The sequence below is a fragment of the Coloeus monedula genome, assembly GCF_965178545.1.
Source record: "Coloeus monedula genome assembly, chromosome: 6".
Lineage (NCBI taxonomy): Eukaryota > Metazoa > Chordata > Aves > Passeriformes > Corvidae > Coloeus > Coloeus monedula.
In genome coordinates, this window is record NC_138786.1 from 6,169,871 (window position 1) to 6,241,959 (window position 72,089).

Consider the following 72,089-nt stretch of genomic DNA (forward strand, 5'->3'; position numbering starts at 1 on the left):
GATTAGGAGTATTGCTGAGAATAGCTCCTGACTCATGTTGGGTTTACTAAATGCAAATTACAATAGACACACAGGTACTGGCCCCAGGGGAATGAAATGGTCTAGTGGAAGGTGTACTTGCCCATGATATAAATGATCTTTAAGGTCCCTTCCAACACAAAACATTCTTTGATTCTATGATTTAATTTGCACGAAGAATATCGTAGATGAAGTTTTGATAATTTCAGTAAGGTTTGGGTTTGTTTCTGGGTTTTTTTTTTTTTTTTTTCTCCTGTGTGGGAAATCCCCATCAGCAATCTATGGGGAAGGCTGAACTTTGAAGTTCAGGTGGGTCACACAACCCTCCTCATTCACACTCCAGTGTGCACACGGCCAAAGCCACTGGCACTTTGACAGCCAGTTATTCTCAGGAAGGGGCTGCCCTTCTACCTGAAGTAGAAGAAATCACTAATGTGATTTCTGTTAGCTTCTAGCATGGGTTTCTACCAGTGATGACATAAAATCAGTGCTAAATATGCTCTTCAAGGAGCATTACTGAGGGCAACATATTTCAGTAAGCTTTGCCCAGTCAAGGTTTTAATAAACACAGATTCTGCAGCATTCAGAAGCAGATTATATTTTGCAGTATTTTCCTACTTGTTCAGCTACTTTTTTTCTTGTCTATGGGAATTACAAATATAGCATCAGCCTTCAGTGAGCTTACTAACAAGCTATTTCTGTTCTCAGCCCACTGTAGCCAGTGCAAGTGCTATGCAGAGCTCCCAGCCTTACAACCCGCCTTTTTAGCAATACTTCTGTCAGGGAACGCAGAGCTAAACATGTCTCTCAGAACCTAAGCAAGTTAAGCCAACTCCTCCAGCGCTTGCTCTTCATTTACTTCAAGAGTGGTTTTTTAGTGTCAATATTTGTTTCATAAAATAAGTCTGACAGCAGAGGCAGAGCCACATGAACACAATGCCAACTGCTTTCTACTAGAGGCAGGGCTCCTTTCTGTCTCATTCCCAAGACAGTTTCCAGGGCTCCTTCAGGCAGAAATGCCCACCAGCTTTGCAGGCCTGGGGCCACTGGCACGCTGTGGAGGGGAAGGGCATCCATGTACATGGCCAAGCTCTCGCTCTCTAACATAATGCACAGGACCACGTTCAGTAATGACTGCAATTGGGATAGCCTCAGTCAACCCAAATCACTGTTATTTGTTCCCAAACTGACTGAGCTATAAAGTCCCACAACCAATCTGATTTCAGATCCACCATCATCTTCTCTAGACCCTTTTTCTAGTGACACTCTCACCGTGCTTCACCAAGACATTTGATCCAAGCACAGTCTTTTATTATATGAAAATCATTGCTCTCAACATTATAGAATATTCTCTATATGACAAGCTCCAGTTCTATGGTAAGTGAAATACTTAAAGATCACAACCAATGTCCCTCCAGAGGGAGAAAAGGGGGGAAAAAAATATTTCAAACACATGCAAACATGGTATAAGCAAATGCATGTCTCAAAAGACTGAAAATTGAAAAAGAAAAACCAAAAAAAACCCCCAACAACAGCATCCCCCCCCAACAACCAAAAAAGCATGTTGTCATACAGTTAAATAAGTGTTGTCTTTAAGCCTGAAGTTCAACAATGTGAAGTGGAACATCACCATTCTTTTTCAGTTGCCTCTTTTTATTATTTTTTGTCAGTAGTTGGACTGCTATTGCAAACACCTTCACAACATACAAAAACCAAATTTGTTTCTAATCCAGAATAAGGTAATGATCTTTTTCTTTTTCAATCTGATGGGAGTTCAAAAGTAAAAGAGAAACAGTAAAACTATGACAACAGCACCTTGACATTGTTTTAATTTCAACGCTATCAGAAGTTAGAAGCAGTAAACATATATACTAACAGACTAAAGATACTTACTGTTTAAAATGTAAACAGAATGTTTTGGTTCAATTTATTTTTCTGAAAGAGGACAGTTTATCATTAATTCACAATTGAAGCAGCATGCAATTTTATTCTTTTTTTTTAAAAAATTTTTTATATTTTCAATTCTTGGCAACGGCGACAAACCACAATGTTATGGAGGAATGTAATGCAGACTTTTTTGTTTGCTTGATATTCTCTTTTTTTTTTTTTTTTTTTTTTTTTTTTGTTTGTTTGTTTGTTTAAACTTGTGCGCAAATGACTTTTGTTCCCCTTCTGGTCATGGATATGTTCAATAAATAGACTGTGTAACCACTGTACTGTATAAACTTCAGTCATACATGCAGTCCATAAAATTATTTTTTACCGAATAATTTACCCTGTTATGTATATATACAAATAGATAATTTTGTCTCAATATAATCTATACAACATGAATCCACTATCTTCCCCTTTTAATGGTTAACGTACATACACAAGAAGTGTCTATCCTTATAAAGCGCCAGCCAACTCTCTTTTTATTATCCATGGTGAGAGCTCTCACGTAAGACTGGGTAGTTCGGCACTGGGAGTTCCAGTGCCTCTTGTCTATGCCCCTGCAGCCCTCCTTTGTGTACCCCTTAGGGTTGCATTTGGTCTCATAGAAGTATTGCTTCAGCTGGCCTTTGGGTACTGGAACTTTTTCCAGGACTGTGACAGTTGCCCCAGACATGTCCACTGCAGTCTTTTTCTCTGCTGCTGTCACCCATTCACTCGTGCTGTCACATACACTCAGTTCCCCACGGCGAGCTGGATCAGAGTGGCGCCGGACTCTCATGGACATGTTTGCAGCATCCAAGTAGTTTTTGTACTCCTCAAGCAGAAAGAGCAGTGGGGGTTCCAAAGGCACTTGACTGCTTAGCATGACTCGGGATGTATACAAGTCTGCATCCTTGTTTCCCTCACTGGGCTGGATGTCCTGATCCTCATCTAGAAGCTCCTCTATGACATGTTCAAAAGTATCTGCCAACGATGTCAGTCCTCTTGAACCAGCACTGGGCCCATTTAGGCTCTCAAGAGTCCCATGGGTCCGAAGACCTGGGTAAGCCAAGCTGCCTTGTCCTCTTAGACTAGCTTCTTTCATTGGGGCAGCTTTCATGCAAGTGAAGTATGAGATAACCATAGTAAAGAAAAGGATGGTCATCACTCTTCTCACTTGGTGGAACTGTTAAAACCAAGAAAAATAAATTAACTTACAAGATTTGGAGTAATAAAAATTCACCCAAGTTGTCACAAGACTATGCATTTTCTACAGACATATGCTGCATGCAGTTGCAACTCATTACCATTGATAAAGCATCCTCTTTTAAAAGAGTGTTCTTTCATTTAGAGTTTCAGAAAAAGCGTATGCTGCAGCACAGGCAACATTGATCCCACCAAGTCTGTTCTTACATGCTAAAACCTCTCTGTAGCAAGTATTATATTAGATGCTATGCAGAATCCTTATTTATTGACCAATTACACCTATTTCAAGTAACAGCAAAAGCAGAACTGCTATTTGGCAATGCAACATTTCAGCAGTAAAAGACAGCTTCACAGCTGTGAAAGCCAAAACTTCCATTTCAAGTGCAAATGTAAATACTTGATTTTGAAGATCTCTTTATGGCAAATAATAGTTCGTCATTCTGCCCACAAAAAAACTGAGCAGCACCAGGAAAAACTACATTTGTATTTTGAAAGTAATCTTCAAAACATAGAAAGAAGCCCTATAATCCTGAGGTCTCAGCAGGTCAGTTTCTCATCTAAATGTAGAAGGTATATATATACATAAACAAAGAACAAGAAGATGGCCTGGAACAGTTTACTAAGCTTGAGCTGGACAGATAGCTTGCATCCTGTGAACAGCATGGAAAGGACATGCTGGATTACAGAGCTGGTAAGAGCTATACTGAAGTGACAGTAGCAGAACCACTGTTTTTTACTTTTCCAGGGCCCCACACCACCTGTTCTCAGGTGGGCAAAGCATTTATTTATGCCTAATTAGAGCCCAGAGGCCATCATGAAACCCAGCACAACCAGGTCATCTGCCATACTGAAACACAGCAGTTTGCCTGTTTCTCTCACATTCTGCCCCAAATTCTGGCACATGTTAAGGGTCATGCTTTGATGTTTATGTGTATGCTTATTTCTGCCCTCAATGAGAGAGAAGGGGTAGCACCAGAAAGGAGTGCTGGTAAGGAAATTCCTCACCAGGCTTGGAATCAGCACAACTCACTCCTATCAGGACTCCCAACCGCTTGGAGCTCATATGAACTCCTTCCCAAGCGCTTTGCTAAGTCTCCTCAGGGTAGAAGTTGTTTCCTCTTGCACTATCTCAGTGCAGAGTAGATACTTTAAGTCCTGTTACAAGAACCTCCCCCCAAATCCTGCAGTGACAGAGAGCTATGCTTTTCGTCTGATCCAAAGCACCACTACAACATCTATCACATCCAGTTGTTATTTTTTCATCTTTTGATCCCTGTTCTCACCAGTTCTGTTTGCTAGAAAGCAATGGCATTGTTCACATTTTTGAAAAAGCAGCTAATGCATGTTTCAGAGCTTTTGAAGTTTATTTGGAAGTACCTCATACTTGGCAACACTCATTGGAGTAAATGCTATTTCTGTTTGCCAACAGGGTGCTGTGTGAAAAGACTTACTTTATCTTCTACAAAAATGCTGTGGGAATCTAGTACTCTTATGACTTAACACGGAAAGACAATTTATCATAAAACATACAAATAAAATGAAATGTGTACTAGAAAGGCAATGCCCAAAATGTAGGTCTTAAAGTACTTAATGAAGGCAGGGTGGGAAGTGTTCAGGTTTATGTCCATGCTCCCCTCATCTCCAGGCCCCCACAAAACAAGATTTTCGCCAAGAATCCTTTCTAACCCAGCACAACTCTTCCTTCATCCCTCCATCTCTCTTCCTGTTTAATAGTGTTGTTGTGGCATAGATTTACTAAGATTAAACAAACGTGACATCTATGACTCACAGGAGAATAGTGTTTGCTCTAACAATGCAGAACATTAATATTTTGCAGTTTTTTTCATGTTGGGATTTTTAAAACATTCTACAGGGAGTATCAGATTTCTTCCTCAAGGGGAGGAAAAGAGGCATTCCAGAGGTGATTTACAAAACAAGGAAAAAGATTGCTAGTCTTCCTTTATCAAATGAGAGACAAGACAACTAGTCTTGAAAATGGGTGGCTCAGCTAACATACAAATGCAGAGCCAGTGGAACAAAAAAAATAATATTTATACACTCTCTTTTCAGAGAATTGTTTAATACAAAATCTAAAATGAAAAGAACCCCAAGCACCCACATCACACTTTGTGGCCACCAGAGCAGTGAAGAGAAAACAGATCTTCTGGCTCCTAACCAAGTTCCTGTTATTTTTATTGAAGCAGTGCCCAGAGGTCCTGGCCAGTTCTTGACTCTGGTGGACTCTGAGCACATAGGCCCCCCAAGACGCCTTCCAGAGCAAAAGAAAGAGGGCATGAGAGACACCAAGACAAGCACAGAACAGGGAGAAGTTTGCACCCATCAGATAAGCACACCAGCTGGAGTTGATCAGTTGCTTTTCAAGTTAGATAGGTGAAAAAAGGAGAAGAATCCCTGGATCAGGCCACATCCTTTGGTACTGTCATTGGGCTGTTTACCTCTCAGGGATGTGAAAACAAAATAGTGGCTGTGCAACTTCACTCATGTGGGCGCTTTTCTTCAAAGGAAGACAACAGAGGACAGATTGACTTCGATAAGCCCTCAGCATCCTCCACCAATAGCTGGTTGGTAACCAGATTAACAGTACTTTATATATCACATTAAATCTTCCTTAATCAATTCTGCCTTCCATTTAGCAAGGAAACTGCTGTCAAGTTTGATCAATTTACATCCCATCTAATGACACAACCACCACTGTTATCTGGGATGGCAAGAAATTGTGTACAACTGGACTCTGAAAACCAACTTTTTAGACAGGCATTACCCACGTAACATACTGATGATACACAAGAAAACATATCTGTTTAAAAGCCAATCCTCTTCCTCCCATTTATAACTGTAGAAGAGTATGTCAAAGTAAGCTTTAACAGCACAGATACAAGGAATATTGCCAGCAAGCAACCACAGATCAAACATCTACTACTCTGCAAATGAGTCCCAGACTAAGCTGAACTCCAGAAGCAGGATATAAAAACATTCTTCTCTCTTTCTTGACAGTGACATGAACACTATACACAGTCCTTATCTTTGGCAGCAAGATTATATCAAGTGATTTAATATAAGGATGTAATATTTTATCACCTGGGAATTATCTTCATTTTAGATACCGTAGCAGTTTTTATTAGCAGTTGCTCAAAATCAACTAGTTTAACATGCTATAGCAGAATAAGATATCTCACTTCATGGGTAGAATCACACAACCTTTCAGCTATTGTTGAACTGACACATGAATGCATGGTTCATCTCTTTCTTAGTGAGGCAGGACTAATATCCCAATGTAGCACCAATACGGTCATTGGAAACACTTTGGATGGCAGCCTCCAGTCCTTTTCCTCTCTGTTCCCCAACTACCAAATCTTCATTATATTGCAAAGATTAAAGGTATTGCCTGTCCTGTTACAATAAGTGTCTTGTAAGCACCAAACCTTAACATATTATTATACATCCTTCTGATTATGAGCCAGTCAGTGTGACACCCTGTGTGGAAGAGGAACTGGGCTGGGAACACGGGAGAAAACTATTTTCCTAGCCTGTTACGACCGAGCAAGGTATTGACCCTTTCTGTGCTGGGCATATCCAGCACTATGAGACCTTGCATGGAGATGCCCCAGCATTTCTATGTACATCTGTGCCTGAGGCTACCCTGGTAGACTGAGAAACTATTTCCCATGGAGGCTCACCAGTGCTGAGTTTTTCTTAACTGCAGCAACCTGGTTGATAATGCATGTTCTGAGGGTATCAATACAACTGAATACCAGACAAACAGAGTAGCCGTGACTAGTTGTAGTAAGATATCAATACAGAAACATACAGTAAAAAAAAAAAAAAAAAAAAAAAAAAAAAAAAAAAAAAAAAAAAATCACTGATGTTCCAGCATCTGTAGTCCTATAATACACTCATTCCCTCCCTTCTCAGTTGTAGGAGGTTCAGGTCTCTACTCCACACCTTCTAGTAACAACAAGTAAAGGCTGCAACCCTTTTGGACTCCTGTTCAGCCATATCTCTGGACATAAAAGATTGAAGACCTTTCTAGGAGAAGAAGTTTTGGTCCAATTGTTGTCCCATACACTGTACACTCACTAACTTGTACAACATAGATATACACTAGCCTCCCTGAGAGCAAGCCTTAACCTGTTCCCTCAGGACATGAGACGTGTCTGTCAGAAATCACATTTGAGACCAGCTTCGTGAACACCATCCATTCTCATGGCCACAAGAATGCCTCTTCTGCTTTCATGCAGCACAGTGAAGCTGTAGCAATGAAAAAGAGGTCACCCAGAAGATCGGATCTCAGGAAGACGTGACCTACTTCGTACTCCAATAAAGTCCATAAAATTACAGCTAGAGTAAGGACACAATTGTGGCAGCCATCTCCACTAATGGGAAGGAGGCTCATTAAATGAAGGTTATGTCAATTATCTACAGCTAGTTTACATATGCAGTCAATTACCTTGCTGTACTATTTATTTCAGTATTTGTATTTAATGAGGATTCACCAGTTAATTGTTTTATTTCATTACTTTTAGTTATTTTAAACAGAAATCCAGTAGCTTAACAGGTTGCATTTCCAGCAGACAGACCCAAGGAACAGCTGTGAACATGTACTTGCTTTTCTGCATCCCGATATGTGCCATGAGAGTTGAAGTAACTTTCAGTAGTGAATAGATTCATGCTTTATTCTCCAGAAAGGAGTGTGTGGAGGAAGATAAAATTAGCAGCAAGTGACATTCGTTTTGTGCCTTGCCATTTTCTAAGATCTTTACACAAAAGTTCAATTTAGTAAATACTACTGAATGCCACAGACATGAGTTTCTGCTTTATGCATCATTACCAGAGTGTGTGAACAGATATCAAAATGGGATGCATGTCAGCACATGATTTGCAAAGACTAAATGTACTGCGAACAAATAGTATTAACCTTTATCACATGCATAACTGGATGTCTGACACACTCTAGTTATCCTTGAGGCTATTTATGCAGCAAACTATATAATTATTTTTTATTACTGCAAATAAAGCACCCACTCCCCAATAGATATACATGCACACCCATATCCAATTTGTATTCTTGTAAGCTGTTGCTTACAAGAAGAATAAACCTATTTTATTTTTATTCTCATGTTGGTTTTCCCTGAGGTAATGAAATCTACTTAGTCTTAATGGCAGAGACAGCCGAGACTATGAAGTATTTTGAAGCCCAAGATAAACAGCAAGCGAAGTTACAAGTAGTGTTAACTTTAACTGCAACTTTTAGCATGAGAAATTTGCTTTTATCTTATGTTGCTGAATGTTGTCTGAGGTACAGCTTCTGAGAGCAAAGAAACGCCAGCAATGGCTCTGGAAATCATGCATCTGTCTAAAGCACTAAAAGGCATTTTTTGTGGGGTTCCAAGGTTTTATCGGACTCTCTCCCCAATACATACAGAAATCACAGCTTCTTCCTCTCACCAGAGGTGAGAAAGGACCCAGAGGAAATAATGGCAAAATAATAATGCCATGACATCACAGTCCTGATCTTTCACAGAGCTGTGTATCACAGTTTCCTACAAACTTTGCTCACACCTTTCTAGACACTCAAACAGCCTGCTTCAAAGCTCTGAGTGGGAATTCAGTTGCTTTAATGGGTGCAGAACAGACTCATTGTAAACATGCTTATATTATACTTAAATTGGCTAAGTTCAGGACTACAAGGTGTCCCAGCAGGTTCTCTGTTGGACAGATCTCAGACCCAGTCTGCCCATACCAGTAAACAGGAAAGATGAGTTTTGACAGTATGTACAAGTGAAGAAATAGCAGACCAGATTCACAGATGGTATCACAGGTTTTCAGAGAGACAATATCTTTAGAAGAGATGTGCACTATTTTTATGCTTTGATAATCGGAACTGATTGTTGAGCTAGTGACATACTTACTGCCTTTCCAGCTGTTCATACAGCATACCACACTCGGGGCACTCAAACTACAGCTGGAATCACAACTTCCCGTGCAAACAAAGAAACTTAGCTCCCAAAGGAGCTTGTGTGTGTGCTACCATTCATATCAAACACAGTATGCTTCACCACAACAGTTTTCCCCAAAATTTCATGTTGAAATCCCAAGATATGCAATGAATGTCCTCCACAAATAAAAGCACTACCAACAGGTTTATTTCTGCTTTTCAAAATATCATGGGTAGAGTAACATGCTGCACTTCTATTGCCATATCAGAAATACTGTACAGTAGGGATGATACTTCTAACCCCAAAACCTGTGCATTAGCAAATGCCAATTTCAAGACTGACTTCATAAAACTGCCTGAATCTTTTTAGCGTATACGTCAAGGTATGTTCATGCCATTACTGTGGTCATTCAGAAATAACATTAAAGCAACCTCTGTGAAAGGAAGGTTCACCTATAGAATAGAGTACATGCATGGTTCCTCCATGGGGGCAGATAATTACAGTTCTCTGAAATAATTTGCTTCAATAGCCACTAGAGCTTTATAAAATGCTAATTCAACCTGTGTGCAAAACAACAGTAAGGCAGAACCTCAGACCTTTGAGCAGCATCTGTGGTTTGTCTTCCATTTCACTATGGTTCTTTGGTATGAAACACTGCACTGAATCATCACAGGACTAAGCTATTCTGCCAAGTACACACATGAAGCTCACACTGAAGTAAAGGATAATTGGCACCCAAAAGCAGGAACAGATCATGTTGCGTGCAATCTAGTATGAGCTGGATCCCTTGAACAGTGACATGTGTCCAGCAGCCCTGGAACAACCCAGAAGTTCCTGCACCAGTTGAGGTTGGATCTCACAGACTGCCTATAAACTATTGAACAGCATGTAAAGCATCACACACACGCATCAGTTCTGCTGTAAATGGCAGCTTCCTTAGGACCTATAGAACATTATGCACTCAACAGGAACATAAGTGAAGTTTTGCCAAGGAAAAGCAATAGTTAAAAAGCATAATCAGACGGTGCAGTTACCAGCGGTTTGGGCAGGCAGTGTTTTCAAGAGGGTGAGGGGAGGAGAGCAAGGGCTACACCTGCCTGTTGCAAGACTCTTACCTTTGCCAAGACCCTGACTATATGTGGCATTGCTGTAAGAGAATACCTTACTTTTAGCCATAGCCAGTACTTGAAATGCAGCAGATTAGTACATTGTGATGTGCATGAACCAGAAACCAGAAATGCTTGTTGTAAGAGCCCTGACAGGTATTAACAATACTCCTGCATTTGCCAGTGGTGTTTCAATCATCTTTTGGCTGTCTGCCCTTGTGTGTGGATTTTTCTTGACACATGCTCAGTCCAGCTGTCAGCACAGCATCTCCACGGAAATAATTTCCATACACAGGGCAAAGAATAAAAGCTTCCACTGGGAGTATTCAAGTCCAAAGTTACATGGGAGTAGAACCAAAGCAGAAGCAGAAATTTGTAGGTTTGCAAAGTCACCTTAATCAACGTTAACAGAGTAATGAGGACTTTGTATAAGGATATGCTCATTGGGAGTCTAATCCAATTCACTGGGCAGTCAGCCCTGCATGTCTCTTGCTGTGACAACAGCTTTATCTTTGGAGATAACACTATTGGAAAATTATGTCAGTATGTTAACACAACTGTATTGAAAACACTTTGGCAAGAAGTGCTCTTTTACCACTGATATTTTATAATGACAATGCAGCTTACCACAGATTTCAAAGCATTATAGATGTCAGCTTTTTTTTTTTCCCCACCTTCTAAGTGGTTTCATGCTGAAACAAGACTTTTGCACTTACTATGGCTGGTACTCTATCCCTAATCTATTTTAAGTCTGGGGGCCAACTTCAACCAGATTCAATAGAGGGATACACAGGGTCACATTGTATAACCAGCATGCCAGCATGAGACTGACCCAAATAAGCTCCTCTCCTCCTCCATCCTTAGGTAAACATCAGTAGACTTATGGACTTACAACACTTTTTTTGTATCTTTGCTTTCATTCCACAAGCTCCACAAAGGCAAAGGGTTTGGAATCACAAGAAGGAGTAAGGAGGTACATCTGGCAAAGATGCAAGGGTTTGAAAACAAGCTTCATTAGTTGTACTGCTCAAGGTACAAACATTTAATGGAACAAATAGAAAAAAAAAAAGCCCCTGCAGTTTTACAGGAAAAAATAATTTATCCAACTCCTGCCTTCTCCCAATTGTATAATGGCGTAATTTCTTTCACCAAGGAGTGTTACACTGTGATTTCTGTGAATTACATGGATATTAGGACCTTCCCTTCCCTAATTAAAAATAAAGTTATATGGTTCCTGACTTTTCATACTTGCCACCAGATACAACAGATTGTGGCATCATGGGGAATTATTTCCACAAAAATTACTTAAGTTCCTTGAAGCAGTAAGTTCCAGTGGACCTAATTCTGGTGGACACAGTCACTGCCTGGTATAAATCCACAGTGTTCTGTTCATAGATTTGTATCAGTTGCAAAGGTGACCCAGTATTTATGTGGTCAGAAAATCAGATGGGGTCACAACCTAAACTACAGCTAATTGCTGTATCAGAACAAAATGTGACAGGTTTCAGCAAAACAGCTTCCTCAGGACTCCTGAGGAATACACGCATATTTGGTAATACAGTTTAAAGAGGAAGGAAAAAAGCTTTCTAGGTGTGCAGGCTAGCTCCTCTCTTCCCTCACTGATATAAACACACAAACAGCCCAGACATGTCTATAACGAGAAGTATGCAAAATCCAGCCCAACACCACCTAATGTTTCTCACTTGGGTGTCCTGTTTCATGCACAACCCCCCACTGAAGAAAGTGGCTTTGCTGCCAGCAAAGCACTGTTCTCACTGTAAGAGCCCTTAAGCTCCAAAGGGTAGGTTTCTATATGAGATTTCAGTCATTAAATAAACACGTCTCTAGAAAAACTTCAATACCTGTCCCTTCATGTAAGCAGATCCTACTATGCTGCAGGGAAGGACAGCTTCTCTTCTAATAGCTGGGGGTGGGGGAGGAAAGAGAAAGTTAAAGCAAGAAACATTAAATTACACAATTAGTCTTGGAAACAGCTAAGTATTCTCCCTTTCCAATACCTCTACAGCATAACAGACTAGCTAGAAGTCACCATCTTATTCAAAATCAAAAGCAAAGCTGTCTTACCAGAGATTATTACTAGTTACAGAGAGGAAAAGAGGTTGCAAAAGCTAAGAAATCTGGTACTTCAGCTGCTATGACTCTCCAATTATACAATACTTTTTGGAGACCATGCTATCAAAGCCTCCAAAATGCTTTGCAATCATTTGCAACATGCTTAGGTGAGGAGGAACCACATCAGAAACCATGTTTTCCCCCTGGGTAGCCTAAAGCCCACAAGTATGTTAAACATTTTACCCCAGACTGCACAGCAAATCACTGCTGAACCAGAGGAGAATGGGAGAGTTCTTGCTCAGAATCCCTCAGTTCAGCCACTACACAAAACTGTCTTTACCATGTGTATCCTACACATATTTTGCAAATCTCTCCATGGCAATTTAGATGTCTACCATAGAAAGATGCTGATTAAAACCTTAGGGGTATTACTTTGAATACATATGCTAGCTCACTTCCATCTGTGTCATTAATTAGTTCCTGACTGTAGGTTAACTATAGGGCATGTTGTCACGAGCCTAAAGGTGGGCTGGCAGGAACTCCTGCTATTGCCATATGGCTTTTCGTTTCTTCTTTCATTCTTCAGCTTTTAGCCTCATGCTTCCAATTTGTGGGCTCAACCACTACATAACAAAGAGCAACAAGGAAAACAAAACTAGTGTTAAAATACAAATATTCTTCACCATTAAAACCTCTAAGTTTGATTTGAAATGCAGCACAAGTTTGTACCTCATCCAGACCAGAGTCTGCTTTTACCTGCAGCAAACTTGTTATGAAATTCGGGAAAGACCTATTCCCATAAAGAAGTACTATTGCACAAGTAGGTATTTACCAGCCTGACAAACACGAATCAGGCAGCTTTCCAGGTACCAAGGGTCATCCTTACCTTGGATAAAATGGAGAAGAGCAAGGCTGTACCTACTTGTAATATGGGTAGCAGCACCATCGCCATCAAAACAATAAAAGGAAAAAGGATGACTGAGTTCTGGTCATCTTTTTTTCCAATGCATCTCCACAGAGCCATCTTTATGTTAAAATACCAATGGCTCAAGACTGTCCTTAAAAACTGCAGGTCATGTTTTTTACATACGCGTGAACATGACAAATTACAAGATACGCAGAATATCTGCAGTTCCCCTGTAGTCATTTTCTAGCATTTCTAAGCGCAATTTGAATACTAACAGGTCTGGTGGTGCTTTGCGACTGAAGACTCGCTCCAAAGTGTTGAATTTAAAGTAGACATGGAAGTTATTTACTGTGTTTTCTAGGTCTCATTGCATACCTGTCCTTCCATTAGCTAAAAGCAGGGGAAATGATTTCCAAGCATAAGAGTCTGTAAGTTTCATAACAGTTACAGGAATCAGAGAAGGTTAAAAAATATACAACCATTTCCATGTTGAACAAAATTGATTAAGAACTAGGTGATATGACTTCATGCTTGAGGCTTATGGACTTCAAGATGTTTGTCAATCTCAAAGGTAGACTTCTTTGGAGGCTTAGACTTCTAACTAACTTCTTAAACATTATTTTTGCCTTTTTTTTTTTTTTAATGGAGGCATGTGGAATTGACTCACTTATTCTTTTTCAACAACCTTGTTCATTGGCGACATTCCTCCTACTTTTGCAGTTGCAGTGGCAAAAAAGTTTTGCACAGGGGACAGCAGAAATTTAGCATTAGTGCAAAATCAAGAGAGAAAAGGACTTAAATGAGTCTTTCAAGGAAGGCAGCTTTATTCCTTGTTTTAAATTCCTGTGCCAATCATTAACTTTTAAGGGGAAAACTCATTTTCAGATATCCTCTTGCTAGTCAAAAAGTTTGTATGTCTGTGAGAAGATGCAAAGAAGCACCTGCTTCTTCTCCTTGCACCATTTAATTGGCATCAATTTGCCAATGCCACACCAGTAAGTACTCTGCTGCTGTAATGACATGTGAAGCATCCTTCTTTGCCTCCCATAAAATAAAAACAATCCTTCACCAGTCTACAAGACATAAGCTGGCAACAACAAAAAAAATCATGACATTGACATAAACGGTAGTGTTTATATCTGGGAAAGCAAAAATGGGGAACTTCAGATGTGTTTATTTCTAGTTTTGGTTCAACCCATTATAAAGATAAAGGGTGGTCATGATGTTCAGAAGGACAGTCATAGCTCACCACAGTCTCCTGGCATGGGTTCTGGTTAAGTCACTCTTGCCAGCTTGAACTTGTTATTGAATTTGCTTCCTCCTCACACTGGCTCTCAGTACAAATTCTATCAAATAGCATTTTTCTCTCGGCATTTACAGCTCAGTCAAACTGGATTATCAACTCAGAAGGAATGTAAACAGCAAGTGAAGATCCAAGTCTTAATGGAGGCAGCCAGCAGGCAGAATTACCTAGAAATACTTCAGAACAAGTCCTGTCACTCATCCCAACAATATCCATATACTTCTGTGGTACAGTGACAGCTGTGGCTAAGGGGAAAGGTTGGTTTTACTAATCCAGCCTTTCAATAAAGTTTAGATTTAATTTCTTTTCTTCTCAGTGACTCATATACTGAACACTCAGTGAGAGCACCATGGTCATTGTAAAGATGGATAAACTAAACCATATGGATTCTAGATGTTGCATCAAGCTTAAAAAGTAAATGGCATAACAGACTAAGGAATCCAGAGATCATAACCTTTAATTTCTTAATCTAGATGAAACAGCTTTTCTCCAGGAGCCATTATGTTTAAAGAAAACAGTGTTTAGATTACATTAGATAAGGCACAATATGCACTAGAATTAGCACAAGATTAAGCTTAACTCACTTTTAAAAGATACATAGTAGAGGATTCTGGGTCGAGTCTTTTACACGCTGAACTAATAAACAGCATATAACAGCATTTTGCTCAAGGTTTTGCCTAGTTCAATTTTTTTCCAGATTCCTCCTTCTGTGCTACATTCATGCTACTTGTAACTCAGTGCACATACCAGAAAGGCTGAGACTGATGTGGAACTCCACTGAGCCAAGGATAATTTTTGAAACCCTAGTTTGGTATTACAGCTCTCATGCACCCTGATATAAACAGTTTGCAGTTGCTTCCTGACTTGTGGCAAATATCCCTGAATCATAGTTCCTCAGTTTCCCACAGGAAAATTCTGTTCCCTCAGAATTTTTTGATTAACCTCTTATCCCAATATAATTTACAATGACAGACTTCAAATATCTTAGGAAATTTAAAAAGCCATCACCTAGAAAGTTATGTAGTACGTGCAATTAGCTAGTGGATTGCACTTTCAGGGCTCTGTGAGATGATGTTATCAACTCCAGGTTTAGTTGTGTTGGCTTTCTTATTCCACTAGGCATTTGATAGCTGAGAGCTAGCAGTTATTATAAAAGCCCCAAAACATACTGTGTCTCTAAGAGTCAAACAGAAATAACTGAACATGAGATTATGAATTCAGGGGGTAAAAAGGCTCATTGTTTCCCTCTGTAATCAGTTCCTCACAAATTAAGCAGGGAACACTGGTTCTCCCTCAAATGCAGAGGAAGAAACTGCTCTAGCAGGTTGATGTACAAAACAAAAAAACGAGCTAGTTTATTTCATGTTGTTAGATTTGAGGTAGCAACAAATAGCTACATATTCAACTTAATTTTGATACTTAATTTTTAAACTGAGAAAATTCTGAACCTAGTGAAACCAATCTAAAGGCTGATGAATTGATACATCTGGGAAAATCAGAAATTTTTTTTCTATTCCAACAAATATATACTAAAGGACAGTCCCCAACAAGGAGACTTCAAAGATGGGATAGGGAACAAACCTTCAACCCAACTCAAATCCTTAAGGGACTAATTCTACATTGCATATTATTAGTGTAGGCTTTACAAAGGCTATGAAGTCTGAGCAATAGTTGTGCAAAACCTGTATAAATTTGATTTGCAAATACTTCTTTAGGTGTAGTATAAATTAAATCAACAAATGATTTACTACAAGTGATGGCTCTTTGCTTACCTATTTAAGCCACACAAGGAAGACTGTATAAAATTTAGCTACCTGCATTGCTAGAACAGGATTCACAGGTAATCATCAATTACAGGGCTAAAAAAGATCTGCACTCATATACTAAATTTAAACTGTGGAGTAAGGACTGGGATTAACTCATTTTAATGGTGCAGGCTCCCTTGCCAGAGACAGCCCGAGCAGCCTATGTGGTTCGTCCATCTCTAGGTGGCAGTAGCTGCTCAGATTTTGAGATACTGTAAGATGCTGATCTCAAATTTAGCAACCAGTATCCTTCCATCCTCCTAGAATTGCCTTTCCTAACGTGAAATGTGACCCCCTCCCCCATTTCTTCATAATTTATAGTAGTCTGTAGCTGAGTCACAAGGATTTCTGCATTTTCCTAACCAAGTACACAAGAAAAGAAATGAACTGCCAAAGGATTGAGGTAATTTATAGCGTAAAGCATTGAGAGTTTCTAGTCGATCAAAGGACTCAGAGAAACAAATATAAGAACAATCATGCCTTCTGTTCTCTACAAATGCCACGGCCAGAAATAACTGTCCTAATTAACTGGTTTCAGAAAATGACTTCTCTGAAAAATACAATATTCTTACCAAGGAAAGTATACAACTGCTACAGCCTTATGGCAGCTGTCAGCAGAGCATGAAAAATCACTAAATGAAGTTTCCTTTTGCTTCCTCTGGTTGTGCATAGTACCCATCTTTAGACAGCTGTATCCATTCACGATGCCTAAATTATGCTGTAATGGGACATTCTGTTACCACTAGTATCAGTGTTACCAAGAATTACAATCACATCAGGTCAGTATCATCCCAGCCAACCTTCTGTTCACTAGTTATAAAGGGTAGACATCGTACTTGAGATGACTTTGGCTTTTTTTGTCCTTTGTAAGACTGTTGCCTGGTCAGACATGTCCATGGCATTTCCAGTATTTTAGACTGCTTCATGTTCATTGTTGCTGTTGGGTATAGCAGTTGAACTCCACCAGTCTACAGATGCCTGATAATTTGGTCCTGAATGCTGAAAAGGAGGAAAGGCTGAGCCTAACCCTACAGATCACCTACACTTTACACATAAGACTGTTTGCCCTGTTCTGCATGGACAACTCTTGCAAACAGTGTTCCTCACTGGACTGCTCGGCACCTGGAATTGATAACATGCAAGTTTAAGGTACCATGACAGAGTTGCCTGTATGCACTGCACAGAAAAACCTGTTATTTATTGTTTGTATTACAAAAGCAATGATGAGTTCTTGTTGGGTACCAGAAAGAGAAGACAGGCAAGACTGTCTCTGCCTCAAAGAACCTGCAGTCAAAGATAAGACTGAATAATAGCGGGATAAGGAAACAGTAAGATTTGTAAGTTGACAGACAGGGGACATAGCCTACCTGCCCCATCCCAACTCATATATCAGGCAGTTCACTCAGTACACACCTGTGCTGCTTCCTAATGGTGTATCACAGCATACAGGAGTTGTTACAGAACCTTCCAAACTGGAACTGAAGATAGTAGGTTATTGGTTAACACTTCATTTCAGCAACACACAAAAATAGCTTAGCTTCAGTGCCCTTAAAAGCTTCCTTTTAAAGGATGTTTACAACTAAGCATTACCAAGAATGCCAGTGCATGAACTGATCTAAGAAATGATTGAGAGCTTCCCAATTAAGCAGCGTTTCAGCTGTTTAGGAGGAGCCAAGTGCTCACAACATGTGCTTAAAAACAGGTCAAGACAAGTTAGCAATTAACCTATTAAAAGCACATATCCTTCTCTAGTTCTCCAACAATTCACACAATGCCTAATGTGAGATTTCTAGTGTAGGCATGGGGTGCATTCTTAGAAGAACTTTTCAGCCTTTTATACAAACCAGGAAGGCAGGTATGAGAAATAACTTTTTTTTTTTTTAATAGGACCATACTTATTACACAAGTCACTCAGTAGTTTCTCCTCTTCATGCAGTGCTTACCCGTAGAAGGGTTGAGAGGGTCTCCTACTTCCCAGTTTCTTGTGACCTGCTTTTATATGTGCACTCCCTCAGAGAATTATTATCTGAGCAAAACGTGCAGCTTCTTGTGTTTTCCTTACAGAAAAAGCAGAGTAAGAGTTGCACAAAGTGCTACAGCTACTGCAAGGACTTTTAAGCGCAGCCACTTTCAGCTCAGCACTATCACGTATACAAAGCTTTTACGCAAAAGCACAGAACCTTATTTTCCCCTATATTTTTTTCACATGTTAACGAGTCTTTGAAAACCTTTGCATCTGTGCACTACATTTTGTAGTATTCCGGCATACTGCAGTACTTCCCAAGCACTACTGTTATAACATAATGCCTTGGTGCCTAAGAGCATGCTGCTTGAAGTAACACTTTTTTCAGTTTAGTCTTACTCCATTCAAGATAAAGGTCCTTTCCCATCTTCTTCCACCATTACATCTGGATTATTCAGATAAATGTTCTTCATGTTTCTGACTTGGTTTACTCTGATTTCACAGCCATATAATAACAGGATCTACCCTGCAGTTCCAGAGAGCACTTGCAACATGAACAGAAGGCACACTACTTACAAATGGGTTTTCCCAGACAAGGTTCAGTGAAGCTGAACATTAAGTGGTAGTACTACAGCAGAAAATACATATTTTAGAGTTGAAACAGAGTTGTTGCTTTACTCTGAGACCCAGGTGAGGGATGGCACTCATTCCTGCAGAACATCACTGTCTGTCTTCTCCCTTTCCCCGGGTCTGTTTACACAGCCAGTGCCCTGGAACTCTGCACACAGGAAGCCGTAGCATCCCCCTGACAGCTGCCACCTCCTCTCATATGCCAAACTACAGGATTTGCAGCATGCATGAAGCCAAGAGCATCCCCTCTGCTTATGTTCTTCTATACCCACACTAACTCTGGGCCATCACTGGGGTTGAGTGTTCATTTGAGGGCTTGCAGACAGCAATACAGCTTTGTAAGCAGGGCCTTTGATTTACACGAACGCACTACCCAACACCAAAGACCAGGCAATATGACGATCTTCTTACTTGGGACAGCCATCCTTGTGTAAACAGAGCAAAGTCTTCACTTTTGTGACCAAAAAGCCATTAAAAAGTGATGTGAAAGTTCCTCCTTCCCACAAGCAGGCAGCTCATTATCCAGCCCTTTGCTCATATCTACAGACAACCAAGGAAATTCATTTTATCTATTTATCACCATGAATTAAAGATTACAGAAATACTGGCTGAAGAAAAATGTATTGCCAGGATAGATTCCTTGCATTCATTAGAACTGTGTTACTAGAAACATAAATAAGTAATAACTATTGATCTTGCATAACCTCAGAACAGCAAACTACAATAAACTGAGGGGAAAAGGACATATCTTAACTGGAATGTACAAACCAAGACACCAATAGCACCTCTTAAAAACAACCAAGAAAAGCAAGCATGGCTCACAGCTGTAACACCTCATGCTTTTAATCCTACGGGAAAAAAAAAAATAATCTGTGGGACAGGACAAGGTTTCCAAGGCATTAAATAAACCTCTGCCAACCAAATTTACCATTGAACCCCAGTTTTTTTCTGGGTGAAGGCGTGTCTGACCCCCCAATACGAATCCACAGCCGGTGGGTCGAGGCCAGTCGCTGCTCTTTCCTAAGCACCGACACCTTCAGCCGCTCAAGCCGCCGGACTCCCTCTTTGCACCGCCTTCCCTTCCCTCCCGGCGACACCCGGCGGGCTCCCCGCGCCCGGCGGGTGGTGGAAGCCGGACAGGCAGAGGAGAAGGCGCCCGTGGCACCGGATCCCGGTGACGGTGCCCTGCATGCTTCACATTCCAGCGACGGTCCAGCTTCAACAAGTGCATCGCGCCCCTCCCTGACGGCACCTCGGCCGCCAGCGCCGGGCAGCGCCCGGCCCCCCCGCACCCCGGCTCCCCCGCGCCGCCCGCCCCACGGCCGGGCCCCGCCGCCGCCGCCGCCGCGCAAGGAGGAGGAGGCCGGGCCCGGGCCGCCGCCCCGCCGCGCGCCCGCCGCCAGGGGGCGCACCCCGCCGCCCAAGGGCCGCCCGCCGCGCCCCGCGCAGGGCGCCCGCGCCGCCGTCGGGGAAGCGCCGCCGGGTCCCGCGCTCCGCTCCCACTCGCGCCGCCGGGAGCGCGCTCCTGCTCCCGCCGGCCCCAACAAAAGCCCCGCCGGGCACCGGCTGGACCGACAGGTGCGGAAACAAAGGGGCGCGGGGCTGCCCCGGCCCTCCCCCGCGCTTAACCGCTCCCCGACGCCTCTCACCGGCCAGCGCCCGCCCAGCCCCGCAGCCACCCGCACCCCCTGCCCCCGGCCCCTTAAGTTTCCTGGCTGGGTGCCGCGTACCTTGTCGTCCACACAAAGCCTGTCCGGGTCTCCTCCGGGAAGTCACATCCTCTCCCGGGCGCCCAGTCCCACCGACCGCCTCCCGCTGCCTCGACAACACAGGCGGCGTCTCAAGTGTCTCATCAAAGCTTTATGAGGGGCGGGAGGGCAGCGGAGCCGGATCCCCCACTCCCGCCGCCCAACCGGAGCCTCCTGGCCCAGCCCCACGCCTTCTCTTCGCCGAGCGGCTTCGCCCCCGGCCAGCGGCTGCGGCGGCCGTAGGCACCGCGCTGCCCCGCTTAGAGCCTCCGCACCGCCTCCCGGCCCCGCCACCGCCCCCGCCCCGCCCGCCCGGCCCCGCTCCGCTCCGCTCCCCTGGCGCTTCCCGAGCGGGGAGCCGGGCGGGGGGGGTGTCGGTCCGCCCGCGGCGGGATATTGGTTTACTCCGCCGGGTATTAAGCAAGCCCAATCCATTTAAATATCGCTCCCGCGCTGACCTCTCCGTAGTTCGCCTATTAAGAATGCAATCAAGATAATAACAGGCATTGCTTATTAATGAGCGCCCCAGGTAACGTTACGCCGGTGACTTTCTGCAGGCGCCCAGCGGGAGCTCAGTCCCAGCGGTCCCGAGGCGGTTCTGCCCAGCCCGGGAACGGGACGGGACCGAGACCGAGACTGAGACGGAGACCGACAGCGGGACCGCCCGTCGCATCAGCGCCCGCCGGCGGAGACAGGGGCAGCCGCGGAGCCCGGGGATCTCGGACGAAACGCCCTGCTCGGCTCTGCCCGGCAGCCCGCGGGGTGGATTCTGTACCCCCTGACGAAAATCTGTTTGGCCATCTACTCCTTCTCCGCGTGCAGCAAATACAGTAAATTATTGATAGTGGAAATTGAATGGTGGAGGCAATAATGGTATCCCCTGATTGACTAGCTCCATTTGATCTTGGTAAAGACAGAGAGATGGCACGCTCCCTGGCTGGGCTGGCTGCGGCAAGTGGGAGTGCACGCGTGTGCTGGCGGGGCATAGCACCTTGTGCCACATCCCACGGCAAGAGCCAGCTGTGGGAGAGGCACTGGCTTCACCCCCTTCCTGACCTGTCACCTCTTTCCTTCCCTCCTGCCTCACAGGCAAAATTGGAAGCAGTTGATTTTCTGAAGAAGATAGCACAACTCTTTTATGAATTTGTTAAAACACGTATTTTTCTACACCTCAAAGCCTGACTGCCATCTAATTGCAATTAATGCCAAAGGCCCGCCCATTCACTCCATGCACTTGTGAAAATTTATTTATACTAGGAAAAATGTGTGCAACTCATTGCTGCCCTCAGACAGTCTGATTGCCTGTGTGCTTTTGCTATGAAACACCTGCATTGATCAGTAAAGAAAATAACCCAGGTGTTTGAAATTCGAGTACACCCAAGGCCTTCCATATAAATCAGCTTTTAATATATATTAAAGGAAAGATTCCTGGTGGTTAATAACCTTTGCAGCTTTAAGAACTTTTTTAAAAATCATGCCTAAGTACCACATCACCATCCTTCTGGCACTTGGGGGTTTAGCTTTGCGTGGTTGAACTAAAAATGTCAGCGTGTATGAAGACAGTTCTACCTCTTTTGTCTCAGTGTTTTCCAGTCCAAATCTACCCAATTTACGAGAAAGGAGACATTTTCAAAGTCTTCACTAACAGCCTGGGCCTATTTCTGTATTATTCAAATTCTGCCTTTAGGGATATATCAGCCATTCCTTTTCCCACTCTAATATACCAATATAAGTTTATATCTCTCAGCAATAATGCCAGGTGGATGTTCCAGAGGTATTTCAAACACATGATTGTACCTGGAACTTTCTAAGTGAATGTGTGCATTTTATTTATCAGTTTTAGATTTCGCTCCACAATACCATTTAACTTTCCAGATACAACTGTACCTGATTTCACTAAGGCAGCATGTTTTCAGCAGCCTTTTTGCACAGTCATAAAACAGCACAGTTTCAATATTCTGTGTTTATAAGATGATGCCTGCAAGTATTTGGATGATCTACCAGACAAGTTAAACAGTAGCAGGAGAGGCTACTTTAATCAGCTGTAATATGATACATTACACACTTGTTATTCCTGGAGGAAAGACTCTTCTGCTAGTACACTAAACATGCAGATGAGCAGAAGCAAGTATCATGCTTTAGAAACACTGCCGGCTTTTTCTCAGGAGTGAAGGAGAAGGGATATACTCTGAAAAAATCTGCTTGCAATCAGAACAAGTTTTTTAATTTTTGAAAGGAAGCATGTTACATACTGCCTGACAAGTCCTCACTCTGTGGGTAAGCACTTCAGCTCAGCTCTGCTAAGAACATAGGAACCATTAATTCCGTGCAACCATGAAATTGCCATTTTTCTCTGCTACAAAAATGCTGCCTTTTGCATCTGTGTAGAGATTTTCCCGGGGAAGAGGTGTGGTCAGAGAGCTGCTGTTTCTTGCTGGTATAATCAGCCCTTTGGGCATTATTACCAGCCAGTGCTTGATTACTGGGAAAATGAAAAAGTAGTGTAAATAATTACTTGTTTGGATTTTTAATGCACATGCAAGCTGGGCTCCATATTTTTCAATCAGACCCTGACTTCCAAGAGAATTTTGTATGAATGAACCCCAAAAAATTGGGTCTTCAAGGTATTAGTTTGTGAAGCGACTGATAGTCCTCACATGGATTTTGTGGGAGACGTAGGATGCAAAGATCAGGCATCCTGATGTTTTCTTGGTAGACCCAGAAGGAGTTTTCTCTTGTTGTGTCTGAAAAAAGACATCTTCCATCCTGTCTCAGGAGCAGCTACGTTTTCCCCACTTGGACTGTACAGATGTCAGAAGTAAGAGGCACTTGAAAGGAAAATCACACCACGATGGCATGGGGAAGAAAAGGGCAGACAGTCCCTTTTCTGGTGGTTTCAGATAATTCAGTGTATCAAGCCTCTTGGTGTTGTCACAGTATGCCCACTTTATAGCATTTACCTTGGAACCAAATGTTTTTTCTATACATGACTAACTAAAATTATTTTTTGCATACACAAATCAATCTTTACTCTGTCTTAAACAGCAACAGGGAAAGAGTATGCGTTGTCAATCAACAAAATGTTGATTTATCCCTGCAGTAATATTGCTTGTAGGAGAGTAAGACCATTGCCTTTTGCTCAATTCAATTTAAACTGTAGCATAGGCACTAATGATTCTGTAGATACTATAAAGAAGAAAGCAGAAGCACGCACATCTGGTTTCTGTCTCAGTGGAGGTTATGCATTATAGTGATTGATGTACGAGGTCCAAATTTACTGATAAACTAATTATATGATAAAGTAGTTTGTGGGGCTCCTAAATTCCCCCATTGCAATTGTAAGAGAAGCAATAAAAAAGTCAATATTTGAAAAGAGTAGCATTCTTAAAAGGTCCATAGTTAGACAAAAGGTAATGGGTGATTGAGTCTCCCCTCCCCCAAACTGTGTCTTTACACTCCCCATTTTATTCACGTAGTATCTTGACCTGTTTTTGAATGAGAAAAAGGTCAAGAAGCTACAATTTGGAATGCTTCTCACTTGGCTGTCAGGAATATAAACTAATTCTGGTTACAAAAAGGACAATGCTATTGATGTACTTGGGTTTTGATGCTACAGGGTTTTTTCTGTTAAAAATTTTAATTGGCTGAAGTCACTTCCTATATCATTACAAGCATTTTATGTTTAGTTATGTTTATTCATGTTTCCTACTTACCTATATTTGCTATTTTTTTCACATTAAAGGGATGAAAAATTAATGGAAATAAACTTTTCCAACTCAAGTAATGCTAAAAATTGCAATGGATTATATACACAAGTTATATACACAACCAGGGTTGCAGACATGGTGCAAGATGACTGGGCTGTGATGCCGCTCTACAATGATTCAGTGATTGCAGCACACACAAGAGAGCCCCTCATGCTCCACACTAACATCAGTGGCACTAGAAAAACCTCAGCATCTTTGAGGACCAAAGCCAAATTCTGCTTAACTTTGTAAAATCTTTACATTATAGGGGCTTCGGCTGAGTGAGATGTTGAGAGAAAGATGGTGGTGATCACTTCCCCAGCTTACCCCTTGCATCCAGGGGTTGGCCAAGCTGTGACCACAGCCTCTCCTAGGCATCCCTGTTGTATGTTAATGCCCTGGGGTTGGTGGTTCTTGGATCTCACAATCTTGAGGTTTACATTGTGTTCAGCCTACAAAGAGTTGCTGATGTTCTGGTCTGCAAGCGCTTGCTGGGTGACTAGAATATACCCTGTGCCTTAAATAGTGCAGTGTAGTTGATCTAAATTTCAAGCATAATTTCACCTTCAGTGAACAACATTTTTTAAGAGGCTTTTCAGCCTCATTTTAGCAGGGAAAATGTTAAGCAAAACAGCAAAGACGGGAACACAAACGCAAAGATCTTTCATTAGACATGGTTTGTAGGCTGCATGTACACAGGATAAAGCAGGAAAACCTACTCTTTGAACAACAAGCACCAAAACCACAACATTTTTCCTGAAGAAAATACCACCTAATAGCTCAGAATTGCCACCCTGCAGCTACAGCAAAAGTGATTTTAAAACTCTTGCAAACAATTAAAATAATTGGTTTCTTCTCATGACTGCTACAGGTATGCCAGCTTTCCATCACATGGCAGCATCTGTACCCTGAATCTTGTCCCATGCCTTCCAGTCAGGGATTTCAGCACAATTTATGTACATGAAACTACCTCTCTGACAGAGTTCTGTGGTAGGTGCAGATTAGCCTTTTGCAAACAAGGAAATGCATGGATCTATTACACATAAATCTATTAAGCTGCTCATGAACATACTTGTTTGGTGAGCATGCCAATTCTGGGTTTGTTCCTTGCCACCACTCATATATTTGTCTCTACTGTCATCAAGTGTTGTAGAAATAGAATGTATCATATGTGGCAATTGCCACATGCAACGATGTGCACAGACACACACATGCACACACACAAAATCCTTCTAATCTAAACCTCTAGGCTTTTCTTTTGGGGTTTTGCATCGACTCCATGCACTGTTTGGTCAGTGGGACTCCTAAACCACACATGAAATCCCTCTTGCCTGTGCTGAAGGGCTGGGGGAAGCCAGGAGGATAATTCACCCTTCATTCTGACACCTGGTCCCGTGGCCAGTGTCCAGCCATGCCAGGCTTGCCCCACGCTGTGGGGTGCAGGGCAGCTGTTGAGGATGGTGGCACAGAAAAAAAGGTGAGAATAAGAAACAAAAGTAAGGAGAGAATGAATCCAACCCAGCAGAAACATTAAAAGCTTGGTTTGTCATTCCCTGATGCTTCGACATTCACTAAAACTGGCAATTCATCTGAGTGTCTCTACCTTACTGCTGTTGTTTTAGAGGCATTAAACACCCATTACCTGAGCAGAGAGCAAAGTATCTGGGTTGTGCCCAAGAGTATCCTGTGTACCAGGTGTCTGGTGTATGGTGCCTGAGCCTTCCTCACTCACACCTGACCTTCCTGCTAACAGCCCAGCCAAGGCTCCATCACAGCAGACAGAAAAGAGGGCATGGTACAACAACAAAAATGCAGACTCTGAGGGAGAAGCAGACATGGGAAGGGAAAAGAAGATCCCCTCTTCCCCAAAGAGGTTGTGTGTGATTCCTTGGGATGGTGGAAACCTGAGCTGAGTGTGGAAAGATTAGATGGCTGGAGATGCACTCCTGTGACGAATCAGGCCATTGGAGCTCTATGATTAAAGAAGATCAGAAAACTGTCGGTGCACTTGTGGGTGAAAGGTGTTGGGATTGACTCATCTCTCCTTTCCTCTAAGTATTCAGTGGGTTTCAATTAGATGCAATATAGTGGATTATTTTTAATATTTAAAGGGATCAGATTCCAGGGGGCTTATAAACTTAGCCAGGCATCTTACTGGAATAGGTATATGCCTTACCAAACCCTCCTCAGTGCATAACTTTGGAGAGCTTATTTTGAGTGTGTCCTAAAAATAAGCAAGCCCCAAAATCCCAGGTCCACAGCCCTGTGAATGCCCTTTTGTAGTTTATTTCTATTTAAGCAACTAAAATCTCCTCTGACATCAAGCTCAAACACTCCATTTGCCAGGTGCAGCAGCTCAGCGATATTGCCCGGAGAGTGATGGGCGATAAGAGATCCAAAGCAAACAGTCAGGGAGGGGAGATGGAAGATGGTGTTTGGCACCAGGGCCAGCGGCTGTTCTGGGGTGCCCACCACCCACAGGATCCCACTCTGGCCAGGAACTGGCAGGAGGGATCCTCCTTGGGTACACAGAAATCCTTGGGAATGAAAAGCATGTGTAAACATTAAATAGTTCTTCTGGCTCTCCTGCCCTTCAGGACTTTCATATTAATATATTTTACACTGCACTTAGATAGTTGTCTTCATCTTCCCGAAGAGGTTAAGGTACTTTGGCTTCATCCTTTTTCAAAGCAGAGCCACATCAATACTTTTAACAAGCTGATGTGTTTAAAGATGAATTCAGGATATTTTTTCTTTAAATAGCGTATTGAGCTATTTCACCTAAGAAACAAAACATAAGAGTTCAAAACACTTTCCATGTTAACCACCTAAAGCATTAAAGAGAGAAGTATCTGCAAAACAGTAGATATTTTTGTTAATTGCACACTAAAATTATCAGTGCAGCAATAAAAATTAAAGAGTTCTCAAAATGAAACCCAGACCCCATCATGTTCTCCTCCTCCAGTTACTGTGACTTGTGGCTCAAGAAACAAGTACTGGATTAGTCACATTAAAGCAAAAATTTCCCTTGACTAAAATGTTTCATTTGTATGGTGTCATTTCTGTTTACTGAATACTTGGGATTGCTAATCCTTCAGTAATTTAATGACTGGAACCAAGTTGTGTATAAACTTTACTACATTACACTTTGGAGATTAATAGGCAGCCATGTGTCTGTCCAGTTTTCACTTGTCCAAATAAAAGGTATGGTCTGTTCATCTATGACAGTGGGATGCCCAGGTGGCATGTGAGCACTGACAGCAGCAAGTCATTGTTGGGTAATGTGCTCACCTATTCCTCAGGGTGCGCTAATACACAGCAAAAGATGCCAACAAAGAGGGTACTGTCCTCACTTCCTCTTTCCTTCCACTGTGACACCCAGCCCCAAAGAGTGGGAATTGCACATGGGCCATTATTACTCTGCATTGGCCAGATGAAATTAATTCATTGATGTGCATGGCAGAATTGCTTTAAATGGTAACTAGTGCCAGATCAGCTGGTTTTTTGGTACTACTATTAAAATATTATTTTCCTCCTCACTAGTACAGTATGGGGGTAATTGGATGCATAGCTGGTTCTCTACAGCATATGATGTGCTCAGACGATCATTTATAGACGCAGAGAGATGGGAACAAAACATAGGGTGGATGTATGACTACTTGGGAATTCAAAAATCCTGAAATATTGATTCAGAAAATCAATATAAATTTAAGCTATTTTAAAATAACTTCCCTCACGTTCTACACCATTTCTCAAATGGGAAAACATATTGATTTCTCTGCCCCAGCCTGCACAAGGTCAGGGTGGCTCTTGAGGGGTGGTTGGGCAGGAGCATCTAGCAATGGAGCCATGGCCACCACCACAAAACCCATGTGAACATAACCTTAAGCAGGATGAAAGAAATCCCAAATTTTCATGCTCGAAGCCCCTGTATTTTTAGGGTTGGATATGACTCAAAGAATACCCAAGTAAAATCTACCCCTGGCTTTGGCAAGACATTTAGTGGAGCCTTGGTGGTTCAGGACTTGTGCCATTAGAGTATAAATTCATAAACAACATAATATACATTTAGTTTCTGGACAATGTTTATTTTTCATGTAGTTTATACATCTGAAACATAAATGCTTACAAGGGAGTGTTTTAAACACGTCTTTGTATTTCATTAGTTAACTGTTTAATCTGCTATAATTTATTGCAAATTGCAGTTGTACTATATGGCCTCATGGTGCCTTATTTGAACATAAACACCACTGAAGTCAGCAGGAATGCAAAGTTTTTAAATCAAGGGAGCCAAATGCTAGATTTTCAGCAAGGACTTTGCACCAAGGCATTAAACCCCTTATTTTAGACTTTTTTTACATTTCTGTTTGATGCTTTACCCTGCTACGTGCTCCAAGCAGAATAATTTTCCCTTAAAGGCATGCATAGCTTCTTCCCCCTTGGTTTCTTAATTTGGGTTAGATCCCGTAATACGAAAAATATACTCAGATATTGCACCTAGAGCACATTGATGAGACCTAAAGAGCTCTTCTGTGAAGGGAATTAAGATCAAAAAGAATGTGGAATTTAAATATGCAACATTTCTTCTTGGATATGAAATAGAAAAATTGTTTTGATGCAAAAGTTCTTGTGACAGAATACGTTACTTAGACTCTGAGACCATATTAGGATAAAATGGCTTTTTTATATAGGAATTGCACTCCTTCATATGGAAATTATGACATTTTGTCTATTGCCTCTTACTACAAATGTTTAAAGAATCTGCTAAAAATATTCTTTTAAGAAGCTGTATCAAGATAAAAGAAAGTAAATAAGAGACGGTAAATTTTCAGGCTTATTTCTGATCAGTTTCTTGATTTAGACCCTGTTAACCACCAGAAAATCGCACCAAGTACCAGAGTTGTGGACGCATAACTGACAACAAAGTTTATTTTGCAGTTTTGGTTTGCTGTGCTTTTGTCAGACCCTCACCCTCACAGTAAATGAACATTGTGTTAATTCCAGGAACTGATGGGCTTTACAGAGACTCAGGAAAAAAGGCTCAGCCTGAATGCTAACACAAATGAATGACATGCAGATGAAATACACATTCTCATTGTCTGACAAACTGGTACTAGACCTCCATCTAAATTTAGCTGATTGATTTTTAACTAACCATTAATCTTTACTAACACAACACAAAATGCATGGACTTGGAAGGCAGTGGACAGCTTCCCTCATCAAGGCTTCAGATAAAGCCGGGCAGGACACGCTTGCAGAAGGCTGAGGGATTGCCAAACTAGCTTGCTGGGACGGTAGACCTTTCACCCTGTGCTCTTCCACACTGGGCAAGACTCATGGCTATTTCTATTCCATCCAAGCACAGCTCCCCTAATGTGGGCCAGCCTGGGCCTGCCAGGACTCCAGCACTATCCACCGCTTCTGGTTGCCCTTCACCTTGGGGTGCTCACACACATTCTCACTGGTAGAGGCCCCATGGGGGTCCACAGGAACCATGCAGGGCTTCCCTGCAGGGAAGTTCTGATGCTAATTAGAGCCCCAGGCAGCTGTCACACAATGGCCTCTGGTGGCTAAGGAGGTGAGTCAGTACCTTGGACAGGCTAACAGATCCAAAAGAAAAGAATTTGGAAAGGTCCATCATCTTTGGCTTTTCTCCTGGCCTGAAGTGTATGCCTCACATTAGTCTGAATTTCTTCCCTGTTTTGTCTGGAAAATCCCTACAAATAGGAAATTCTGGCCCTTTCAAATTAACTTTCTAGGTTTGTCTTTGTAAGGACTTAGCCTCTTGTCAGACGTTTTGGCTTCCTTAAAATTTGGGAGCCAGCAGAATTTTCTTTAGGGATTGCTGCAGAAATACTTTGATGGGAAAGTAGATGATAAAAATAACTATTTGGTGTCAAAGGCAGTAGACTGGGAATTAAAAGCTCTTCTTAACTCAGAGACATTTGGGTCTTTAAAAGAGTTCAGAAAAAGAGACGAGAAAAGCAGTGGGTATCCAGGGCTATGACCATGGTTGGGCAGCTGAGTCTAGGTGAAGGATTTGGGAAAACAGGTGGTGGGCAGAAAAACCATGAGAATCATATCTGCCTGGGGAATAAGAGGTGGATAGAGTGACTGACTGCTGATGTAGGATCAAATGCGACACAGAAAGAAAATAGGTGAATCCATGATTAAACCTCTACCTCCTGCCACCACCAGGACCTTTGTGAAAGACTTATGCACAACAATTAACCCCCAAAAAAACCAAAACTAGGGAAAAATCCTAGAATTAAGTACTTGTTCCCTCCAAAGAGGATGAAAACAAAACATGTGACAGAGGTTAGTCATGTCACTTAGAAAGGTGTTCAAAAACCATGATGAATGATGAGTGTGGTGCAAGAACTTAAAATACCTTAGTCGATAAACCAAATTTGGGGCACAAAAAGAGATTCATATGGAAAATACTGTAAGAGTCACTCCTTCTGTCGATGACTCTATGACCAATAGACACATTAGGGTTTTTTTCTCTCTGATGCAATAAATTTTTGGCAATAGAAAAAAGGGTATCACACTTCAGGCTACAGCAAAAGACAGTAGCAAAAGACATTTGAGATGTATCATCATCCACTGGAAGATTTCAAACCTAGAATTTAGCCTCATTTATAAACTGCTAAATCCTTTGTTTTCCTTGTCAATACTATTTTATCAGCTATCTGTTTTCAAAATTCAGCCACATATTCTCTCAAATGGTGTGAGTGAACATGTATTTGACAGAGCAAACCAACACATGAGCAGCTCCAGTCTCTTGACTTCTGCTCATGTCTCTCACTTCATCCCATTCTCAGCAGAGTTGGTTGGGTTTCAAAAGGTACTCACTGTTAGAAATCAGCTGCTTTTTTTTTTTTTTTATTTTAGTAACCACCTGTTTTCCTGAAATCCATTACATCCATTGTCTTTTCATTATATAATTTGGGTTGGAATCTGAATATTTTATCAAATGTCATTGTCAGACTATTGATGATAGCTTTAGAGGGAAGTACTGAAAACCTCTTTGAACAACATAGAACTGAGTTTGTGTTGAAAATACTAGAAAAAAATTAATTTTAAAATGTCAAATATTTTCCCAACTCTGTCCGCCTTGACAATGTGTGGCCTTTTCTGATTCCTGAGAGAAAATCTGAATGGGAGCTAAGTGACAGATAGAAAACTACTTGTGGGCCACCATACAACCTCCTTCTATTGCTGTTGTTTCAAGGGGTGAAACATGTAAAAGAATAAAGAAACCTGAATGCAGGATCAGGGCTGAAGTCAATATTTTGACATTTCCATAGCTGTACAGGTTTAGTGTCTCTAATATTAGAATAAAACACTGCAAGAGTTAGTATGTTAAGCTATACTGTTATGTCTTGTCTTAGACTTGAGCAGTAACCATCTAAACAGTCTCCAGCATTCTCTTTCCATTCAGAAATGTTTCTTAAAAACATATCCTTCAGATAAAGAACCACAAACTTTGTGGTTGGGTTTTGCTTTTTTTTTTTAATTTATGGTATATTTCACCTTATTCAGTGCTCAGAAGGGAGCTTGGTAACATCTCTGTATTGCTGATGAACAAATGGAGGTAAAAGAGTTGGGAAGATCTGTCACACAACACCCAGCCTGCATAGGAACTAGGCTTTACTGTGGGTTATCAATGGAACTAGCCTCACTGGTCTTCCCTCCTATCTGCCTTTAAAAAACACATACACAGAAAGTGAACCCCCAGACCATGTGCTTCTACTTTTGTGAAACAGGTGAGAAAAAGGTTAATGCTGAAACCTTCCCACTGCCAGGGTCCCTTCCTCCTCAGCAGGCCTCACCTTTTTTTTTTTAACTGCTTCAATTTGTATTTTACCAATTGTATAATAATGGAGTCTAGTGAGAAGCTTGTGGCCCCATAAACTTTGGACATAATTTTAACTGTGTCAGCTTTAAAAAGTCAGTATCTGCCTCATCAAAGGGCAATCATGTCCAATGTGGGTGTCTCTGTCAATTGTGTTTTGAACTGCAGCAATAATCCAACTAAACCATGCGAAGAGCTTTTCTACACCCACATTTCTTAATTATCATCATGAGACTGAGGTAGCTGAGACCAGATCTATAATGTTTTCTGGATGTCAAAATGCCCACACACCTTCTGTAATCCTTGTGCTACCAGCCCCCTTTCATATTGCTTTTAGCTGGTCCATCTAATTATCTACTACCATAACTTTTTACTGCATTATTCCCAAATCCCACAAAGGCTCTGTTTAAGAAAAAAGAAACAACTGGTCTGATGAGACCTCTTTAACTGAACAATTCTATAAACATTCTAGCAGATGATAAACTCCTCCTCACCCCTTTCAGAAATGAACCATTTTTTTAGAGTCAGGTAAGACCTAGGGCCTTAAAAGTCTCTGCATACATTGCATCCCTAAACAATGCAATTTCTTGGGAGCTTTGGGGTCCACTGTCCATTTGGAGAATAACTAAATTCATTATTTTCACATGTGCTATAGTTAATAAGGATGTGGAATGGGAAAGTAGCGAAAATGTTATGACTTAATGAACATATTGCATAATCATTCTTGCCAAATGTCAAAATAAATTGGAGGCCACAGTGTATGGTTTATGCTTGTTAAATTGGGGGTTTGTGCGCTATTTTGGGATGGGGGGAAAAAAAAAAAAAGACAGACCAAACCATTAAAAGGCAGGGGGAAGAGAAAATATACACTTGGGCACTTATGGCAAGACCTTGGTCCATTACAGTCCCACCACTAGTGCTCCCCACAAGAGACAATACAACAGCCTGTGACTGTGGAGAAACCACTTACTGACAGCAGAATTGGCTCTGTGGCAAGGTACTGGCCCCAAGGCTCTCCACTAGATAAGGAGGGGAAAGGGCCCACAGCCCAGTTGATTTCACAGACCAGACATGGCTAATCCCTGCCTCTCTGGGAAGCACCAATCTGTGCCAGGGGTGAAAATGAGTCACATACATTAGCAATTTCAAAAGACTTTTTCCTTCAGGGGACTATGAATTTGCACTCTGCCATGAAGTTCAAATGACAACAGGAATAACACGACTGGAACCAGATGCACTTTTTCTGGACACTCCTGTGAAATGTCTATTCATTTCCACAGGTATCCCATTGATTCCACTTTTGGCATAGAGGTACTGAGAAAAGCAGGTTTTGCCTATATTGCAGAGACTTTTCTGTTTGTCCAAGTGATGAGTAGCTTGAAAGGTCTAAGTTTAGAATATCTACACAGCTGAGGACCTGATCCTTTGAACACCAAAGCGTGTCACAGCTATTTTTCCCTTGAGACTGCCTCAGGAAAAGACCAATTAGGATTACATGGTAAGTAAAATTATTCCCATACTTACACGGTTAGGAAAATAGGTCTCTCCAACTGCATATTCAAAAGGAGATCAAAGCAATATTGTTCTTTTGCAGTTAGAGTTTGACTTATTTATGGTTTTCCCCATTACGTACATGTTGCAGCAGCACCAAGAGGCCACAGGCATGTGCTTCTTATTCACCTCTACATCTAGTAATGGGACTGCCATGAAAGTGACTGTATTTCTTGCTGCTTGCATGAAATGTGTGGATACATATATGTGGCTTTCATTTATTTTGTTTCACGACACAAGGAGGGGGAAAAATCCTTTTCATACACCTACATATATCACAAAGCAACTAAGAATAGAAGCAATATTGAGACAGATGGAAATGTTAATGGTGACAGCTCACAAGCAAGAATCACACATTTGTGAAATAATGAAATGGGTGGGCAGTTGTTATATGAACTCCATGTCAGTTGGTATGTTTTCCTGGCTATAATTTTGCAAAAGCATGTCTCAGAGATATTTTCAGTTCATGGGAGAAGTCACTGCCCTACCCTACACCTTGCTCACACGTGGGTGTAGGAATTCACCAAAGGTGATGAGCAGCTTGCAAGTGAACCTGCTCATTACGTGCCTTGGGGGCTGCAGGATGTCCCCTGACATTTCCCTGCCAGGGCACTTTACTATTCCTAACAATGTGGTGGGAGAGATGCAGAAAGGAAGCGTAAAAATATTCGGAAACCCAAACATGAGAGAAACATGGAATACTCACACGCGTTTCAAAATCTTACTTCCAGGCATACAAGCACTACCTTTTCTTTTACATTTAATCTGCCCATATTCTGTAGTCCTTCTTATTAGCTGGACTTGCTGACCACAAATGAAAATGAGCATTACAAAACCACTCCTGCATTTCTCCATTCTTTCTTTCTAGTTCTTCATGCCCCAAAAGCCATCAAATCCATTTTAAGAACCACTTTCACAAGCCTGTTTTTGCTAGCCCCAGTTTCTTAGCCCCAATCTAATGTTAGCTCAAAGGGGAGGGAGCCGTGAAAGTGTCTATTCATATGTATTTTACCTTGCACTACCTGTCTCATTCCCAAGGTCTAGGGAATCTACTGATTTTCAACAACTTTCATAGGTACTGTTTCTTGCAGATGCTGTTTACTGCACTTGATGTTACTATTTTTTGCCAGAGTTCTCCCAAAATCTTATGGATACTCTCTTTGTTTGCATATCTGATTAAAAAAATTCTAGCAGCTACATCTTCAAGTGCTTAGTGGTGATTTACTACAATGATTCATGGTAAGACTTACAGCTCTGAGGAAAATCTGTCCCTTGGGATTTATCCACCTTTACAGAATTTCTCATGGCAGGGCAACCATATGCCACTGTATTTAGGAAGCAACTTATGGTTACTGAAGGGCAGCCAGTCTGCATTTTCTTGGTGCATTTCTAAAAGCTCAACAGCATTAATGTGATAAAGGAAAAAGAAAAGGACTTGCCAAATGTATGCATCCAGCCACCTTAGATTAATGAAATGCTAGACATTAATCCACCAGCATACATGCCTGTGAATGCTGGCCACTAAAAATAAATAGTGAGAAATATCAGACCATTTGAAATAGGAAATTTTTGATCAATCCTGAAAATCAAAAGGTTATCCAAATGGTGAGCTGCTGAGAATGGCAAAGTTGCATAGAGATAATGCCTGTGTCAAATACCGTATTATAAAAACCATCTGCTGGACACAAACACCTGACAGACACCAAACCACTGAAGACAACACTCATGGTACCAGGTAAAATAAAACTTAAAAAAAAAAAAAGGAAAGAAAGGCTGCCATGTCAAAACTTTGGAGGATGAAGAGATATTCAAAGAAGATCAGACATTTTACAGTATCATAACTGTAAGAGATGAAAGGTGGTGATGAACCGCCACCAAAGCAGTGACAGATCGTGGAGAAACAGTAGATACTAAAATCAATAAAACTACTTGCAGATTAAGGTATGAGTCACCATAATGGGACCAAATATGGCCCATGTCATTTGTTAGCAGCCGTCCATCCCATGCGTCTCTGCAGAGAATGATTAGAATTCAACAGAAACATGGCAACAGAGGCAGAAAGGGAAATGTTGGGAGTTTTTTAAGACTTGGTAAGAAAGTAATGGGTGCAAACTCAAAATACAGAATATATACAAAATTACGCATGAAGTGGAAAATTCATATAACTAGAAACTCCTTGACAACCTCCTAGATAACAGAAAAACTTATTTTGGGAAGTGGATAGATTTTTAGTAGGGCTCATCAAGCTCTAGTTCACAGTGGATGTACTGAAACATTAGCTTTACTGCATAAATTTTTCCTAAGTGAAAAAAGGTCAGAGGACGTTTCATTATGAATTTAATGAAACCAATACTGCAAATCATGAGTGTTTGAGTTTCACCCAGCCCGCTGACGACGAATGCTGCTGAGACCTGGCTCTTCCCGGGCTCCTCTCTCCTCGCCTTACAGCTGCTAAGAACTGCCTCATATGGCACCCTGACAGGTATCCCCAGCAAACGCAAGTTCTCCAAGTGGAAATGAAAAATCCACGAAGGGATCCTGCCCGCTCCCTTCCCCGGCCGGCCTGGGGGCTGGGGGGTAAAGGAGGGCGGCGCTAAGTCAAGGCCGCCTGTAGCGCATCTCCTGGAGAGGAGAGCGGCTGCTTTCCTTTAACGATAAAACCCCCAAATCTAGCCGCCCCAAACAGATACGACCGCAGCAGAGGCGACAGGTGACCGACTTTCGTGCGAGCCCCGCGCCGGCGCCCCTCCGGTGCCGTCCTGCACCACCTCCATTTTGGCTGTGCGCGCGGCGCCGGTGTCCGGTCCGGCTCCGGTGCTGCAAGCGATGCCGTCCGGGGGCTGCTGACGAGGAGCGGAGGGGGCGGGAGAGGGGCGGCATCCCCGGCGCCCCCATCCCCGAGGCACCGCGCCCCCATTTCCGCAGGACGGTGCCTCCTGGGGGAGGCGGTCGCCGTAGCAACCACGGTGGGGAGGGGGGGAGGGAACACAGGGGGACGCCGGCGGGGGGAGCCCGGCCCGGCCCGGCCCGGCGGGGCGCGCGGTGCTCTGCGCGGCGTCTCCGCCCTGCTGCGCGGTGGGGACGCCGCCCCGTCCCCCGCGGCGGGGCCAGCCTCCCGCCTGCCGGGGGTTCCCTATTCGGCGGCGCTACGTGCGAGCCGAAGCGGGAGCCCGGCGGGAGGCGGGGGCGGTGGGGCCCCGGGATCCGCCCTCCCTCCCGGCGGGGCCCCGGCACCGCAGCGGGGCCGGCCGCGGGGCGCCGCCGGCTCTGCCGCAGGGAGGGCCTGTCGCCCCCGCGCCGTGGCTGTGGTGGGGGGCTCGGCCGGCCTCCCCTCGGATCCGCCGGGACGGGGAGAAGGGGTGTCTCCCCGTGGCCGGGATTCCCCGGGTGGAGGAGCGCAGTCTGTTTGGAACGGGGCGGCGGAGACAGCGCAGCTCCGTGTGGATTCTCCTTCGCAGGAACTCACTCCCCCCAGCAGCGCGGGGAGCGGGGGAGGGGGGTGATGCACAGCCTCCGTGCCGAGGAGGAGACCCCCAGAGCCTCTCTACCTGCGAGCACTGCTGCTACCGCCGCTGCTCCGCCAAACTGCTGACTTTCCAGAGCTTATTTTTAGCCCGGAGACTAAATATTATTAGCTACATTTCTACGTAGGAAGAATCGGAAGCGCGGGGAGGGGTGGGGGGAGGCACTAGAGATAGGGAGGGAGATGAGCAGAAAGCTTATCCGAATGATCTCCAGTTGGGGGGGCTGCGTTTGGGTTTCAGGCTTGCCAAACACACACACACACGCACGCACGCACGCACACGCACACACACCATTAATTATAGCAAAGTAGATGCGGATATTGGATCATCAGCAATACATGCACGGCTCTCCCTTTGAGCCGTAGGTTGCGTACACAGAGGGGTCAGTTAATCTCCGTGTAGGTAAAGATCAGCTGCGTCCCTTTATCTATGAAAGATCAGTCGTGCACAGTGCCAGCTAGAGCTCAGCTGCATTTCTTTAGCTATGCAAAATCAACTTGCATCGTTAGCCAGGAAAAAAATCCGTCGCATCTGCTTCTCTAGGTAAAGATCAGTTGCATCTCTGCCCAAAGCATGCACACACACATAGACGAGATTCCCAGGTTAAATCAGGCACAACTTAACTCGTAGTTAAATCTCATCTAGCTTTTCCTTCCTTCTCTAGCCCTCATATACACCAAGCAGCCAACAAGGTAACAAAACTAGGCAAAGACCAGGCACCCATCCCCGCACCACAGAGAGGGAGAGGCAGGAGCCAAAGGGGCCGCAGGGGGGGTCCCCCCTCCGCTTACCTTGGTTACAGCTAACACCACGAGCAGTGGCTAGATCGCAGAGATAAATACTGGCATTTCCCAAAGTTGACACCGTCAAACCAACCCCCGGAGCTTGCAAGACTCTTTTTTTTATCCCTCCTCTCTTGTTCCTATTCCAGTCCGCACCGCTAGGAATTCAACTTAGCCCAGCTCCAGCGGGGCGAGAGGGCGGCGGGCGGGGAGGGGAGGGGAGGGGAAGGACCGGGGGCTGGCGGGGGAGGGAAGCCGGTACCCAGTGCCAACGGCTCCCCGAGCCCGCTGGGTCGCGGAGCGATGCGGAGCGGTGCGGAGCCGCCTCCGCCGGCCCCCCGGCGCCGCTGTCCAGGGTGCTGCCACCGCCTCCCCGCTTCGCTTCGCTCCGCCGCCGCGCCCGCTGCGCGCCCGGGCCGCTCCTCGCCCCGGCCCCCCGCGCTGTCACGTGCCGCGGCCGCGCAGCTCCGCGTCTCCCCCTCCTCCGGGGCAGCCCCGACCCTCGCTCCGCAGCGGGGCGCGGAGGCCCCCCCGCCTCCAGCCCCCCCGACGGTAGGCGGCAGGCGCCTCCTGTGCCCGCCGAGGGAGAGGGCAGGAGCGAGCCGGGGAGGAGAGGCGAGCGCCCGGCGGCAGCCCGGCCGCGACAGCTCCAAGTTTCTCTCTCAGACGCGCTGTTTCCATCGCAGCCCTAAATCAAAGAGCGTCGCAATTAAAGTTACACTGTCTAAAACACAATTCTCCCGGCCTCCGCGGGTTACGCTCTTTGGCGTATTAAGTACTAGAAAGCCGAGCCCGTGATATTACATACTGTCGTTAAGCAACATCTCAAGCTTTTTGTTGTAGTTGTTTTGTTCTTCTCTCCAGGTATTAAAAACAAGCTTTTTTTATAGGTACTTACCATTGTTTCTTTGCTGTCCTGGAGACAGAAGTGGTTTAAAATCCAGTCTCTCCAACAGATGCTGGAAGGTAATGTGTCTTGTTTGAAGTCATCATGTGAGAACTTCTGCTTTGCTCAGTGGATCGCCCACCACTTGGTGTGACTTATGAATCTAATAACCCTTTGCAATATCCGCAAGCTTAAACTCTCCACCACCTTGGTGCCTACAGAAGACAGAAAGCAACTGGCAGGGAGTTTTAAAAACCTATAGATTTACGCAAACGCCTTAGCTCAGAGTCACGTTTCCCTCTGAGTTCTTACGTGATCTTAATGAATGAGAGGGGTTACCAACCAACTCAGTATAAAACGTGATCGCAGCCTCCTCCCAGGAAACCGGAGCGGGACAGTAAGTTCCCGAGGAAAGTCCTGGCCGGACGGGCGCACTGTGCAGTGAGCCCTGATTCCCACCGCCCTCCTTCCACCTCCCGGCTCCCACCTGGGGCCGTGCAAGACGAGCCGGCTCTGGAGATTTACGTTCGGGACAGGTAAGTAAGCATTTGTTTTTGTTTCCTTGTTTGTTTGTTTGTTTTTAATGTCACGTTCACTGCGCTCTCACGGGAAGTGCTGCAGGGACTTGTTGCATACTAGGTCCTGCCACAAGAGGAGCATGGCACAGTTGCTAATCCAAAACCCCTGCCTTTCCGGAGCCGCAACTTCCCGGCACACTTTCCCCCACCCCCTCCCTCCACCCTCACCGGGAGGCGCATCCCGGGGGAGGGCTGCTCCGCCGGCCCCGCACGGAGCCCCTACTGCCGACAAGGCAGAGGGGAGTGGAGCGCATCGCCGGAATTTGCCTTTGCCTTCCCCTTCTCCCCTTCTCCCCTTCTCCCCTTCTCCCCTTCTCCCCTTCTCCCTTCTCCCCTCCTCCCCTCCTCCCTCCCCTCGGGGCCCCAGCAGCTCCCTGACTCCGCCCGTGATTTCTATCGTTAATTCCGGTCTCCTTGCGTTGTGAGAACACCCGCACACCTGGGCGCAGCTGCAGTCGCTTTCCCCGAGATAGGTGGCCGAGCCCCAGTATTACTACTGCCAAGTCTCACAAAGTCCTCGTCCCCATTTTTTCTTCGTATCTCGGGTTTATTCTCAGGGACTGCCCCGCCTCCCCGGCTCAGAGAACCCCGCGGGGAAGGGGTGCAAGAAGGGATGTGGGAGATGGTGGGACGGGTTTTTTCGCCTTTGAAGGCGAATTGCAGTCAAGTGAACCTGGACTTGCCAAAATTTGTGAGTGCTGCCTCTCATAAGAAAAAGAGACCAAGACTGAGAAGCTCCTTGTCCACTCCCGTTCTCTCCTGATTGACTGTCGGAATTGCATTTACGGGTCATTTCTCTCCAGAGTGCCCGTTTCTCCCGCCCTCCGAGTCCCAGGTACCTCTGCCTGGGAGCCAAAGCAAGCAGCCTCTTCCATGACAACCATCTATGTTGATCCATGCAATAACCAGCAGATGCTGCCCTAAGACTGGTACAGCTGGTACTTTCCTGTCTTGGCTGTCCTGGGGACGAGGTGTTAGAAGAAAAGTCAAGTGGTATCCAGCAAAGCTGCCCTGAGGACAACCACTGAATCCCTTCACCTGCATCACATACTACCTGTATGCTATGTACAGGCAGAGCTTGTCAGAAAGCCTGTTGCTGATGTAACACTGCACCCAACAGATCACCCTGTCACTGACAGGGTGTCACCCAAGACACATCCTTAAGTACTGATCTTCAGTTAGGAAGCTGAAGTTTTCTTCCAACATTTGGAAATACTCATAGTTAGTGTTAACACTGGTCAGGAATACCAGTTTTAAGTGGCATTAAAGTTAAAAAAAAAAAAAAAAGCGTAAGTGTTTCAACAAGTGGACTTGCAGTGAGTTCTGCTTTCTCCCATTCTTCTAAGCAATTTGCTCCTGCCTCTTCCTCAGGGGAATAAAATAATTTGGTAATACCTACTTTGGGTAGTAAGTTGCACAATTCATGTTTTGACTACATAAACACATATCTAAATCTTAAAGGTTTCTGACCCTGTGGAGTCCTCAGATTTGTTTTTTTTTTTTTTTAATAGAGAGAACTTTACAAAGATGCAATATAATTTAAAACATATTTCTACATACTTATTTTATAGCTCAAGAAACATAGTCTTTCATTGAGAAAGTAATTCCCTCTGTAGCACTTGTAAGAAAGTACTGTGTTGCAGCACTGTTCCTCCCCTACTTCTCATTTCATTAACTTCTAGATATCTTCATTTTCTGATGAAGGTTGCAATTGTTAGAGATGCCCAGGAGAAACCTTTGGTGGGTCATAGTATTATATTGATGTTATAATGTTAAATTTACAACAAAAAAATCCTTCCACAAAAGCTTCCCAGGAGATCCACAGCAGGAAGCAGCATGGTGTAATTTCAGCCCTGTCCAGATGCATTTTCTAGAGGAAACTGATGGGGTTTGCCAGCAGTAATGAGGCAGGGTCATGCTGACAGAACCACAAGCAAAGATACTTCTTTAGAGTGCTAACTAGAAGAGCTCCTGGTCAGTATTTCTGCTTGAGAACTGGGCTCCACCCACCTCACTGGGGATAGGTGACAATTGATAACCCACCTCATTCTCAACAGACCAAATTAAACACATGTTTGCTGAAGGGATAGTTTGCTTTAGATTACTTCAATGTAATTAATGGAATAAACAGGCACAGTAATCAAGGAAATGATACAAAAGTGTATAAAAAAAAAGGTCATTGGTAGGGTAATAGGGGATGCTATGGAGAATGGGAATTATCTGGCAGAAGATGAGTAGGAGGAGGTAGTATAAAATGATCACAGTTCTTTCCTTGTAGAGACATTCACAGGTGAGAGAACAGCCCAAGTCATTCTGATGGACCTGAGGTGAAGTTGAGACAAGAGTCAATGCACAAAAATGGTAGAGGAGATTCACTCCTTTGTCAGGGATTCCTGAAAGAAAGGCATTAGAAAGGGGATGGACTTGAATTAAACCTAAATGTCTGTTGAGTTTCTAGACGTTTTCTTTCCCTGCATCTTGTTTCCAGCTATGTAGCTATGTTTTTTATCTCTAGAAGAGCTTATCCCCAGGCCATGGGAGACCCAGCCATGAAAAATCACTTGATGTGAGTCGGTGTGGAGGGTTATTTTTTCTTACTACCATAGAGGGGCACAAGTGACTCAAAGTTACTCACTTGACAAGTCATACACTTCAGTAAAAGCTGGGACTAGTGAGTAGAGTTTAGCCTATTATTTAAAACTAATAATCAGGTGGTCCATTTACAGGGTGTTGAAATAGGATAGCTGTTAGCATTTGCCAGAATGACATGGCACAGCATTTGCTGTATGCAGGTAGTTCATACATATAAGGCAATGTACATCTCTTGTTCCAAGTCTGTATACATTGTTACCAGATGAAGTATACAGCTGCAGGACTTGACTTCAGTGGGGACTACTCATATGTAAATAGTGACATAACTGTTTAGCAGAGGAGGCCTAATTAAGTGGGAATCAGCCATACATTTTCCCTCCCTTAGACAAAACAATGTGAAGAATACTGCAGGAGCATTGCTAGAAAGTCACAGTGCCTTAAACCAACCTGTGAAACACCCAGAAATCCTATGCAAGCTGCAAGTGTTCTTTCCCTGCCTTAAAATACCTTAGAAAATGATGAGCTGTTACTGGTTGGCTTTTTCTCATAGTTGAAAGACTACCAAAATGCATGGATAGCTACTAAACATGTGCAAAAGGCATCTTCCATTCATTATGTACAGCTGCTCCTCCAGAGACCACTGAAAACCCGCCTCAGACACCAACATTAGCAATCCGAGCAGAATCAGATGATAGCAGTAGCTGTCAACTTTACAGAGATGCTTCTGAAATAAGAGCTATGTGACATCATCGCTAGTGTGAAATGGGGTTGCCAACTTCTCTCCATGCCAGCAATCTAATGGTGTGTTTGAAAGAAAGGTCCCCCAGGGTTATGGTGTGCTAGTTTTGCTGGTAACCTCCTGCCTCTTCAACAGGCGGATTTGGCACCTGCCCTGCTACTGCCTGGAGGGTAAATACCAGCCTCCCAGTACGTATTTAGGGTAGCCTCCCATCAAGTGTTGATTTTCTGTGCCTGATTTCCTCCTCCTGCAGATTAGCTTGCTCTGATATTTCCATCTTTCCCCTGATCTTCGCGCTGCAAGTGTTAGCAGTCTTTCACTCTGCCTCCTCCCTCCCTGAAAGTTTTCCTTTCTTTCTGAGCCTACTTGTCTTCAAACTGCGTATATTCCATGCTGGTAACATGCAGATGAACATCGTAGTCATGATCCCACTCAGATACTAAACAAGCCTCCCACCAATGCCTTGTCCTCCTTTAAAGTGCTGGAACATTTCAGCTTGGTTTCAATCTCCTGAAAGTACCAGGAAATCCTCTGGAGTAGACAAGCAGCAGCACATGTGCTTGTTGTGGTTGTACCTCAGAGAACAGCTTGTCACGGGCTCATCTCCAAGCACATGTTTGCAGGGAAAAGAAGGTGAGACTCCCACAGGAGAGTGGTGGTCCCATAGCCAGCATAGAGCTTAGGCTCCAACCCACCTCAGCCCACAAGAGAAGGGCTTCAGTGGCAGCATCAACAGGAGGTATTTTGCACATTGACTTCTTTTAAGATCACGAATTGTGCCAAGCTCATATTCACATTTGGTAAAACCAGGAGAGAGACCCAAGGGCATCTCAAGCTCGGTATGCTTAAGGAAACCCAGCCCTGCTACAAGTCAGGATAAATCAGGGCTTCCATCATCCAGATTTGTCTGAAGTAAATACCTTGAGACAGATGCCTTGGCCAGCATTCCTAATCTGTAGAGGTAATAGCACAGGTTACAGTGGGAGGACATGCGTCAGGGCTAATAGGGGGTTTGTCAGCATTGGGTCACCCACCAATTCGCTGATCCTGGGGAAATCCTCTACTCTGCACTTTCAGCTGTCTATAGGTGCCTCCACATCCCTCTCACAATGGAGTGGGACTGTAGCAGGGCTTCAAGAACAGGTCTGAGAGTTTTGCATTAATTATTTATTTGCCGTCAACTATGGTAAAAAAACACTATTGTAAAAAAGTTTTGCTTAAACTGTTTTCTGTCATTTATGGAAAAGGTGTATTTCAGGAAAACTTCTAGAATTAAGGTTTTGTTTTTCTCAAACTACCACACATGCAAATGTAGTTCAGTGCTTGCATGGCACTCATTTAGGTTAGCTGGAAAAGACAGGAGATTAGATAAATGTAATGGAAACTATTGGCCCATGTAAGTTCTCCTGCCTGACCTGAGCAAAATGAGACACCGGGTATCTCTTACTAGAAGAAAACCAGAGATAGGGAGAGAAATCAGAACCTGGAGAAAAAGAAACATGACAGCTGTAATCTGTTACTATTGCAACCTGATTATAGGATTCGTTGACAAGGTGGGGGACCCTTTCTTTTGGCATTGAAGTCTACACCTTGCTTCATGTAACCACAAGAAAATATCTCCAGGCATGTCAGCCTTTAAAAGATTGTTTCTTCAATCTTCTTTAAAAAGAGAAAACATACAATGTGACCATGAACAAAATAAGCAACAGCCCTGCCTCATCATATTTTTAAATGCTGTTATGTGCAGTCCTGAGTTAGTAAAGAAAACCAGCACTTCCAGTACAGAAATACCCTTATAAAACTATAGGGGATTAGCCTTAATTGTATTACAAGTGAAAAGTAAACACATATTTTAATTCCTTTCTAAAGTTAATGTTTACAAGGAAACTGCCTTCCAAACTATATTAATCTACTTCTCAACAGTCAAATACCCTATCAGCTTCCATGGAAGCTTGCAGTAACAGCTTGATGTTTGAACCTTGTGGAGCATGATAGAAACATGTTATTGTTAGGAACAAAATATCTGTTGGAGAAATTATACACTGACTTAGCAGAGAGCAAGAGGAACTGGATGCATATCATATAAGGATTATTAAGAGATTCTGGCAAGCTCTTTGTAAGAGTGACCCTTGACTTTGTCTCTGCATTCATATGATGAACTCTTTCAAATATAACTGCGTTTTCTGCAAGGCACCTGTGTAAAAGAGGAAGAAGGTGAGATGACAACAGAAGAAGAGAGGAACAGGGAAATAGTGATATAGGGTAAAAATGCTGAAGGAAAGTAGAAATACAGAGAAACTCTTATAAGGCCACCACTGAACTGAAGGCATTTAGTAAAATAATAACCTCCATCCAGGCGCTTGCAACAAGTTAGCTAAAAACACCTCCGTACCAGTTATGTATGAAATTATCCTGTCTATTTTTATCCTGTCATTTTCAGACTAAAATGACAAATTCTCCCCTGAGACAGTATTCACAACAACCAGGAAATAGTGCTAATGTTGACCTAAATAAATAAAGCTGCTCCTATGTAAGAATTCCTGCAAGGATCCTTTAAAACAAGATACTTTAAAAACATTTGCTGCAAAATGCATATGAAACCCTGGGGGACAAACAGCCTGCTAGACACTATGGTCTCACCATCCCAGTTTGGCAAACAAGGTTGAGAGCTTTATAAACACACTGCTGAAGAAAACAGGGGTACTTAGGGTAAGACTTCGGATGCCGAAACACAAGGTGCTGGTACACCTTTCAGTTAGGGCACAAATAAATCTTCATAGAAAAAGGTATTATTTTGTGGAGCTTTTGAGCTAAGGTGCACATGAAGTTTCAACTATGTCTTATGACAATTTGCATGATGCTTTCTGTCTCAGGTGGTGCTATTACTCCATCTTAACTTTTTAATAGGGTTATTTATTGCTGTTAAAGAGAGCAATTACACACTTAAGCAAACAGATCTCTTTAGATGCACAGTTTATTGAGATGAATTAGATCTATTGTCCTTATTCAATCTGCAGCTGTAGAGCTAAGATCCATTTCCAAAACGAAGCTTCGCAAAGATAGGAGCAAGTGTAGGTGAAAATTTTGTGGAGGTTTGCTTAGGATTTTGTGGAAAACTCATCAAATGCAGCAGTGTTAGAGGTTGTTGGTAAAAATATTATTGCTACTTCTGCTTCGTATTTGCATCACAGGTTTGAAGACGTCTTTTCCATTTGCAGCCCACATACCGCTGCAGCATCCTTTCCTTTGCTCTGCCTGATAACCTGTCAAAAAGGTGGGCCATTAGAAAAACCTCCACTACATAGCAATTAGCAGGTCTTCTGTTCCAGCAGAGATGAAAAAACTGACTTTTTTTTCCCCAAGACCTGAAGTTAGAATGGCAAAAAGGGGCCATTATTTTCATTTAGTGCCCCTTGTAATGCTGCCCATCTGCCTTAAAGAAGTTCTGCATGTGCTCTATGAGTCAGTACCTTTCTTAACTGCAACGCATATATGGAGACTTTGGATGCACAGATGTCATTATGAATTAATCCACTTCAGCCAACAAAGGCCTTTCTACCTTTCCCACCTCCACTGGAATTGAACTAGATATAATCTATACATTTTCTCTTCCACTTTCATTTCTGATGTGCTCTCCTGTTCTAACTACTTCTCATAGGAGCCAAAGTAACTTTTGTTTTTGACTTGGGGAACTTTGAATAAATATATCTAGAAGTGTTCCTAACACTGAACAGCACAAAAATTGCATGATTACTTTTAGTGTCTCTTATTGAACTGAAAATATTTTAATAACTTGAAAGATTCTTCAGTGAACCATGCTGGATCTGTCCAATTTATAGCATATTTAAATATTTCTACATTGGTACCCAAGATTGAATTCCAATATTTCTCTTTTATATCTCTGTGCATTTTAATACACTTCTGGGAACACTTACCTTTTATGATGAAACCAATATTTTCTAACATAAAGTGGTGATTTCAGCTTAAGTGGAACCATATGTATCTTAGGGCAAAGGCTTTTGGTTCTAAATAACTGGTTAATGTTAAGCATCTTTCACAATGAAAATGTCACAAACTACCATATACTAGCTTTCTTAAAGAAACAAAGATAAAACACAGAAGAGTAGAGGTTCTATAGTTAAGGATAAATACTTTGAGGCATAACTACAAATCAAGATTTTTTTTCAGTGAAAGTGGTATAAATACAGAGTTATGGGGGAAACACAAACCAAGTCTGCTTGATTTTATGAGCCTGTCTCTCTTGGTATGAATTAGATGATGTCCTATTTTAGTTTACCAGTCTGATAAATGGTGGGTAATAACACCACTAAACATAATTCTCCAAAACTATGCATATAACTTATTCCTGAATCTGTACAGCATATATCCCTTATCAGTAGCAGCACCACATTTGATTATTTTGTTTCAGGCACAGATCTCAAATCTCTGAGAAACTTTGAGGGACATTTTTGTGTCCATTTTACAAAAAGACAAACTGAGGCAGAGACCATTTAAACTGCCAGTAAATGACTCTGATAGTGCAGCTTGGTCCCTAAGCAGTTTACCCACAATAATAATGCCGGTCAAGATTTGGCAGTCCCAACACTTTTTTCTAAGAAATATATAATGACTCTTCTCCTGTGCCTGCTGAGTATATTACTTTGACACTGGGAAAAGATCCATGTAAAAATATTTGTATCATAATATCAAGGATATGCCATATCATTCATATGGCCTAACAGCAAAACACTGGCGAGGAGTAATTATTAATTTGTGGTAAAATTACTTCGGTTTTTTGAAGTGCACATAAATTAGAAGAAACGGCAGAGAACTTGAGAGAACAGTGAGGGAACAGCAATCAGATTTTCCATCTCTTATGCCTTCTCAGACTCACACTGTCTATCCTAAATGTTAAGGATCACCTGTGGGTCACAACATGTTTCTTGTGCATTTACTACATGGCCTGCACCCTGGGGTAGAGAATTTGGAAGTTTTATGGAGGAGCTGTGAAATCGTAGAACAGAATCCTAGAATTGTTTGAGTTGGGAAAGACCTTTAGGGTCATTGAGTCCAACTGTTAACCCAGCACTGCCAAGCCCACCACTAAACCATGTCTCCAAGTGCCACATCTACATGTCTTTTAAACACCTCCAAGGTTGCTAACTCAACCACCTCCCTGGGCAGCCTGTTCCAAGCCATGACAACCCTTTCCATGAAAAAGTTTTTCCTAAAATCCCATCTAAACCTCCTCTGGTACAACCCAGGGCCATTTCCTCTTGTCCTATTGCTTGTTACCTAGGAGAAGAGACCCATCTCCACCTTGCCACAACCTCCTTTCAGGTAGTTGTAGAGAGCCTTAAAGTTTCCCCTGAGACTCCTCCAGGCTGAGCTCCCCAAATCTCTTTCAGTCACTCCTCCTAGGACTTGTGCTCTAGACCCTTCCTCAGCTCTGTTGACCTTCTCTGAATGTGCTTCAGCACCTCAGTGTCTTGTGATGGGCCCAGAAGTCAACACATAATTTGATGTGTGACCTCACCAGTGCCAAGTACAGGGGGACAATCACTGCCCTGATCCTCCTGGCCACACTATTTCTGGTACAGGCCAGGATGCCATTGGCCTTTTTGCCCACCTGGGCACAGCTGGCTCACGTTCAGCTGCTGTTGACCAGGAAACCCGGGTCCTTTTCCACTGGGCAGCTTTCCAGACAGTCTGACTCCAGCCTGCAGCACTGTATGGGATTGTCATGACCCAAGTGCAGGATCCAGCACTTACACCTTGTTGACCCTCATACAGCTGGGCTCAGCCCATTGATCCAGCCTGTCCATATCCCTCTGCAGAATCTTCCTGCCCTCCAGCAGATCAACACTCCCACCCAACTTGGTGTTGTCTGCAAATTCAGTGAGGGCACCCTTGATCATCTTGTCCAGATCATCGATAAAGACATTAAACAGAACTGGCCCTGGAGAACATGACTTGTGACCAGCTGCCAGTTGGATGTAACTTCATTCACCATCATTCTTTGGCCTCAGCTGTCCAGTCAGTTTTTACCAAGCAGAGAGTGTATTCATCCAGACTGTGAGCAGGCAGCTCCTCCAGGTGTCAAAGGCTTTACTAAGGTCCAGGCAAACAATATCCACAGCTTTTCCCTAATCCACTAAATGCGTCACCTTGTCATAGGTTAGACCTGTAGACCACGTTAGGCAGATGGTCTGGGAGCACATGGTCATGGAGACAGGATGTTGTTGCTTGTGAGCCAACAGCAGTTGTGCTCCTCACCTGGTGCCTTCTTTCCATTTGTGGCTGGGTATCCTTCTGAGCCCTACCTTGCCTCAGAGCTACAGGAGCCTAGTAGCAAGATGAGCACAGGGCTCATCCCCCAAGTGCCTATGGAGCTGGGTGCTGCTGTGCTGGGTGGCTGGAAGCATACATGCCTGGGCAGGTGCTGGCAGCAAGCCTCAACTGTGAAGCCCTGCAATGCTGGGGGCCTTCCATGCCACAGCAGCCATCCCATGCTGTGCCACCAGCCTGCTCTCTTTAATCAGGCTTTTTATCAATCAGCACTTGGGTCAAAGCACAGGTCTGAAGAGCAGATAACGCATGCTAATGTTTTCTGATCTTTTATGGGTGAATCATTTTCTGGGCAGCCTGCCTTCCATGAGGAGGAGAAGGCAACCCAGATACTACCAGGGAAGGAAGGTGGGCAGATTCAGATAACTAAAATAAATATAATTCCAGATTATTTGTTGGGGTAACTCAAGATGTCTATCGTTATTAATAATTGGAGGTCTGTGCAGTTACGTGAGAAAAAAATGAAACTTGGCCTAAGGTTCCTCTGGCTTTCAGTGGGTTTGATTTTTGGCTTAAATATGCAGTTCCTGTGAAATTGCTGTCTCTCATAATCTCATATTTATCTTTTTTCTTGTATTTCTCACAAGTCTTTTGACATTCCTTGCTCAGGAGTAATCCCCACTAAACCTGAATTATGTGGCAATACTTCGAAGAAAAAAAAAAAGTGACTAAAATCTAGGAGATAAACCATAAGGTGAAAAAGAAATTATTAATTTCAAGTAAGTAGGTAAGAAGAATGTAATGGAATACTAGTACCTCTCAATTACTTATTCAGGAGCATATAAATCACTGCATCTAAACATGACACCTTCCTGTACTACCAAGTCTCTCTAAAAAAATATATTTTGGTTATTGGTCTAAAGAGCATTCTTAGAGAGTAGAGCAACATAAGCCAAAACAATAGCAAAATGAAATGATTCCAACAAAAATTATATAGTTAATTAACAACATAAAAAGCTTTGAATGTAATTTGAAAAGTGCAGCCCAGATTCTTAGTTGCTTAAATTGAAATAGCACCATGGCTTTGTGGAGCTCATCCACCTTGCACAAAGCATCTTGCAACCTTGCATCTGTCTGATGTACCTTAGGCCTCTTAAAGAAACAAGTCAAGAAGAAAACCAAACAAAAACTGTTCAAATCACTCCAATGATGGTTTGACTATATTGGTTACTAAATGAAGCTAATTAAAAACTTTCCCACCTAATTCTTTATTATGATAAAGACTTTTTATTTTGAAAACTGATTAGTAGAGCTTATTCTCTGCCACTTATATTTACTAATATAAATAGGCAAAAAGTGCTGATAAATAACCCACAGGCTCTGAAATTCATCAGTATGGTGAGGCCAGTGCTCACAGTTGTGTGAAGTAAATAAGTACAGTGTGCTCTGCTGTCAACATTGCCCATTCTTACAGGTGCCATCTTATAAATTTGATGTCTTTAGTTATTCTTTCCATTGCAGCTACATTGGCACTACCTGAAATAACTGTTCCTGATGTCAGAGCACACACTAAGCCCTGGGAGGTTGTCCTGTGTTTTATGGAGGGTGGTAGGAAATTGGCTCTTCCTGGACCAGCCAGAGATACTGTTGACAGACTGCGGGCTCTCTCTAGCAGATTCTCTGGAGGAAATAGGGTAGGACTGGAGCACATGGAGCCAGAAGGGATTAGGTACAGGTGACACCCTCCCTGCAAGTTTGTGTCTGGAAGGCAGGAAATGCAGATAGGCAAGGACGTGTGTTTGTTGGGGGTCAGCAGGCAGGGCATGATCCCCCTTCACCACTGCACATGCCTATCAGTGCCCAGGATGCCAGGCAGAGGAGTGGATGAGCTAACATCTGCAGAAGTGGCAGAAGGGCTCTGACAAGTGAAAAGGCTGAGGACTGTGGCTGTGTAAAGGAGTGTCATATCCCAGAGTGAATGGTTGGGCATCATATCGACCATACTGCTTCCCAATCTTTTTTGTACGCATGTGCATAGATGAGTAATGTAAAATTTACATGCACTTCCATGTTTTTTACATGCAGACCAAGACTGACTAGAAACCAGAATAGAAATATGGCAAGTTAGAGAATAAAAATTAGACTTTGGAGAATGACTGACAGCAATGGCACAAGAAATGGTCCTCCTCAGCTCCTGATGCCCTGTCGGTTGAAAAGAGCTATCTGAAGCCTTTTCCCTGGAGGTACACTAAAGGACCACTGCCAGCATGGGTGCTGCAGTGAAACCATGTTATTTGTATGAGATAGGGTGAAAAACAGTCAGGAGGACTCCATGTCTCAGCCATTCTCTCCTACGGATGTGACCTTTTCACATGCAAAGCTCTTGGTTTACAGGAATTAGTGAGATTATGAGAGCAAGATCTGAAATGCTCAGTATTTTTCCTCAGTATTATCAAAAGCAAAGCAACTTCAAAAACCAAAGTTGGAAAAATAATTTGAATCCATTATCATTATTTCCTACACATAAATTATGGCTAGATTGGTAAAAACATTCTTACTTATCCACTCTCCCATATAATGCATAGTTCAAGGGCCAACTGCTAAGAAGTGCTAGTACTTCTCCAAATAAATTTAGAGCAGTTCAGGGTGTAAAAACCGTTGTAGCTATGCAATCTCAGAGTCCATTACCTTCCCCTCCTAGATATCCATGGTCTATAGAGGATACAGGTATTGGTGAGACTGGCAGGAGCATGCAATGTGAGGCTGGATACCCCAGGAAAACTCTAACCCCAACCTACTTCACAGTTCCCCATACCCTCCTGGACAAGCAACCTGATCCCTCCTCTGAGAAGGCACCGAGAGCCATGTGAGCTCCTTACCTCCTGGAGATATTGGGAGGATGTAATCTTCTGTCAGCAGGGCACACAGGTCCTGCCACCATGGAGATTCACTGGTCAGACACACCAGTGAACGGAGCAACAAATTTGTACAGATGTAAGGTGCTGGTTGTGTAACAGCCCAGGTGATTTACATTTTCTATCTGCAGATAGGGCTGAGACGTGTTGCCTGCAGTATGTTTGCACGCTCATACATGTACACCCAGAGGGAGAGTAAAGCGGAGCCCTTGGAGCTCAGTCAAGGGAGTGATTCAGAGGCAGAGCAGCACATGTGGGATGAGTAGTTGCTAGACAGGTACTTGTTGGGTGGGCTTGGGCAAATTAAGCTGATTGGAGAAAGGAATCAAAGACTCAAGAGTGAGAAGAGAACAAAAATGCAAGTAAAAATTCAGTATCCATTAACTTGATGTGTAATTTTATGGCAGTTTACAGACCTGTGCATGAGAACAAAGTGGAAAGCATCTATTTTTATGTTGTTGAGGGATGCTGAGCTGAAGATGAGACTTAGTTCATGAAACACAGTTTGGCTTTTTAGTCTTAATCCACCTCCTGTTACACACTCCTCTGTTCAAAACACCCCACATCTTCATAACATTCCTTGCATGCAGGGTAGTCTTGTTTTGTTACAGGACTGGGGTCAGGGAGTAAATTGGTTTCTGATGCTTGGAACAGCTTTGTAAATGAATGATGAATGAAGATGCAGGTAAACTGCATATAGGGAAGAGAAGCTGTGGAAAAAACCCCAAGAGTATCTAAATTACTTACACAAAAGACACTAGTAATTTGTGTGCTTGTTATTAGGTATCAATGGCATCTCTCTCCCTGCTGCACCGAAACATGCTTTATGTGCACAAATAAAGGAAACTGCCATCCACTCCAGTGTTTCTGTTAGTTGCAGAGAACCCCCATATTTAATTTTCAAGCTTAAAAGGAAATTAGAAATCTGGAGCTCTAGAAATCATTGCTGTTTCCTTTCAGAACAATTCTACATGTTTGACATCTTATCTGTTGTTTATGTCAGGCAAACAGAGACTGGACAACACAGAGTGGGCTGAAGCAGTAAGATGAGTGAATACCTATGAGCCTTGGTGATTCATCGCTCCAAGGAGCTCTTGCTTTAATCACAGAGGGCTACCAGATGAGGTAAGCCATGAGGATTTATGACTTTGGGGCAGAATGACAGCTGTCCTAGGCATTTCAACCCCAAACTACAAATCAATGCTTTTATTAGAAAGTGATGGCATTAATGCTGAAGGATTGAGCAGCAACCAAATATTCTCCAGGACAAAACTTCCATGTGAAAGAGCAACACTGTTTGACCCATGGAAAAAATCAATCTGAAATTAAAGCTTTTCAATGGCTGAAGGATCCACCTGTAGTATTCTCTCTAGCTAAGGTAATCTTGCCTTTCTTACTGTTGGTCTGCCTGTTTTGTTAGAGACACAAAGAAGCATAAAGTTTAGTGCTAGGACCTTGTAAGCAGCAGTTAACCATGGAGCATCGCTCAGCCCTGCCAGCATCCCTCCATGGCCACTGCACTTAACTGCTCCACTTTCACAGAGACCTTTTTATCCCACTCTGCTGTTTTAGATGATGTCTATATCATGTTTTACATAAGACTGATGCTCCCTTCACAGCTGCACTTCTCTACCACAACGAGATATGTCCTGTCTGCAAGCAGCAATCGCTAAAGGTCATGGAAAAATGAAAGCTCCCCTTAAAACTTGTGGCTGGATTGTATAGCTAGAAATTAGGAGACCTGGGCTCTATCATCCCTTACAACACTCACATGTGCAGGTGAATAATTTTGTTATCTATGTGACTGGGTTTCTCCATCTCTGAAATGGCAAATCTGCCTTTCTGGAGGGATTTTTTCCAAAAATGGATTTGAGTCTTTCAGTCAGCAGGAGACATAAAAGTACAAGTATGGGTAGCAGTCATAGCCTGATTACACCCAGAAATAAAGAGAATGAACTAAAGGACGTACATAGCAAATTCCTTCATATGCCTCCTACTGCACAGCCTTCTACCTAAACCAAGAAATGCATTTTATTTTAGCAGAGGGACCTGCCCTGGATAGAGCAGGGAGGTACAGGGGAACCTTATGCAGAGCCTTCTCCCAGACTGACCCACTCCAGTAAAGGTGATACCTGATTTCTAGCCTCAAAGAAATTTCCACAGGAATCATGTCCCCTTTCCAGTCCTATTTTAATCACTTAAAACTGGGAGACTTTCCTGCTTGCAAACACTTAAAGATCAAGCCCATACCTGCTGTGAGGACTGAGCCACGCAGTTGCTGAGGTGGCCATCAGAGCTCCATCAGGGTAGTTTAGGGCTGGTTGATCTGTCTGTTTGATTTCAGTTTTCAGTAGCTGTGAAAAACAGCACAAACAATCAAAAGGGGGGGGAAGGGGCAGAGAAAAGACCTCAAATACTTGCTTTCCAACTGTACTTGTTTTCCTGCAGAGTTATTTGTAGAAAGCAAAGTCAAGAGCAATTGTGTTCACAAGCCAATAACCATTTTGCCATCATGAATCTGTGGAGCTGAGAGCTGATAACAGGATAATGGTCACCTCGTACTGCAAAGGCAATGCTTTTCTTCAGAGAGAACATGAAATCTTACGTGAAGCCCATTATGACACTGTGGTGTCTGCCTAGCCATCTCTGAAGAATGCTTAGAAAGAGGAGGGTCATCACTCCCAGAACTTCTGGAGGCTGTCACTTCTCGCTCTGCAATAGCTATCATTACCTGGTGGGAGACCAAACAACACACTCACCTCCTTCTGAGAAAGACAACCTACTCAAAGCCTTAGGGTTATTTGTAATAACACTCTCCTACTAGACTCCATTTGCTTTCAAGAGTGATAAATGTAGCACTGGGAGAAGAGAGACTTTTGAGAAACTCATTAAGCACTTGAGATTTTGTTTGTATATCATCCTCATGGTATATGTTTACCATTTTATTAGGAAATACTGCTATTTTTTTCTTGAACTCTGATCCATTAGAGAGGTAACATCAGTAGCCAGAATCACTACTCATGTTTCTGTATGGAAGTCTCCTCACCTGAAACTTTCAAAATGTTATACCAAAATGTTGGCATAACATTTTCCTACTTCTACTTTCTCTTCTGCAATAGGTCACTCTATGCACCACACATGCAAGATCAAGTGTTATTTCTGAGGATGTGATTTTTTCCATCATTGATGGGAGAGATGAGAACTATATTCCAAGTCATTACTGTGTCTATACTCAGTTATCAAGGAAAAAAAATTAAAAATATTCTGACACATATAGAATAGAACAGTATCAAACAACTTATTTGAAATTAAGAGAAAGTAAAAATAACAAGTCAGCAGCACATTTGAAATTCCTACAATAATGTAAAATACTATTCTACCATTTCTTTGGAAAAGGATTTTCTGTGATGTTGCCTCTGTATGTGCAAGGCAACTGTTTACATGACTAGTTCCTAAACTCTGTTTCCAGCTAAAAGATCAGAAAAAAATGGACAAGTTTGAGAACGCACCTCAGGTGGGATTTTTGATCACAGGAGGTTCTTAGTAACAACGATGGTTCATAGGATAAGATGATGGAGTGCTTGAAAGAGAGGAAAAGGTGACATTGTCAAGGTATTCCTGTTGACTGGAGGAGAGTTTTGCAAAGATACAACAGAGCTGATATTGTTGTGAGCTGTGATGCTCCAAACCATCTATCTGCTTAGCACTTCTGGTCTGGAGAAAATTTGAATTATGACTGTTTTCCTGCTCTCCAAAAGGGGATGAATAAGCAAGCTTGGAAAACAACAGATTCCAAGATCTGCCATTAGAGTATTTCTAATGTTTTGAAGACCCGAGAGGCAACAATTTTTTTTTCCTTCTTTTTTTTTGGCGGGGGTGGTTGGTTAGTATTTCAGTAACATGCCTCATCTGTTTTGCTTCACTCCTTAAGCTCCAACATGGTACAGCATAGCCAGATACTTGCAACACATATTGTCACAGACAGGCATGAAGAGTGCTGCATATACAATGGAAAAAATGCAGCAGAGACACATACACATCTATAGCTATATACACACACTTGTTACCATTCAGGTGAGCTCAGGCATCCTGAATTATCCAGGCTGACATGTTATTTACTCTTCTCTCAAATGTGGAAAGTTTTTTTCCCAGAACTCATGACCTGCTCCTTTCTACCAAGCCTGGGTCTGGAGAATAGACCTTCCATGAGTTTCTTCCAAGAGGCCCCCAGCTCACCTCCCATCCCAGGTGATATTAAGTAAACATTGGGTTTTAACCCCTAGAGAATTGAACTTTGTAACCACTGCAAATACCTTCCTAAATAAATGCTTGAATGACAAGGGAGGAGCAAATGAGGAAGGATTCAGGAGAAAAACAGCATATGCAAAACTCAGTTGAGATGTTTGGTCACTACATCGTTACACAAAGGTGATTGGGGAGGTTTTGTGATGGATGGCATGTCATTCACAAGACCTCTGTCTGTAGTTGTCAGCACAGAAAGAGATCCTTAAAATTCCAGCAGCTATAGCCCCGCAATCCATCAGGAGAGAACACAGACATCCACCCTCCCCCTTGGCCAGCACAGGAGCCTAAATGGCAAGCATAAGTCACAGTCATTTTGTTTGTGCAAAACTCCCTGCCCATGAATTCACAACCAATGCCTGGGTTACTGTGCGCACACTCCTATTTGTACTGACAAGTACATCTGTACACAGGGGCTCCGAAACACCCTGTGTCCAGTACTTCTCCCACCTGGCAGCATACTGGTCAGAGGGAAGATTCTGCTGCTTATGGTGGGATCACTCAGTCATGGGAATACAGTACATTCTTATATGTGAGAATGATTGATTTCATAAAACATCTTGGAAATGAGATCACTGTTGTTCAAGTTTCCATTTGTAGGCATAAAAATACTATTGTAACCCAATTAATCTTTTTTCCCTTTTGATTGTCAGCCGTCACATAGTGTGCAGAGTGGTTGTTAATTTTTAATTGAAAGCCATGCTCCTACACCAAAAAAACCCAGATGAAATGGATTTGAACTTCAGTCCTTTGACTGAGCTTTGAGTACCTTATATTAGTTTAGACTGAAGTAAAAAAAAGGGGTCTATGCAATGCACTCCCTCTTCAGAACGCTTGGGGGGTTTTGCAGATTTTCCCAGCTTTTCCCCCTGCAGCTCTTGGTTACTTGGTCTGGTTCCCATACTGCTCATTCTGGCTTAATGCGGACTAATTTCTATCAGAATAAATAGCATTTCTCAGTCGGTACAAAAGCATGTAACTTCCTTGCCTGAATTCTAAATTCTCCACAGGTTACACCTGTGGCCAATATGGCCTGAGGGATAAAGCAATATGAAAGCTGATCATTACTTGGGTAAACATGAGATGATGCCATGAAGAAGTATTTGGCTCTCCAGGTGGCAGAGAGAAACAACAGCATTAGTCTGCTGCTCTGCACTTCTTCATCAAACTGGGCACCACTGGCCATTTTTCATATCACACAGCTGTCTTCCCTCATCCCCTATGACTGAAGTTGTGGTTTCAGGAGTGTTATAATCCAAGCAGGAATCTGATCTCGAAAGCTTTTTCTCTCATTAGTTTGAGGCACCAGCTGGAGAACACCTGTGATTAATAGGATGAGCATTTCAATACAGAGAACACAGGGCAGTTGACAGAGGATGGTACATCTCATCATCCTCATTTTACACAGGAGTAACCAAGGTAGAGATGTTCAAAATGAGGCAGATACAGTGCCTCAGTTCAGAGTCTCTATCATTTAATATTGACTTTTCTGTGTGGAAGGGGAGCTACCTGATGTAGGGAGAGGACTGGGGTTGGTTACCAGTCCCCCTCCCACAGCCAGCCCCCAGGCTGGCAGGATCCGCTCGCTGACCTTTCCAGGAATGAGCTGCATGTCTGAGTGAAGACTCACTCAGATCAACCCCCGTGACTCTGGATAAATGAAACACTTTGCCGTCTGGCATATCACTCAGTTTCCCACGAATGGCACAAATAGTCACCGCGGCATGTACAAACACAAGGAATCTATTATTGGTGCCTCTTCCTTGGCTCGCCATCATGACGTCCAACCTGGAGGCAAGTGTTAATGCCCTTATAAGGCTCCTTGCATACATTTAAATATGTTATCCTTTGGCCGATGATACAAACTGCTATCTCAGTAGCATACGGCATGGGGAGGTGGGAGATTTTCTTGGCTCTGTGGTGAGAGAGAAATTAAAAAGGAGCCTACAATGCTGAGTCACTGTGACAAATAACTTACTATGGAATGCATTCAGGCTTTAGCAAGGAGGCAGCTGATAGTGAGTCAGTGACTGACTAGTGCCTCCTAGATTTTCCTCCTTGGGAAAGATTCAATTTAATGGGATGAAGTGCCAACAAAAAGTCATTCTCACTGTTACTGAGACAATATCACTAATTATACACATGGTTAAAACTGTCAAGTTGTGTTATATGTCACATAAGATGTGCATTTTTTTTTTTTTTTTGTGAGTACAGCATCACCCTGTTATAAAGCACTTCAATGTCTCATTAAAAACAGTGAGTTTTAGGAGCTGGAAATTTTGCTAAACTTCAACTCTTTGGCTGTGTTAATTCAAGAATCGCCTCTCTTTCGGTTCAGCTTGGCAGGCTTATGGATGTCCTATTTAGTGTTCTGGTTTAGCACTGCATGGCACAATTTAAACCAAAATAGATAGTATAGTGTTAAAAAAAAAAACAAAAAACAAACCTTCTAAGTGCAAAGTGGGTAAGGATTTGAAGCAGAAGGTAGAAGAATGTCACAATTCTTTTGTTACCAGTAAAGTCAAATTTGCATTTGTTTAATCAGGACCAAATTAACATGTCTTCTTTTCTCCTCCCTCCAGTCTGACAGACCTACCTGCTGTCAGGGAATCAGGATCTTGCCCAGAGAAGGAGCTCACTCAGGACCATGGACCCTAGAGGAGGGAAAAATAAAGGAGGTCTGGGCAGCTTTGCTCTGGTCCCTTTCCCCTGGACCCCTAGTTGTGTACCTGCCAGTGAAACAGCAGAAACATCAGGAAGCAAAGCCTCCCAATATCTGAAAAGCTGCAACCAAACCTCCTTCCTATTCACACACCTTTCTGTTCATGGTGCCTGGCACAGCTGCCAATTATTCTCAAATATTCACGCAATCTCCTACCCTCACTTGGCTGAGGCTGCTCCCTATAGGAGACAACTTGCTGTCTTGATGAATGTAAAAAATATGGAAAAAAAGTTAAAAGGCAAAGCTGTCACCCCAGAACCAAGCATCAGATCCTTTTTAGCCAGCCCATCCTTAGCAGCAGGGGATCAAGGGACCAGAACAACATGATCCCTTCTGTGTTTCCATCAGGCTGCTCATCCAGCTGATGTTCCCTTCTTATTTGCCTGTGCTCTTGCTTTCAGAGAGACCCCATAGCATCAACCCTGAAATTCCTAAGATACCATGCTAACCATTACGTTATGGGGATTATTATAACTATTCCCAAGCAGACCACAACCAGATGGAAAGAATCTTCTGCTTCCACCTGCACTCCAGGAGGAGACATGAAGCTCAGTCTGGCAAGGGGAACATTTTCCCTGAAGTAATTCCAGCTCAGACACTGCAGTCAGGCTGCCCTTTCTGAGCACACGTATCATAAAGGCATAGAACAATCTACTGTTTGCTTAAACTGTTAATTGGCAAGTGAATTATACTAATGCTCTTCTATGCTAAAGATTGGCTGTTGAAGTGTAACATCTGTTGCCCAGCTCAAATGAGTTACAGTGGTCCACTTGCTAGTGAATAGGGTTCATAAAACTGGTCAAATATTTTTGCATAATACTTTTGTTTCCTTCTTGGACAAAAGTGTATTTTTTTGCCTCCTAAAACAAAATTTTTCTTGCAAAATGGTGATATCATCAACAATTTCACTGTCTTTTTTTAGCCCAGTGCACCTCTCTCCAACCCTGTGGGACAAAGGGCCTCCTTATTTCCACCACAGCTCTATTAAATCCAACTATTAAAGCAATTGGCATTCTTGATAGAAGAGCGGAAGGGCAGCCAAGGGCTCTTTCAGGCCAGGGGAGAGGCACGTCTAACAGGGCTGCAGGGAACTACTCATTCCACCAATGCCAGTGTTAGATCATTTGTGGTTGCTGAAGGACTTTGGAGCAAGGCTGTCAGTCACCCTGAGATGGTGAAGTGGTCTTGAAGTGGATGTGAGCATATAGTTATGATCAAAGGAGTGTTCTTCTAAGGAAGAATTATCTCTCTGTGAAAAATCACACACAGACTCTGCTTTTAAAAGGACCAAGTTCATACAGTTTTAAAGAAAGAAAGGTAATCATGTGGTTCTTGTATACTTGTCAGGAGAGGCTCTCAGATATGACCTTTCCAAAACACCTGTCAATGATCAGCTGTAAAACAAGAGATCTCAATAATATTTTTTCTAATGCAGAGTAAGGAGCAGCCAACTTCCCATAGGAAAGGAGGAGGGTTTTCTCCAACTAATTTTATTTCCTTATCTTTAGTCATCTGTTGAAAAGAAAACACTAAATATATTCCTCAGTCTACTCCTTCCAGTGATAGCTCGAAGGAGTAAAGAACCATATGGTCCTTCAGCTGATCATACTGTCTCCATGACAATGCACATTTACAAAGTTTGCTTCTAACAACTTGGTAGTATGACATCCAATTGCTTGTAATTAAGGGTACGAGGAAGCCTTTTGGGAGGGAAGAGCTGCTTGCTTCTCTGGCTGGGTTCTCTTCCCACCCCTGCTAGAGGGGGCTGCCTTTGGGCAGAGGGCTTTGGTAAGGCGACTATGCTTCTGTACAGAATTTCCCAGCCCTTCAGCTGGAGGAAATTAGTTTATCTTCAGCTTTGTCAGTCCAGTTTCAGCCAAGAAGCTGATATACTTAATTCCTTCAAGTTCCATACAAGTTTTAATGCACAAAACACCTTAAAAGAACTTTTATTTCTCAGGAAATCTGGGATTTTCAGGGTCTCCTCCTTGTTAATGCTTATGCATTGTTTTAATTCAGTGAAACCAGATTTCCCAGAAGTTCCCCACTCTGGGCTACAGTGGGATCTTGAAGCCATGACCTCCTGGAGCAGGACAGAAGAGTGGCACAGCAGGGGCTGAGCAGGGGTGCCCTGCACATGGGCACCCACCACAGCTGGGACACAGGCAAGGGCAAAGGTAGGAGCTGGTTGGCAGGGAAGGGAAGCAGCATACCAGAAAATAAATGGGCACGATATTCTAGACATAGACATATTTTAAACTATGGGAAAAAAAATTACATCCTTGTTTGATCATCTTTCCTTTACTTAAGGCAGAGTGAAAGTTAGAAAGCCCTGTATTCAATGTTTTTACTCCTCTCTCTGGGCCAGCCCTCCTCACCCCAGTACAGTGGGCCAGCATTTCTTCCCAGGCTTATTGGGAACATCAGGAGAGGTGTTCCTAGCCCAGGAAGCAGGTCACACCACTCCAAGGAGAGAAGATGCTGCCTGCCTGGCCATGCCACCCTCTTTGCCTTGCAGGGAACGGGTACTATGAACATGATTTGGGGTCCTGTCACAGCCTGCTCAGGATCCAGATCCCAACAGTCCAGGATGTGTCCTGAGACCTGTGGCACTGCAAACTCATCCCAATATGGATTTATTTGGCTTATTGACATTTACTGGTGTGCCTGTGGTTAGCAGCATGCTCTGTGATGTGTACAGCCATCCACAAAGGGCTAGGGAGCCAACCAGCAGAGCACTTAGGTTGGGGCACCTCTAAAATTTAAGGATCTTTTCCAAAACAGCATTTGGAGTGGCCAGGTTCAAGAAATCACTTTACTGCTCCAAATATCTCATATCAGGTATATCCTGTCAGTATATACATAACCTGCCAGTAAATACAGTAAAGGCCTTTTTGGTCCTTTACCCTTTGCAAAACACTGGGCAATATCTGTTCTGGAATATCTGGGAGCTATCCAGGAAAGACATCAGCCAACAAAAAGTCAGCCACTACCACTCTTCCTGCCCCACAGCAATGTCAGGGCAATGCCAGGGAGAAATACAGGAGACGTGGCGACACAGTGGCAGATTTTACATTTTGGCCCCTTAGATCTTTTGTATCTTTCTTAAAAAGAGTAAAGAAAGGATCTGAAGTGCTAGCAGGTGGGCAGTAGCATGAAACCGACTGATGCCATGTTTATGGGCACAAAGAAGCAGACTGCCCATGACAAGGACCCCCTGCACCTGGAGATACAGGTGACCGAGCTGAAACAAGGTCTCACCACCAAAAGTGTTGTGGACCTCTTCATTCTCCTTTAAATCCATTCTGTTTTTTCCCAGCTTTCTTGGGTTTTATTCTTTTTTAAAAAAGTAGTAATATTTTATTGTTTTATATTTTTCATCTGCATTAAGAGGGGTTTTTTTTATCACAACTGCAAAAATAGCTTCCATTTGAATACATCATTTGCCAGAAGGTGTTGACTTTCAGAATACTTACAGAAGCCACTTCACATACCAAACAGTGTACAGTAGTTTGGATTTACTTCTAACCAAGCAAGCCAGGATGTCCCACTATTTTAACGGACAAAAATAATCTTACACAGCAATATAACAGCAGAAAAGTGTTCAGGCTGCATCTGGGCCACAGGCTGTCCATTGGCAGCCTCCACATAAACAAGTGCAGAAAGATGTTCTATTGTTAGTTTCAGAGCCTGTGTATTTCACTATTCCTCGATTGGTACAATAGCTGTCAACACGCCCGTTTTGAATTTCACACATTTGCTTATAAGAAACCAATAGAAATACACAACCAATTGAAGTGGTGCACAAGACAAATGGTTGGTTTTTTTTATCAAGGAGTAGCCCAAAATATGGGTTGCAGATCAGGTTAGCCCTACAGTTTCAAATGGACCTATAGTACATATTTCTACTCAATAAAAACTCCAGCTGGCTAAGATGTGACTGTAATAAAAAAAAGTATTCAAGAATAATGATAAAATTATTTTGAAATAAACCTGACACATTTATTTGATTTGTCAGAATGAAACATTTAGAGCTTTTTCTCTTTCTGTAGTTTGCTACCCCATAAACTGACCCAGGCAGCAAATTCCTATGAATTTATCAGGTATTTGGATTTTTTCTAGACTGGCTATTCTCATGAAGAAACCTCTACCATTAACATTTTCACTGTTTGTATATCACATTTAAACACAAACAGGACTTCAAAGACCTGGCAAACCCCTACTCCTTTGAGCAGCTTCCTGCTGCTCTGCTCCTCCCACCACTGGCCCTCCCAGTAGTCAGGCTCAGGACACTGCTCACAAATCGTCACCGCATCCCTTTGACACCTGAAAATACATGCCAAGTTCTAATTATGCTTGACAACCCTCTAGAAATTCAGATTTCTTTTTGCCTGACCTGAAATTGCCAGATTCCTCCTGAAGTCTATTTAGGAGTGAAGTTAAGGCTTTTCTAATTAGAGCTGAATCTCCAGATCTCCCTTCACCCCATATACCAGCAGTGAAGACAAAGCTTGCCAGAAAGGAGTCACATCTAGACTAGTCTACCATCATTATGCAATGAAAGGAGGCGTACTGTGCAAGGAGGAGTTTCTGCTGGAAAGAAAGACAGCTCGGAGTCACAGCTTCCTCTTTAAGACTCCAAAATTCATGGATTCAGAAAGATTTGGTTTCTCTAGTAAAAAACACCCTTCTTTTGGGGAAAAAGACAGCCCTGCTTGGTCTTTGCTAATCTCCCCATTTAGTGTGAAAGCACACAAGATCTGGCGTGCCAGGAGCTTAGGAAGCACCACTTAAAGCTATTTGGTGCCTCTGAGAGCTCCCTGGTGAATGACAACGTAAGGGATTCAATGTGTGCGTCCAAGTGTCAAGCAATTGCTGCCTATTAAAGGCTTTAAGGACAGGAAATACTTTCCAGACACACAAGCCTTTTCTAAGGGAACTGCTACCCTGTAGGATGTCAGACACATAATGCCAATGCCATAAGTGTCACCATACAGCAGTTTTCATTCAGAAAATATGATTGATGTCAAGAAAATCCAAAGAAATATATCTCCTTTTTAATTCCTCTTACCTCTGCATTTTTCTCCAGAGATTTGGGAAACAGGCTTCAGGAGAAGCTTTGAGCAGTAATGCAAAATCAATTGTCTCCAAATTTCAAAGGGTGGAAAACAGCTAAAAACTTTCCACATCTTTTTTGACCACCAAGAAAGGGGTGCAGAGCTAGCATATAGCTCCAGCATAGGCCTGGTGCCTTCAGAGCCTGGTGCCCTGGCCCACTGAACACCACAGAGCTGCCAGCACAGCCTGCCCTTGGGAATGAGGAGCTGGTGTGTCCCAGGGATGTATGAGAGTTTTTTTGCTAGGAAGGATTTCAAAGCAGAAGCCTGGTAGGGAAGGAAAGTCCTCAGTGCAGGCAGAAGAGTTGCTTACTTCCGGCAAGATTATTGTACTTTAATAAAAAACCAAACAAACACAAAGGTATTTTTTCCTATCCTGTTTGGGGCATACACACAACAAAGAGCAGATGGAGCCAGGGGCATCTTACAAGACTGTGGTCAGACAAACCCCAAGGAGTAGGAGTGCATGAATGGCAGCAAACCCTGAGCCCTGTGGTCAGCAGCACCTCTTGGCTCCTGTAACACTGACTTCAGGCTGGCACTGGAATGCTTTTCCTCACCTTCCTTAGGTTTGGGAAACCCAATGGGCACTCCCTTTCCCATGTTTAGAAAAGCTAATGTATTTTTCTCATTCCTATTTCCTAGTTGTTTGCTTTACATTTCCATAAGCCAAAAAGCACTTCTATATTTATTAACTTTGATCCCAGAGGAGTTTCCCTGGAGGCGCAAGGTAGGTGGCTATAGATACGCTGCCATAGCAGTGAGAGGAGCAGTCCTCTTTGTAGGGAGGTTAAGATCTTGGTTAAGTTTATTTAAATGTCTCCAGCTCCTTTTGTCAAGAGGGAAAGACAGCTCCAGGGGTGGCCCAAACCAAGATGGACTAAACCCCCTGGAGGTGAGTCTATATAACACATTATAGCAATGACCCTCCTGGTTTAGATGTGTTAGAGAAGTAGGGTTGATTCAGGCTTGACAAACAGCTCAGGGCTGCATCCAGGCTTGGGTTCAAGCTGAAAGCTGGCATCTAGAAGAGGAGTTGTGCCCATATCCTTGAAAACTCAGACCAAGGTCTGGATTGAACTGTCACCCAGTCCCTACTTTTTACTGTTACTGTTGCATTTTACAATCACCAAGGTGACTTTCTCCCCCCTCACTTCCCAAGATGTGACTCCCCAAGTGGGCTGTTTGTCCCCCCAGCAGAAAATAGAGTCACACCAGCAGCAGAGGGTGTGGGGGCAGACGCTTTTTGGGCATAAGAACTGGCAGTTTTTAGAGTCTCCAAAAGAGTAGGCGACTGTGCTGAGGCTCTTTCTCCCACCACAAATCACGAAGCCAAATATCTCAGTTGCACTGCATGTCTGCAGCAGTTCCTTCTCCAGTGCTGGCTAGTGTGGGAAGGTCTCTGTTGGCACACAGCTTGCCCAATCACTTGCCTATGTGTGGTCAAACTTAAGGTGACCATGTGTTCAAGATGAACATGTGGGCAGAGCCCTTCTGCCACTTATAGCCTGCCTGGCTTCACAAGGACACCCAGAGCACACCAAATATCAAACTACATGCAATCAGCCAAATCCTGCAGGGATGTTGGCACCTGGATTTAGGGAGCAGGCAGGGCAGCAGAGTGGGTATCTTGTCTGCTTCTTAGAGAAGGGAGGGCAACAAGTTAACTGAAGGTAATAGGAACAGATAAACTTATGTATCTTGTACCCTACAAAAGAAAGGCCTTTCTAGTGAAACAGATGGGTTTAAGTGCCATTTAAAGCAACTCCTGCTTTACCCAAGAAAGCCTCACAAACTCTGAATGTGGATTACACAAGCAGTTTATACAAGAGAGAGTCTGGCAACACATCTCCAACATCACAGAAAGCCTTCTTAAGCAAAGCTGAACCAGAGGAGTCAAAACCAGCCCCTATATCCTTGAACTTCAAGCAGTGCTACTGACTTAAGCTACCTGTGGTTGGGAGCTGAACTTAATTCTGAAACTGCTGCTTCTCCTTCTTTTTCTCCACTCCCATTCTTGATAGCCCAGTCACAGGGAGACAATTTTTAGGAACATGTAACAGCATGGCTCCATTGTTTCTCATGAATTGTAAAGACCATCACAAAAGTGCATAGGCAAAAAGTTAAGAGATTTCAGAAAAACAATCACACAAGCAGAAGTTGTCATTGGTGTAATGACTCTAAACTTTTGATTCGAGCCACTGATTTAGCATGTACTGCCTCAGTCTCTTAGCACCTTCCTCTACATAACTTTTCTTGAAGGACCTGAGCAATGAGAGCTAAGTAATAGCTGTCAGAGACTTCCTTTTTCTTCCTCCTTTCTTTTGCAATTATGTACTGAATACCAGAATTATAACCAACATGTACATTAAACCTGCAAATGGTCAAAAGTGCAGAAGACAGGTAATTTCTCATCATGTTTAGTGAAAAGGCACTACACAGAGAAAAAAGATGGAATTATTTGTTCCCTCCTAGTCAAAGCACTACTTAAAAGAGAGAACCTCAAAAAATCAAAGCAGTGAAAGTGGTAAGACAGATTTCGTTAGAATAATCAGTATGGACAGACTAAAGATTAGCTTGAATGAAATTTAGAGAGAAAAATATCCTCTCATCCTTCCTCCATACAGAGTAGCACAACCACTCAGTTCACACTGCTGCGGCCATTTCAGAAGTGATAGCTTTGGGAAGAGCCAGGGCTGCTTTTCAATACTAAACTGATGGAAACACATGTATGCAACAGGTGAACACAAAAATGCAGAGTTTTTAAAAGGAAAGAAAAATTAAACCCAGGGATATAAAATAGAGTGGAGGAAATAGAGTCAAGCAAAAGGCTTCCAACAGTGAAAGAAAGGCTGAAGTTTTGGCTCATTGCTTAAACTTAAGAAAGTTTGGTACTGACAAAGGGACATCTTCAACTACACCACGTTGCCCAAAGCCCCACCCAACCTGGACTTGAATGTTTCTAGGGATGGGGGGGCATCTACCCCCTACTCTGGGCAACCTGTGCCAGTTTTTCACCACCCACACTGTAAAAAACTTCTTCCTCATATCTAATCTAGTTCAACTCTTTTAGTTTAAAACCATTATCCCTTGTCCTATCATAACAGGCCCTGCTAAAAAGTTTGTCCTCATCTTTCTTTTAGGCCCCCTCTAAGTACTGAAAAGACAGGATAAGATCTCTCCAGAGACTTTATTAGGTGAGTGCAAACCACAAGGGTAAACATGAGTAAGTCAGCAAAACTGATGAAGCAAACTGTTCTCACACATTTGAAAGCAAAGTGACTAAAATGTAGCTGCTGTAACAGGATGGGACTATACTTTCAGGTATTTTCACGGGAGAACAAATTTTTACAAATTTTCAGTCTTCGTATTTCCCGTTTCTCAGACCAGATTTTTGGTGGCTCTTTCTTGGACGGCATGTTTCCACAGTTGTTCTTGATCTTTCCAATCTTCCTGCGACAGACACAAGGGAAACAGTGAAATAATGGCAAATAAAGAATTTTTAGGGGCAGAACTCTTCTTACCTTAGCATGGCCACGTCTGACTTATACCCTAGTGAACTGGGGCTGGACCTTCGTTACTGGTTACGGGATGTGGTCAGTGCTTTGCACAAGGCTCTGAACAGAATTGCCTCCTTCCAAGAGAACAGGAAGAGAGTCCTTTCGACACCTGTGTCTCGTGCCATGCAATTCAGAAACGCATGCAAAAGTGCAAACACCCAACCACCATTTAAACAAACTGGAGGACCATTCCTGAGGAGGTATAGGGTAAGGGAGGAGCATAAAGATGAGGGCAGTGAATTTTGTGACTGTAAGCTTAAAGTAAATATTGAATAACAAACTGGAATTCAGACAAGTCACGCATTTTATTCAAAAGGAAGTATCTTAGGGATAGCTGAAGCTGGCATCAGGGTGATACAGAAAATTACAAAGGAAAGACGATAAAATATGCAAGGGTATTCACAATGGAAAGAAGGAGTTATGAACCCCCCTGAAGCTCAGAGGAAAATCAGTTGCAGATACGTGGGTATTACTTAGTGTCTGGCTTGAAAATAAATGCTGTTGCAATGACTCCGTAAGAAGATGTCATGGTTTAGGAAAGGTATTTCCCAATTTAATGTTTCCCACTGAAACACCCCAGGCCACGCCCCCTTCCCGTGTTCCTCCCCTTGTACTGGGGTAGAAGGGGGAACTGGAGGCACAGAAAGGAAAAGATCACAGTTTGAGATAAGAACAACTTACCAGAAACAGCAACAAAAGAGGGAAATGATGAGTGACAACAGCAGTAGTAATAGCAGAGTGTACAAGAGAGGTGAAGGATTTGCACACCGTGCTCACCTCACAGAACCCAGCACCACTGACCCCTCACCCTGCAAAACCAGAAAGAGCCCTGATCCCGCTCCAACCCCCCTGGTGCAGTGGGAGGTGGTATCCTACAGCCTCTGACCCTGACCCTCCTGGCTGGCAGAAGAATTAACCACGTCCTGGCCAGACCCAGGACAGAAGGGTTTGGGCAAAGCCAGGGAAACTAAAGGTATGAGGAAGGAAGATACAGTCACAATTAGATGTCACTTCAGGATGATGCTGGTATTCAGACCAAAAATAAAAACAATGAATCTTCCAACTGTGTATGCACAAAGCATAAAAATATTAGAAAAATGTTTAGGCAACAAAAATTTATATGAAGGCAAAAGAAGACTTCATTACAAATTAAATCTATGTTTCTCTGAAGGTAGTTGTATAGCACCAGTGGTTCCAGTGGAGCAGGCATTCAGGCTATTTGTTTTAGCCTGAGGGTCCACGGGAACGGGAGGATGTGGTTTTCATGTTAGGGAGTAATGAATGGGTAATCTGTTCCTAGAGTCACTTCACCTCATCCCTTCTAGGGAGTCAAAGAGAGCAAAACTGGTTTTTTTTACAGTTGAATTGGAAAAAAATGCCAGTTTTGGGCCATAGGGATGGTTCTATTTTGTGTGCTTGTTCTCCTTGGTTTGAGTAGTGGGGAAACAATGTTCTTTGGTTTTTGGATGCATTCCTTTACAGGTGTAGAAGGATGGAGCTTGCAGCCTTTGACAAGGAAGACAAACAGAACAGAATCTACAACAGGAGCAGGAAACACTTGTAAGTTTTTTTCCTTCCAGATGTTCATTCAAAGATTTCAGCTAACATTAAAAAAAGCTTAAAACAGACTAAACAAAATCACTTTTAATCAGGTTTTGTTTCCATGGCACCTTTGATGTCATAAGCTTAATAGCTCTTCAGTGATCCATAGAGTCTTCCAGGAAAAAAAAAAAAAAAAAAAAAAAGGCTAGACAACCTGAATGCCAAATGTTGAATACACCTTTAAAAATATCCTTTCTGAAAAGTTTTCAGGCCTCCCTTCTCTTTTAATAGCCAAGAGAAACCAAAAATCCAACCAGGAATTTCCCCCTCCCATAAACCCCCACCCGGCGTATCAATGGAAATCTTTGAAGAGCAGTTGGAATATATGGAGACCCACAAATGTATTATTAAACTGCAACGGAAATGCATAAAAAAGGCTGTTATAGAAAATAGCCGTAAACCATTTCTTTTTTTTTTTTTTTTTTTTTTTTGTTCTACAGATGCAAACTCTCAAGAAACATCTTTCTGTCAAAACTGAAACAGATTGTGGTGTTCTGCAGCACATTTCTCTGCTAGGGAAACATTCTTGGTACAGTATTTTTGCTCTTTGTATGATGTTTTTTCCAAGGATTTTCTGATTAAACATGGTGATGAGGGGTGATAGCAGTCATGTTGTGGTTGCTACTAACACACACAAGTCTTACCAGAGGTGAAGTAGATGTAATTTGCTTTTATTTAAAAGCTTTTGCTCAGTAATACTTTCATGTCTTGATCTAGCACTTGTAGTCAAGCAACATTCCCAGTCTCATCAGCCCTTAAGATCCTGGTCTGATTTTATATGAAAAAAAAAGGGGCAGATCTTTGGCTTGATGGTTTTCTGAGATCTCTGCAACAGTTTGGAGAGCAACATATTCCTCTACCTCGTGGTTTTGGTAACTATAGGAAAGGGAACAAATCTTCAGATGGCTTGCTGCTGGAGAAATGAAGTATCATGAAATATACTAAAAAATCATAAAAATCCTAATCCTGATTAGAAGACTTGCTTCTTTGAAGGTAGAGTGTAATGATTTTTATATGCTGATGGTAAAATACACAGCAAAGGTATACTATACTAACTTTAATGGAAAGAACAACTAAAAATTTTGAATTTTAAAAGGAAAACTTGATAAAACTCTGAGTAAGAGATGAAAACATGCATATCAAGTGATACTCATACAACATTATATGAACAAAATAAAATAGTTCTTTGAAATAAAAGCCACTAATCAAGTTACTTTTTAATTTACGTTTCTAGAACAGAAAAAGGAGAAGATACTGTATTCTTCATACATCTGGACTTGAATTCTGCGATATATGTACTAGTGAATCTGGATGCTGTCATATGAGCCAAGATACTAAGCAACCATAATTTCTAACTCATTCAGCAAAATAAGTAAGCTTTTCATATTGAAATAATTATCATATTTTAGAAGGATAAAATCTAACAGAATTTTAAGCATAACTTAAAAAGTGGATGTTCCCTCTGTACATGGAAGGATTTGAACTCAAATCCCAATACTGGTGAATTACTCCAGACTTTTGGTGATCTTAACTGAGAGTGTAACAGAGTCTATGGTACCTTAAATCGCCTGTGTACATTTCATAATTTGGCCCCATTAAACTTTCTCTGTTACAAAACATAGTGAACTGTCTGTTTTTGGTCTAGGGAAGCTAATAAATAAAACCACAGATTTAAAAAACCCGCAAACAACAAAACCCCCACATATTCTTCCAGATGCAGTAATCACATATTTGGGTTTTTGTTTGGGTTACTGGCCTGTTTGTCTCTCTAACCTTGTTTAATTATGGAATAAAAGAAGTACGTAGCTACAATGTATTAAAAGACAGAAAAAACCCGTTCTTATATTTTGATAATATATCTTTCTTAGCTATCTTGTGTGGCTTGTGTTTTGCATAATGGGACAGATTTATTTAGATATATGTTTATTTACTCATGTATGTATATGCCCTTATTGAAAATTATGTTCTATGAGAAATACCAGCAATTTTCTCACTGGGAATTCTTCTTAAGTTCCCCAATGAACCATGCAGACATTTATGTACAGAGTCATGTTCAAGTTTTAATATGTTTCTATTTATCCCGTTTAAAACCAAATATTTCCAGACAAAAGAGACTGACAGACACATTAAAGACCCAATCAATGCAGATATATGAAGTGTTGTGTAAACTGGAGCATGCTTAACTCACACTGCAGAAAGCCTTAGAAAGGTGCTTTCCAAAATACTCTTGGATATGAGAACATGCATTATAAATTACTTTATAAGAGAAGGAAAATGAAAAATTATTTTATCTCTGTACCTGATATTGGAAACAACTGATAGCTGAGCTGGGTGAAAGCTGGTTGCTGATATGCCTAAAAGCTCTGTTAGATATGGCACTTACAAGGCAAAGCCAAGCAAAACATGCCTCTCTATTAAGCTAATAAGAAATGCATATAACTATAAACCTTGTGAAGTTATACGTATCTATCTTCTATTTGGAAAGTGAGTCCCTGATTAAAGACAGGGGCCAGGTCCTTGAAGGATCCAGATCCATGACTGGAGCAAGTGGAAACCCCAAATAATCCAGAATTTTTAAGAGCATGTTGTTATCATCACTACACACACCCACTTATACTGACTTTGTTAGGATTCTTTACTGGTAATTGGAAATAAAAAAAAGAGTATTTTAAAAGGAAAAAAAAATAAGTCTTACTG

General features: G+C 42.7%; 1 protein-coding gene across 2 annotated transcripts; it reads right to left on the reverse strand.

The window, feature by feature from the left end:
• Positions 1-2,356: 2,356 nt before the first annotated feature.
• Positions 2,357-20,679, reverse strand: BDNF (brain derived neurotrophic factor; the record flags this gene model as incomplete). Of its 2 annotated transcripts, none has more annotated exons than XM_082283662.1 (2): positions 2,357-3,118; positions 20,613-20,679. In XM_082283662.1, the coding sequence occupies one exon, from the start codon at positions 3,095-3,097 to the stop codon at positions 2,357-2,359; it is 741 nt and encodes a 246-aa protein (XP_082139788.1). The 2 variants fall into 2 exon arrangements, with proteins under 2 accessions (XP_082139788.1, XP_082139787.1); XM_082283661.1 differs by lacking the exon at positions 20,613-20,679 and adding an exon at positions 10,211-10,240.
• Positions 20,680-72,089: the final 51,410 nt, after the last annotated feature.